We start from the raw sequence: 60,948 nt of genomic DNA on the forward strand, positions 1-60,948 counted from the left end.
TTTCCGACTGCCACCAGCAGCCAAAGGCCGAGAACCCAGCTCTCCCTGTAAGCTGGCAGCCAGCTACCCAGGCTGCAAGGCCTGTCCCCCCAACCCCCTTTGACCTGCCTTTGAGCAAAGCCTTCAAGTGTTCAAAGCCCCGCCCTTGCCTGCAGGAGCCTGGGGGTTAGGATTCTGGAGTCGGGGGTGCAGAGCGGGAGAGAGCACAGTTCTGCACTCAAGTTTCTGGGGCAGGCATCCTGTTATAGGAGAGGGCTTTTTTTTTTTTTTTTTTATAAGGAAGAAAAACTAATAAGAAGAAAAAAATAAGAGCTTTCCCCTGCCTTTCGGACTTGTTTATTGCTGGGATATCTGATTTCAGCAGAGGAAGCCGGCACTGGAGCAAGGTTTTTATTGGCCGCGAGCAAGAGGCATTCAGGCTTTGCCTTTGATTTGGCTTCTCCAGAACTGGAGGCACAGAAGAGCCCTTGCTGCTTTGGTGGAGCTGCTCCGTACTTCGGGGTCCCCCGAACTCCCTGTTTCTGCAGTAGCAACAAAAATGCCCTTTGGAGGACGAGGGTGGAGTGAGGGGGACCCAGAGTGGAAGGTGGCCTCGTGGACATTTCAGAAGAGAGAGCAAAATAGGGGACAAAGGTTTAAAAAGTTCTGAAATTGGCTCCAGGGCTGTGCTCTCTGCCCCCCTTCCCCCAAGTGGGGACCTGGAGGAGGGAAGGTCTGGTTTGGATGAAAGCTCAGTGTCTTTAGCTGACGGGGCTAGGCAGGCTGCTCGGAGGGCCAGGCCTGATGGTTTCAATGTGTGGGGAAGATACAGCCAGATCTGCAGAGGGGGCCCTGCCAACGGCACTCCTCAGCTGGGCTGGCAGGCTCTGGGGAGGGGCTGGCCAGCTGGGCCACAGGCCCTCGGGGCTGCTGCCGATCCCCCAGGGCTCTCCACAGACACCTTTGTGCCCAGACAGCAGCCGTTTGGTGTCTGGAGCGCCAGCCACATTGATCTACCCTCCAGTGCTGGCTTCCTGCCTCCCACTGCCTTCCAAAGGGGGCACCTCCTCCCTCGCAGAAAGAGAGGGTGTTCCTCCATTGGGGGGCCTCTGGGTGAGCCCAGCCAGTTCACGCTCTCCCTTTTTTCCTCCCTGCATCCTACATCTATCTTTCCCTCGGATCCCCCTGCCCACCTTTCCCCCACAAACCACTGGTGATGGGAAGGACCCTGAGACTGAGGACTCTTGAGTGTCTTTGCTTTACTGCTATAGCCATCCATGGGCAGGAGCCTGCTGCTGCGGGTGCCGGGACTTTGGGGCCCGCGCGGATGGTGGAGGGCAGCCCCTCTGGCGGGAAGAGGCTTCTGCCCGGGTACGGCCCGCTTCCCGTTCCAGATTTGCGACCAGAAGGTCCACAGGAGAGCCACGTTCTTCCCCTCCCCGGGCCTCACAGCATCTGTGTGTGCCTGTGTGACGGGTCGAGGGCCTGTCTCCATCACTGAGCACGTGGCCCAGCCGAGGTGGGCGCCGTCCCCGGCGTGCTCCGCTCACCTGTGAGGTCCAGGCCCGCTTTGGCAGCCACTGTGCCGTTTGGCGCTCTGAACTGAGGCCCAGAGCCTCCCTCTGGCAGGGGTGGGGAAGCAGGAACAGGGCTCTCACTGTGTCCGCTGCAAGGAACCCGGGCATCAAAAGGATTTTATGCAGTGAGTTTGGGAACATACTCCCAGGGAGAGGAGCTGCGGGAAGACGTGCAGAGGAACCACGCTGGGGCCGGGGAGCTGTGGGCGCACACACACGCGCGCGTGCGCGCAAGCACGCACACGCACACGCACGCACACGCATGGCCACGAGGCTTGCTCCAAGACTGACACCCGTCTGTCTGTGTCTGAATCCCAAATCTGGTCCTCGCCAGCCAAATTCCCGTGGGCCAAAGACTAACCCCCTTGGTGCCTTGGTTCCCTCATCTGTAAATAGGGCCTCACGGTGTCCTTGTGACCGAACCTGGCACATCGTAGGCGCTCAGGAAGCATCAGGGACCAGCACTGGACCCAGCCGGCTGGGCTTTGCAGTCTGTTGCAATCTCCACGGAGCATCGGGGCAGAGCGCTGATGGACGGAGCAGATAAGGACTGTCGGGAAAACTGCCTCCTTCCTTCAGAAATGAAACACGAGCCTCTGAGGCCGAGGAGGAAGGGGACCCTCCGACAGGCAATTAAAGCTCGGAGTGCCCGGCAAGCTTCCCTCGTGGGTCTCTCACCAAGTCCTGCTGACATAGGAGGCTGGATGGGGGCAGTGGAAAGGGCAGCTTCCCCTTCACAGGCTGGCCGAGCACGGAAACCCAAGCCTCCCTTCCAGTCCCCCTAGCTTGAAAGGAAAGGCCCAGCTGGAGACTGGGGCACAAAAACAGCAAAATCAGCCCAGAGTGAAACCAAAACTAGACACTGGCTCACACACTCTGGGCGTCAAGGCTGTAGCCACACACCCTTGCTCTCTGAGTGCAGCCCCTGGACAGGAGGCCCAGAGCGAGGGTCCTGCTACTGCATTTCTCCCCTCCACCCCTCCCATGGGCCTTGCGGGGCCCCAAGGCAGCCTGACAGGTCTTAGGGAATAGAGCCCACCTCCCGCAAAGAAGCCTGACCTTGGCCTTCCAGAGAGAAAGAGAGATTGGATGTACAAGAGGACAGGAGAGGAAAGGAGAAAGAAAAGCACAGAGAGGGGGAAAGAAGCAGAGGGAGGTGACAAGCAAACGGCAAAGGGCCAGCTCCAGAACCCCCAGCCCCTGCCCCACAACGGGCCAGCCACGTGCCAAGAGGACAGCTGCCGCAGGGAACTGGGGTTCCACGCAAAGACTGACTTTTCCAGCAAGCTGGAAATCCACTCTGCCAGGCTGTGTGTGAGTAACGTTTCTCTGAGGCTCCCCTGTGACTGGAGGGGCTTCCCACGTGCTGCAAGCGGTGGGGAGTGACCCATGGGAAGGGAGCAGTAGTTTTGGGAGAGGGCAACAGTGGCCCAGAGCATCAGACGTGGGAATCTAAGGACAGACACTGGGTGGGGAAGCTCCTGAAAGCTGGATTTGCAAACCCACGGTCACGCAAGGATGCTCTCCCAGGTCTGAGGCCTCCTGCCCCAGCTGCTCCTACAAAGAGCAGAGAACTAAAAGCAGGACTGGGTAACAGCTGCCTCTGGCAGCAGGACTGGAAAGAGGCCCTTGCTTTTCATTATAAGCTCTTCCGTGCTATTTCATTTTTTCACCATATGTGTGTATCCCTTTGATAAAAATAATTTTTGTAAATAGTGGTGAGGGCTGGAAGCAGGCTCAGCTCTCGACAAATGCTTGAGGTTTGCCTTGACCTCAGGCTCCCTGCCTCATGCTTTGCAGAGGGAGAGCCTCCACCTGGCCTAGTGCCCCAGGGTGACCCCAAACACTCCACGCTAGTCTGGGTCGTCCTCCACCTCTCCAGCCACCCAGAATAATGCCCGCGACCTCCTCCAGCAGCTTTTGGCTCCTCTTCTGTTTTCTTCAGCGCCGCTTCAGGCCTCCCTGGGGTGTGATGGGCACAGGTGTGTGAGCCTCGGTGCTGGGGCAGGGAGACCAGAGACTGACATCCATGCAACTCATCCACCACAGTGCACGGGGGCAGGTGCGGCAGGTGCAGTGAGAGGGGCGTCCGGAGAGCTGGGGCCCGGCCAGGCTGCTCCAGTGAGCACCCCTGTTACAGCACAGAAAGGAAGAAGACCAGAGAGCCCTCCCGCCACACACACACACACACACACACACACACACACACACACACACACACACACAAACTCTTCTTTTGGCCAGAGCTGCTTCTCCTCCCTCCAGGGCCTGAATACTCTGACCCCAGTGGGGCTCAGGGAGAGGGGTGCTGGCCTGCAACTGGGCCCTATCCTCTCGGCTGCCTCTGGAAACAAAAGGCTATGGATGGAGCAGAGCAGAAGCAAGAATATCTACAATTCTGCAGCCCATGAAAGGACAACCACATTCACAGAAAGAGAGACAAAATGAAAAGGCAGAGGACTATGTACCAGATGAAGGAACAAGATAAAACCCCAGAAAAACAACTAAATGAAGTGGAGATAGGAAACCTTCCAGAAAAAGAATTCAGAATAATGATGGTGAAGATGATCCAGGACCTCAGAAAAAGAATGGAGGTAAAGATTGAGAAGATGCAAGAAATGTTTAACAAACACCTAGAAGAATTAAAGAACAAACACCTAGAAGAATTAAAGAACAAACAAACAGGTGAGCAATACAGTAACTGAAATGAAAAATACACTAGAAGGAATCAATAGCAGAATAACTGAGGCAGAAGAACAGATAAGTGACCTGGAAGACAGAATGGTGGAATTTACTGCTGCAGAACAGAATAAAGAAAAAAGAATGAAAAGAAATGAAGACAGCCTAAGAGACCTCTGGGACAACATTAAACGCAACAACATTTGCATTATAGGGGTCCCAGAAGGAGAAGAGAGAGAGAAAGGACCCGAGAAAATATTTGAAGAGATTATAGTTGAAAACTTCCCTAACACGGGAAAGGAAATAGCCACCCAAATCCAGGAAGTGCAGAGCCCCAGGCAGGATAAACCCAAGGAGAAACACACTGAGACACATAGTAATCAAACTGACAACAATTAAAGACAAAGAAAAATTATTGAAAGCCACAAGAGAAAAACAACAAATAACATAAAAGAGAACTCCCATAAGGTTAACAGCTGATTTCTCAGCAGAAACTCTACAAGCCAGAAGGGAGTGACATGATATACTTAAAGTGATGAAAGGGAAGAACCTACAACCAAGATTACCCGACAAGGATCTCATTCAGATTTGATGGACAAATCAAAAGCTTTACAGACAAGCAAAAGCTAAGAGAATTCAGCACCACCAAACCAGCTCTACAACAAATGCTAAAGGAACTTCTCTAAGTGGGAAACACAAGAGAAGAAAAGGACATACAAAAACAAACCCATAACAATTAAGAAAATGGTAATAGGAACATACATATCGATAATTACCTTAAACATGAATGGATTAAATGCTCCAACCAAAAGACACAGGCTCGCTGAATGGATACAAAAACAAGACCCATATATATGCTGTCTACAAGAGACCCACTTCAGACCTACGGACACATGCAGACTGAAAGTGAGGGGATGGAAAAAGATATTCCATGCAAATGGAAATCAAAAGAAAGCTGGAGTAGCAATACTCATATCAGGTAAAATAGACTTTAAAGAATGTTACAAGAGACAAGGAAGGACACTACATAATGATCAAGGGATCAATCCAAGAAGAAGATAAAACAATTATAAATACATATGCACCCAACATAGGAGCACCTGAGTACATAAGGCAACTGCTAACAGCTATAAAAGAGGAAATCCACAGTAACACAATAATAGTGGAGGACTTTAACACCTCACTTACACCAATGGACAGATCATCCAAACAGAAAATTAATAGGAAACACAAGCTTTAAATGACACAATAGACCAGATAGATTTAATTGATATTTATAGGACATTCCATCCAAAAACAACAGATTACACTTTCTTCTCAAGTGCACATGGAACATTCTCCAGGATAGATCACATCTTGGGTCACAAATCAAGCCTCAGTAAATTTAAGAAAATTGAAATCATATCAAGCATCTTTTCCAACTATGACGCTATGAGATAAGAAATCAATTACAGGGAAAAAAACGTAAAAAATACAAACACATGGAGGCTAGACAATACATTACTAAATAACCAAGAGATAACTGAAGAAATCAAAGAGGAAATCAAAAAATACCTAGAGACAAATAGATAACAAAAACACGACGATCCAAAACCTATGGGATGCAGCAGAAGCAGTTCTAAGAGGGAAGTTTATATCAATACAAGCCTACCTCAAGAAACAAGAAAAATCTCAAGTAGACAATCTAACCTTACACCTAAAGGAAATAGAGAAAGAAGAAGAAACAAAACCCAAAGTTAGTAGAAGGAAAGAAATCATAAATATCAGAGCAAAAATAAATGAAATAGAAACAAAGAAAACAATAGCAAAGATCAATAAAACTAAAAGCTGCTTCTTTGAGAAGATAAACAAAATTGATAAAACTTTAGCCAGGCTCATCAAGAAAAAGAGGGAGAGGACTCAAATCAATAAAATTAGAAATGAGAAAGGAGAAGTTACAACAGACACCGCAAAAATACAAAGCGTCCTAAGAGACTACTACAAGCAACTCTATGCCAATAAAATAGACAACCTGGAAGAAATGGACAAATGCTAAAAAAGGCATAACTTTCCAAGACTGAACCAGGAAGAAACAGAAAATATGAACTGACAAATCACAAGTAATGAAATTGAAACTAATTAAAAATCTTCCAGGGCTTCCTGGTGGCGCAGTGGTTAAATATCCGCCTGCCAGTGCAGGGGACACGGGTTCAAGCCCTGGTCCTGGAAGATCCCACATGCCGCAGAGCAACTAAGCCTGTGTGCCACAACTACTGAGCCTGTGCTCTAGAGCCCTTGAGCCACAACTACTGAGCCCATGTGCTGCAATTACTGAAGCCTGCATGCCTAGAGCCCGTGCTCCAAAACAAGGGAAGCCACCACAATGAGAAGCCCATGCACTGCAATGAAGAGTAGACCCTGCCCACCACAACTAGAGAAAGCTTGCAAGCAGCAGCGAAGACCCAACGCACCCAAAAATAATTAATTAATTAATTAATTAATTAATTAAAAAAAAAACTTCCAACAAACAAAAGTCCAGGACCACATGGCTTCACAGGTGAATTCTATCAAACATTTAGAGAAGAGATAACACCCATCCTTCCCAAACTCTTCCAAAAAATTGCAGAGGAAGGAACACTCCCAAACTCATTCTATGAGACCACCATCACCCTGATACCAAAACCAGAGAAAGATACTACAAAAAAAGATGACAGACCAATATCACTGATGAATATAGATGCAAAAATCCTCAACAAAATACTAGCAAACAGAATCCAACAACACATTAAAAGGATCATACACCGTGATCGAGTGAGATTTATCCCAGGGATGCAAGGATTCTTCAATATACGCAAATCAATCAGTGTGATACACCATATTAACAAATTGAAGAATAAAAACCATATGATCATCTCAATAGATACAGAAAAATCTTTTGACAAAATTCAACACCCATTTATGATAAAAACTCTATAGAAAGTGGGCATAAAGGGAACCTACCTCAACATAATAAAGGCCATATATGACAAACCCACAGCAAACATCATTCTCAATGGTGGAAAACTGAAAGCATTTCCTCTAAGATCAGGAACAAGACAAGGGTGTCCACTCTTGCCACTATTATTCAACATAGTTTTGGAAGTCCTAGCCACGGCAATCAGAGAAGAAAAAGAAATAAAATAAATACAAATTGGAAAAGAAGAAGTAAAACTGTCACTGTTTGCAGATAACATTATACTATACATACAGAATCGTAAAGATGCCACCAGAAAACTACTAGAGCTAATCAATGAATTTGGTAAAGTTGCGGGATACAAAATTAATGCACAGAAATCTCTTGCATCCCTATACACTAACACCAAAAATCAGAAAGAGAAATTAAGGAAACAATCCCATTCACCATTGCAACAAAAAGAATAAAATACCTAGGAATAAACCTACCTAGGGAGACAAAAGACCTGTACTCAGAAAACTATAAGACACTGATGAAAGAAATCAAAGATGACACAAACAGATGGAGAGACAGACCATGTTCTTTGATTGGAAGAATCAATATTGTGAAAATAACTATACTACCCAGAGCAATCTACAGATTCAGTGCAATCCCTATCAAATTACCAGTGGCATCTTTTACAGAACTAGAACAAAAAATCTTAAAATTTGTATGGAGACACAAAAGACCCCGAATAGCCAAAGCAGTCTTGAGGGAAAAAAAACGGAGCTGGAGGAATCAGACTCCCTGACTTCAGACTATACTACAAAGCTACAGTAATCAAGACAATATGATACTTGCACAAAAACAGAAATATAGATCAGTGGAACAGGATAGAAACCCCAGAGATAAACCCATTCACCTATGGTCAACTAAACTATGACAAAGGAGGCAAGGATGTACAATGGAGAAAAGACAGCCTCTTCAATAAGTGGTGCTGGGAAAACTGGACAGCTACATGTAAAAGAATGAAATTAGAACACTCCCTAAATTGGGCGATTGGGATTGACATGTATACACTGATGTGTATAAAATTGATGACTAATAAGAACATGCTGTATAAAAAAGTTAATAAAATTAAATTTAAAAAAAACATTCCCTAACACCATACACAAAAATAAACTCAAAATGGATTAGAGACCGAAATGTAAGATTGGACACTATAAAACTCTTAGAGGAAAATATAGGAAGAACACTCTTTGACATAAATCACAGCAAGATCTTTTTTGATCCACCTCCTAGAGTAATGGAAATAAAAACAAAAATTAAAAAATGGGACCTAATGAAACTTAGAAGCTTTTGCAAAGCAAAGGAAACTACAAACAAGACGAAAAGACAACCCTCAGAATGGGAGAAAATATTTGCAAACGAATCAACAGACAAAAGATTAATCTCCAAAATATATAAACAGCTCATGCAGCTCAATATTTAAAAAAACAACCCAATCCAAAAATGGGCAGAAGACCTAAATAGACATTTCTCCAAAGAAGACATACAGATGGCCAAGAAGCACATGAAAAGCTTCTCAACATCACTAATTATTAGAGAAATGCAAATCAAAACTACAATGAGGTATCACCTCACACCAGTTAGAATGGACATCATCAGAAAATCTACAAACAACAAATGTTGTTTGAGGGTGTGGAGAAAAGGGAACCCTCTTGCACTGTTGATGGGAATGTAAATTGATACAGCCACTATGGAGAACAGTATGGAGGTTCCTTAAAAAACTAAAAATAGAATTACCATAAGACCCAGCAATCCCACTACTGGGCACATACCCTGAGAAAACCATAACTCAAATAGAGTCATGTACTACAATGTTCATTGAAGCTCTATTTACAATAGCCAGGACATGGAAACAACCTAAGTGTCCATTGACAGATGAATGGATAAAGAAGATGTGGCACATATATACAAAGGAATATTACTTAGCCATAAAAAGGAATGAAATTGGGGCATTTGTAGAGACATGGATGGATCTAGAGACTGTCATACAGACTGAACTAAGTCAGAAACAGAAAAAGAAACATCGTATATTAACGCATATATGTGGTGCCTAGAAAAATGGTACAGATGAATCGGTTTACAGGGCAGAAATAGAGACACAGATGTAGAGAACAAACACATGGACACCAAGGGGGGAAAGTGGAGAGGGGGTGGGTGGTGCTGGGATGAATTGGGAGATTGGGATTGACATGTATGCACTGATATGTATATAACAGATAACTAGTAAGAACCTGCTATATAAAAAAATAAATAAAATTCAAAGCAAAAAAAAAGATTACTTAGAGATAATGGAGATAAATCTAAAATACAGTCAGCTAAAAGAGTTGAAAGTAGATGCCTCTGCGAAAGCGGAAATGGGGGAAAAGGTAGTGGACTGCCTTCTGTTTTCATAAAAACCTTACAATACTTGTTATTTCTTTAAGCCATGCATATGTATAACTTCTGTTTTTAAAAGAATATAAGTTTCCTGATGGCAGGGACAAAAAAAGAAAAAAGGATGGAGCAGCCCCTGGGTCGCGGGGGGAGGTCCTAGAAGAACAGATCACAGACCCCAAGGAGCCCCGGAGCCAGATGGGAAGCCAGGCCATGATGGGCACGGCCGCCCCAGCCCAACAGAAGAGCCCCTCCCTCCGTGCCCTGACGAGAGGCCTCCTGGGTCCTGATTCACCTGGGAGACCCGGAGCAAGAGAGACGCAACCGTCCTGAGCTCTGAGCAGCCAGGCAGCTCACCGCGGCGCTTCAGGGGCTGGCCAGGGAGAGGCAGGGGCAGAAGGCGTGCCCTCACCCCTCCCAGCCTCCCCCCGACTCCCTCCAGTGACAGAGGCCTGTCGTCTCCCAGCCTCCCTCCTGGCCTGGCCGAGGCCTGATTATCCTCTGGGCAGCTTAGCCACTGCCTCCTCAGAGGCCTGTCCTGATCGCCAGTGGACACTAAGGGCCTTCCACCCCCATTATTCCCCCTAGCGGCCCCCTTGCCTTCACGGCTCTCATCACGGTGTGTCATTATAGACTCATCTGTGTCCTGCTTTGTTCCATCCCGGCCTCTCCTGCTGGACTATCAACTCCATGACGCAGCAAGCTGGACCCCCAGCTCCGAGCACAGTGATGGGCCGAACTCTTGATTCGTTCCCCAGATCTGATCCTTCCTGAGTCCTCTCCAGCTTCCTTAGTGGGGATTCCATTCCCACAGCCTAAGCCACACACCTAGGGGTCATTCTGGACAAATTTTTCTCACCCCGCTCTCTGTGTCAGGGATCCCGCCGGACTCACTTTCCACCACATCCAGGACCCAGCCTCCCCCTCTCCTCTCTCACCTCCTCGTCCACTGCACTGTCGCGCTGGCCTCGGACGTGGTCTCCCAATCGCCGTGCTCCTCCCGCCAGAATCATCCTCCGCCCAGGAGGCAGAGAGGAGATGTAGGAGTCCAATTCAGATCGGACCACTTCTCTTTTCAAACCCTCTAGGCTTCTCTTCTCATTCAGAATAAAATCCACATCCTTCCTGTGGTCTTCAGTACCCAACATGATCTGGACACGAGGTCAGGGGTACTGTGGGGACACCGCCCTCTTTCTCTCCCTCTCGCTCCCTGTGCTGCAGCCACGCTGGTCCCTGACTCTTCCTTGACTGACCACAGGTGGCGCTCTCCCACGGTGCTGCCACTTGCCATGGTCTTGGCATGGAGTGCTCTGTCCCCCAAAATCCATGGGCCTGTTCCCTCATTCCTTCAGAATTCTTCTCCAAGAGCCCCTGCTCACAGAGGTCTTCCCCATCATTCTTTTGTTTTTTATTGAAGTATAATTGATGTACAATATTATATAAGTTACAGGGGTACAATATAGTAATTTGCAATTTTTAAAGATTATGCTCCATTTAGAGTTATTATAAAATAGTGGCTATATTCCCTATGTTGTACAATATATCCTTGTAGGTTATTTTATACATAATTGTACCTCTTACTCCCCTACCCCTGTATTGTCCCTCCCCCCTTCCCTCTCCCCACTGGTAACCACTAGTTTGTTCTTTATATCTGTGAGTCTGCGTCTTTTTTGTTATATTCACTAGTTTGTTTAATTTTTTAGGTTCCACATATAAGTGATATCACACAGTATTTGTCTTTCTCTGACTTATTTCACTTAGTGTACTACCCTCCAAGCCCATCTATGCTGTTTCAAATGGCAAAACTTTATTCTTTTTTATGGCTGAGTAGTATTCCATTGTGTGTGTGTGTGTGTGTGTGTGTGTGTGTGTGTCTATGTGTGTCTGTGTGTGTATACAACAGCTTCTTCATCCATTCATCTGTTGATGGACACTTAGGTTGCTTCCAACCTCCCATCATTCTTTGTTCCCTTACCCTGTTTAATTTTGCTTCATTTGTCTTATCCCCACCCACTAGATTATACATATTTATTGATTTATTTACATATTATCTGGTTCCCTCTGCTATAACGTTAGCTCCATGAGACCACAAACTTTACCTTCTATGCACTGACTTCTGTATCTTCAGTGCCCGAAACAGTATCGGGCACGTAGTAGATGCCCAATAAATGTTGTTTAAATAAGTAAGATCTCAGGAACACTTTGTTGAACAAATTAATTAAATGTCTCTTCTATTTGTTGGGCACTAAAACTGGCTGGGAATCATAGAAATAAGGAAAATAACAGCCTCTTCTGGGATCTTCCATCCTAGTGGAAGACTCAAATATGTAAACAGTGAACTATAACACAGGACAAAACTAAGCAGGTATCAATAACAAAACAGCAGCAGGCCCTACTAACATTTACTGAGTATGTGACTGTGTCAGGCTGGAGTGTTTTCTGACTCCAATCAACTCTCCAATTCTCCAGCACCTACTGGGTGTCCTATAGTTTAATTTGATTTTGACACCGACTGCCCGGCACAGACCGTGCAAGCTAAGGGCTCAGTCCCACAAGACTGCCTCCACTTCAGATGCCATTTACAAGTCCGGGGTCACCGTCCTGGCTTTAAATCAGAGATTTCCATGACCCCCTCTTCAAGTTTGATAATTTGCTAGAACGGTTCACAGAACTCAGGAAAACACTTTATTCACATTTGCTGGTTCGTTATAAAGGACACGACTAAGGAACAGCCAGATGGAAGTGATGCATAGGACAGGCTATGGGGAGAAGGGGCGTGGAGCGCCCGTGCCCATCCTGGGTGCGCCACTGTCCCAGCACCGTGACTGTTCAGCACCCCAGAAGCTCTCTGAATCTCAGCGTTCAAGAGTTTTTATGAAGTTGAATCTCCAGTTCCCCCATCCTGTTCCCAGAGGCCAGCGGGTAGGGCTGAGACTGCCAACCCTGGAATCACTAGGTCTTTCTGGTGACCAGCCCCCATCCTGAGGCTAAGAGTACCACCCTCATGAGCAGAAACTCCGGTGTGTCCCAGAGAGGCTCCAGATGAAGAACAGAAGATACTCCTGTCATTCAGGAATTGCAAAGGGTTTTAGGAGCTGGGGGTCAGGAACAAAGACCAAATATATTTTTATAGTATACCACACAGGCACCATTGCCATATAACTGACATCATCATCACAGTCCTCTGAAGTAAATATTCTTTTTTTATCCCCATTTCACAGATGAGAAAACTGAGGCCTGGGTAAATTAAGTGAGTTGCCCAGAGTCACGTGATCCATAAAATGGAGAGCCCAGGATTTGAAACTTCAGAGTCTCATGCTCTTAGGCACAGCACTCCTAGTGCAGGAGGTTATCCATCATCTGGGCGAATGTGAGCAGATGTCACTTAAAGGGGAAGTCATATTTTCATGGAGACAGAGATTATGACGCCCTCCTATGAGAGCGTCTAAAGTATACACAGGTACCCTGTATGGGGTGGAGTCTGATCTCCAAAGGGAAGCCCTTGCAGGTCCAAATATTTTTCTCGGTAGCTTCCCACAATTCCTATTCATTCCTTCCGGTTGAGGCATGAGCATTTCTCTGCCCTGAACGCCCAGTGTGACTGTTCCAACAGGACAGGCAGCTTAGCATAGTCCCCACAGGGAGGAGAGGACAGAGAGCTCAGAGGACCGCCCGGGAGAGCCATGGGGGTGGGGGGAGGTGGGAGAAAGGGGTGGGGTTCACAGGTTCTGTGCCTCCGTGTCCTTCTAATGTAAAAGAGCTCTGGAGGGCTGTCACGTTTGCATGATCGATCCAATTATGAGCCATGAGCTCATCCACTGTTACCCTGGGTCTGTGTTAGGATCCTGCCTCTGGAAGATGAGAAGGCACAGAGGGAGGCGGGAAACCTGATAATTAAATGTGAACATCCCCGGGATGGGGGGCACCCTGACAGCCAAGAGAAGAGACCAGGGCCTGGAGCCGGGCAGCGTTAGCTACTGCCGGCTCTGATTCTATACGTGTTTACAGTCTCTCATAGTCTTTCGAGAGAGACTGTTTTCTTCTATAGCCGAGGAATGGAACTCCTTGGAAAGCTTTTGCCTTCCTTGACTCTGCTAGAAGAATTAGGGCTGGGGGTCCTGTTTCTACCACCAGCTATGGTTCGGGGGTGGACGTCTGTAAAGGTTCAGCTCAGAGAGGGCCAGGGAATCAAAATGAGAAAACCTCAAGGGGAAGTGAGGGAATTTCTCGGGGTGATTATTGAGAGACCCTTCCTCCCCTAGAAATTATAGAGCACGGCAGTTAAAACCGGACTCTGGAATCCGGAATTCCTGGTTCAAATCCTGGTGCCACCACTTCTGAGCTGTGTATCCTTGGGCAAATTACTCTTAAGGTGCTTCTTCCCCTCTTGTCTGTTAAAACAGCCATCCTCACCCTGTTGTGAGGACAAAATGAGCTAATTCTTGTAAAACATAGTCACAAGTGCCCAGCAGGCAACAAGCACTCAGTAGACGCTAGCTGTCCTGTTGTGCAGGCTGTCCTGTGCTAACTCTGCTCTGCTCTGGGAGCAGAGGGAGGGGACACCAACCGTGGCCCCATTTTCCACTCTCAGCTGTCCCCAGTGGAGGGTCTGGTCGATCGTGGGATAAGAGGCCGCAGCCACTCCTTGACAAAGGGGAATGGATCAACTTTGAAGTTGGAGGCGAGACAGACATTGGCAGCTAACACCCAGCAAAGGCCAACTTCTTTAGAGACAGCATAACGGATGTGAGTCCCCCCGGGCCCTTAAGGGGACAATTATGGTCTAGTAGAGTCAGGTCGGTTACACTTCTGTGCGAGATTGGACTAAAGCTTTTGGGAAGCCCCCCTCCCTTGCTTCAGGCAGGATTAATTCAGCCCGTCCCTATATCGTGGTACCTTATCCATAATTCAACGAAGAGTTTATCACAGGCGATCAGGGCCAGGGTCAAGCTTCCTAACCAGATGTCGTGAGGGTGGGAATTAAGCCTGAGTCATCCTTCTATTGCAAACAAACTTCAAAACGTGTAGCCACTTATTCATTCCACCCTGCACCTCTGAGAACAGATAACCAGGAAGGATTTTTATGCGAAAAGTTTTGAGTGGCTCAGACAAGAGAGCATTTTAAAAGGAGTCGGAGGAAAAGTTCCCAGCCCTGTCTCTTTATCTCTCAGCGATTTGGTTTCCTCATCCATGTTTGTAAAATGGGGAAGTAACCCCTGCTCCACTCACCTTCCTGGATGGGTATAGAGACCAAAAGTGACGACCAGCAGGACAGGACAGTGTTTTGTAAATGTCTCCACCACGCACCTCGTTCCCACCTGTGGGGAAGCATCGCCTCATTAAATGTCATTTGGCCTTGACTCAGCCTCAGAGAGCCAGTGTTTCAGTGGAATTCCTTTCCGTACTTAGAGTGTCTTCGTTTAGCAAAAAAGAAATGACGGGGAAGCTGTGTGACCCAGGCCAGAGGCCTCCTCTTCTCTTGTCTTTGAGAACTTCCCTGGCCTGTGAACAGGATGGTTGGGTGGCAGACTGGCCTGTGGGCCGCAGCTCTGTGAGGACCCTTCCTAGGAATGCAGGCCCAGCCCCTGTGCCCGCCCTGAGGAGGGCTGCTGCTGGGGGAGGCCGGTCCCCTTCTTCCTTCTTCCATTTGCAATCACTATTTATTTATCTTTGAAAAGTGAAGGAACCAGAGCCTGCAACTGGGAGAGACTTGTGGAGCCAGGAGAAGCCAGCGTCTGGGCTCAGTGTCTGCCGCCCACACAAGGGAAAGAAGCATTCCCAGAAAAGGGGGGTGGGGACCCGGCTGAAAGGCTACCGCGCTGGAAAAGGTGCCACACACCCCAGCAGGGCCAAAGGCACAGAAAGAAGGTGTCAGTCACCGGAGGGACGACTTTGGTGGCCCAGTGAAGGATGGGGAACAAGAGCCCTGCCCAGGGATCCCTCAACCCGGGCAGCCTGCGTCTCCACAGCAAACGTGCTGTGGCATTAAGCAGCGGGCAAACTGGGGAAGCAGATACACTGGGCTGCACTTCACTGTTCCCTCTGTCCCCAGCCCGGTTCCCAACTTGCACTGCAGCCCATCTAAGACCCAAGGCAGTTTTCATCCCCATCCGAGTGCCCCCCATCACTCACTCATTCTCAGGCCACAACTTGCAGGCAGGCAGGGCCTCATTTTGACCCCCGAGATTAGATACCCCAGGATGTTAGGGGCTGTGTCCTTTGTCAGTGCTGCCGAGAACGGGCCCTCCTGACTCAGCGCTGTGCTCCTTCCACACCCAGTGGGAATCCCTGCTTTTCCCTCTGTGTTCCCCTCATTCCCACCTACCATCACACACACACACACACACACACACACACACACACACACACACACACACACGGATGTGGAAAAGGTAGGCGGCCAGATCTGGAAGGCCTGCCTCGGCCTTTGACCCCTCCTTGGCCGAATGACACGCTTCCCCCGCTGGGCGAGGTCACCCAGAGGGTCTGAGCCTCCTTAGCCTCCGCCTTGTCTCCTGCAGTGGCTGGAGCAGGGCTGTGAGAGTGAGCCCCGGCTTCCAGACTGGCCCATCAGGTCAGGGGGTCAAGGGAAGCCGAGTCTCAGCAGCCTCAGAGCGGTGAACGAAGTTCAATACAAAACATGGGCATCTCTGGCCAAGCCCGCGGGTCAATGAAAGCCCCAGAAGCATCGGGAGGTGCAGGCTGGACGGCACGAGTGAGGGAGGGTTTTGTGGAAAGTGATGGCGGTTGGCCTTGAGGTCTGAGGTGGGTTATGGAGAGGAAGATTCCTGGGTGGGGGGAGAGAGGCGCGAGGGAGAAGTCTAGGCTCAGGGCGGGTGCAGGGGACACGCGGGGCCTCCAGCCGGCTGGCCCGCTCTTACTCCGAGGAGGGCAGCGGCCTGGCTGAGCATCGGGAGGCGCTAGGGCCTCGCGGACGGACGAGCTGGAGAGGGGAGGGCGCCCTCTCGGGAGGGCGGGCGGGGGCTGGCGGCGGCGGGAGCGGCGCCGAGCCGAGTTGCCTCCATCCATGGCACGGAGCGGCGGCGGCGGCAGGAGCCCGGCTCGATCCGCTAGGTCACAGCCCCGCGCAGAGCGAGCAGACGACGAGGAGCGGCCCGGCCTCAACCGGCCCGGGAGCACCACGCAGACAGTCGGGCCGCGCCGCCGGGGCCCGCCCGCGCTGCGCTGACAGCCGCGCCCGCGTCCTCCCCGCCGGGGCGCTCGCCGGACATGCCCCCGGGGCGCGGCGGCGGGGACCCCGGGGCTTGCCTCCGCCCAGGGCCCCCCGCTCCGCCCTCGAGCGCCCCGGGCCCCCGCTGAGCACGCCTCTCGCACGCCCGGATCCCTCCGGCCGGCGCGCAGACGGGCCCCAGCGCTGTCGGTCCCCGCGGGGCGATGGGCTGATGGGCGCCGCGGGACGCAGGATGCGGTGGGCGCCCGCGCGCCTGCTGCTGCCGCTGCTGCAGTGGCTGCTGCTTTTGGCGCCCGAGATCCGCGGCGCGCCCGGCTGCCCGGTCCCTATCCGCAGCTGCAAGTGCTCAGGGGAGCGGCCCAAGGGGCTAAGCGGCGGCGCCCCCAGCCCGGCGCGCAGGAGGGTGGTGTGCGGCGGCGGGGACCTCCCGGAGCCTCCGGAGCCCGGCCTTCTGCCTAACAGCACCGTTACCCTGTAAGTATCCTACTTGGCCGGCCCGGCTCGAGCCCCGACGAGGGGACGAAAGGAGACCAGACGGGAGGGGTGGGAAATGGGGGACAGAGTCGATGTGCCACTTCAGACTCTAGGACAGGCCCGATTCCAGAAGCCGAAAAGGGAGGCTTGAAGAGAAGTAAGGGAAAGATTAGGGCTCCAGGGGTGTGGAGGGAGGAAGGAGCATTGGGGGGCGGGGGCGCCCCAAAGTGAGGCACCGCGGGCGCCCACTCACCTGCACAGGTGACAGGGAATGCGCGCTGGCGGGACGCCCGCGCCCCTTGGGTTTCTAGCCAGGGCTGGTGTTGCGGACCTGCGGGGGGTGGGATGGGGGGAAGGCTCAGGGAAGACCGACGCCCGCGGCCCAGTAGATGGCTATGGTCGTTACCACCGCGGACGCGTCCCTGGCCGCACTGGAGGAGTCTCCCGGCTTCATCCCGCCGGCCTGGCTCCTCCAGGTGGGGGCGCCCCATCGGGGCCGGGAGCCTGCCAGCCCCGCTTGCAGCCCGTCTCTCTAGCGCTGGCGGGAGGGTGGGCTCGAAAAAGTCTGTCCTTGGGGTGCAGGCACTTCTGGTGTGAATGAGACCCCGGCGTCCCGATTCCCACTAGGACCCCTCTCCCGCCGTGCGCATCTGTGAATTGAGCTCTGCTCTGGATCCTGCATCCCTCCCTCTTCCTCCCCTCCTCGGATATAAAGACGAACTTTGGCTGTTTCTCGATTGACTTCTTCGCGAAAAGAGTGCGGAGAAAGAAACCTGGCTGAGGGGAAGGAGGCTGCCTCGCAGCCTCCTTCCGTCATACCCTTTCCCTCCTCGAGCCCGGGCCTTATTAAGTCCTCACTTCGCTGGCAACCAGCGCGGCCCGTTGCGCCCGCATCCCGACCCCAAGCCTCCTCGATGGGGGTCCGAAGTCCCCGCAACTGCAGGAGAATTAGCGACCCCTCCCCACCGCAGAGATTTCCTGCGCAGACCACGTGCTTGGAGCTCCACGCACGCCGTGGACTGGAGGGTCGGGCCCTGGCGGCAGCCCCTTCCTTTCCTGTCCTGGATCCAGCCTCCAAGCCGCTTCCCCTTCCCTGTCCTCCTGACCCCAGCGGCGAACGTTTCCCCACGGCCCCTTGCCCAGAGTTGGAGCTGGCTCACAGTCTATCCGATTGTGTCCAGAACAATACAGTAACGCCTCTGGTTGGGTGAGTTCAGAGGCTGCCCGCTTCCTGACAGGACACGACTGGTCAGCCTCTGACGTTGTCCGCCTGGCCTGCATTTTCCCCAGCTGGGGTGGGTGTGTGCATGTGTGCATTAGGGGGGTGGAAGCGTTGTCTCTGCTCTCTCCCACGTCCCAGCAGCTCAGGGATACAGCCATGGCCTGGGAAGGCAGCTGTGGCAGCTGCTTCAGGTCCCTCTGAGTGTCCACTGGGGTTGAAGTGTCCAGACAGGCCTGGGCATTCCCCAGCCCACTCAGTTCTGGAGGAGAAAAATGCCTGCTGTGTGGGATGGCTGGGCTGGTGTCTGTGTGAGTCCCCGCTGGGCCACAGTCATTCAGTTCTGAGAGGAGCGTGTGTGCCCTGGATCCTGCAGCAGAGCTCACACTCCCGTGCTGGGGTTAGGGAATCCTAACATACTGACGGCAGAAAGAAGGGAAAACATTAAAAGGTGGTTTTGCAGTACATTTTAGAATGATTTGGTAACTAATGCTTTCCAGCCACGGCTAATTCCCATCGACGCCACTCCAGGGAGAGAGCGGGGCCAACTCTTGGCGAGAATATATCAGGACAGGGTGGCAGCCAGCAGGACTGCTAGCTCACCTTCCCATCCCAAACCATCCCCAGAGGAAGGGCCCTTCTTTTGTCCCAGGCCACTGACCTACCTGGCTTAAGATACCTTCCAAAAGAACCCCCCCCCCCACCGCCCCGCAGCCTGGCTGGACATCTCCGCAGGAACAACAGACAGGGCAGGTCAGGCCGGAGCAACCCCCAAGAGCCCGCCGGCCCATCAGCCGGGGGTGTGACTAAAAGCAGCCACAGACATATGCCTTAGGCACCCCCCACAGGCTCCACCTAATCCCCATCCTGACTACAACCCCTCCCCCAAGCTGGCTTCTGAAGGAAGAAGAGCGCAAGTTCTTCTTCAGCAGAAGTTTGGCAGGGATCCTCTTCTGGGGGCTCAGTTCCCCCAGCAAACCCACCCCTACCCAGCAAGCATCTCGAGGGAGGAAGGAAAAGATGGGCTGGGAAGGGGCTTCTGCCGCTCCAGCCCAGCAGCAAAGAGGCTATGAGCACAAAAACCTTCACACTCTCCCAAACTCCTCCTCCTTCCTCGTTTATTTATTTATTCTTTTTCCAAATGTCCCCTTTCCCCTTTCTGCCCATCACCTGGTGCAAACAACAGGACTTGAGCCAATAGTCTTTGCGTTATTGCTTTCCCCTCCCTCCGCCTCCCCTGTTTTCCTCCAGAATGGACCACCATCTCCCAGTCCCCTCCACACACCACCCGGCCCACATGGGTCCTGGGGGAGTAGGGGGAGAGTCAGGCCTCTGCTTTGGGAAGCCTGGCTGACTGTTCAGGCAGGGAAAGTGCTAGATAAGGTGCCTGTCTGCAGAGAGCTTCCGTCTCTGCTCAGAAAGCCTCCAAGCCGTTGAGGGCAATCCTGTGGACAGCCCTGTGCACCTCACGGAAAACCCTTCCACCTCCACTCGGTTATCTCGGCTTCTGCCCTCTGGTTTTGTAGACTGCAGGCCCCCTCTCCCCACGCTTGGCTTTTTTTTTTTCTTTCTTTCTTTCCTCTAATGGATTTTCATTCGCAGTTTTCCAGGAAAGCTGAACTCTTGGCTTCCTTCCTGATCCGCCTGCCCCACCCCAGCCCCCATTCTCAAGGCCTAGTGCACAGGGCAGCTGTGGGCACGTCCTGTCCAGAGCAGGAGCCTTTATGGGCCTTCCCTGAGGGACAGGGTCTCATGGGCAGCGGGGTGGAGGTGGCTTAGCACAGGGAGAACCCGGCTGGAGGAGGGAGACGCAGACCACTGTCAATGGCCCCACCCCCCTGCCCACCCTGGCAGCAGCTGACGGGCCTGCCCTCTGGTTCTGGGCTCTGGGAGTTCAAGTGAGGGGGATACTAAGGAATTCCAGGAAAGGACTGATAATGGATGACTCTAGAAGGAAACCTCCTATGAGGACCTCCCAGGACATCTGAGCAGGCCCTCGGAGGATACCAGGCAGTGTCATAAATTCCTGGGCCCCTGGGCCGAAAGGGGCCTTAGAGATGCCCCTAAATCAGCGTCTGACAGCTGAGCAAACTGAGGCCAGCTGGGGAGAGGGCCACGTCTTGCCAAGAGTCACACAGCTTAGCTGACGCCAGCGTCAGGATTAGCTGGTTGGATTCGTTTAGTTTTCCTCTCAGGTGAGAGACTCACTGTTCACCTAGCTGGACTTGGGACCCAATGGCCACAAAGCCTGCTTTAAAAAAACCCGGTTCCTTCCCAGCAGGACCCAGGCCCTTTTGACCTGGGAACATTCCAAGGCTGGGTGGAGAGAGGGGCGGGCATGGGACGGTCCCTCGGTCCAGATTCTCCCAGGGCCCGCAAACCCTCATCCCCTCAGCCTCCCATCTGGGGGAGCTGCCCACCACGTAGGCGGCCCCCATAGGGGAGAAGGGGCAGTTTCCACACAGATGTGCCTAGCGGCGGCCGGGGCCCTTTGCTCGGAGTGTGGTGGTCTTTGGGAGCCCTGGGGGAGGGGGAGGGGAGGGGAGGGGAGGCCCCTTCCCAGCCCCATCCCCCGTGCTTGGCCCAGCAGTTCTTGAGCACAGACGTCCCTCTGGACCTCCAGCTCTGGACTGGGCCCACCTCTCAGTGCCCCACATCCCAGCCCCCGGGGTCCACTTAGGGGGAGTTTGGGGCAAAGTGTGCCAACCGCCTGCACAGAGCGCTAGCGGAGGGAGATGGTGGCTGGAGGGGCGGGCCGCGCGGCCTCCCCACCCCCTTCCCTTCCACCCTCTTTCCCCCATATGGTTCTCATAAGGTCTGGGCTCAGAGACAGCAGCCAGAGGAAGTGGCAGTGTACAGAGAGCTTTTGTGCCTGAGCGGAGGGGGAGGGGGAGGGAGCGAGGAGAAAGAAGGAAAGGAGGGAAGAGGCTGGAGACTCCAACACACTCTCCCTTACCCTCCCCATGGTGCCGGGGGAGGGGCGGAGGGGGGGGGTCTCAGCTGCAGCGCCCCCATGTGGGCTCCCGGCCCCCGCTGGTCTGAAGGGAGGGACTCAGAAGGAATCTCCCCGACTACCTACTGGAGGAGTTGGAGGCCACCAGCCCAGGTTCCAGGATTCATCAGCCCCTTCCTGGAGGTGTTAGGGACCCTGCCCTGAGGGCTGCCCCTTGTGCAGGACGTCGGGGCCCAGGGTCCCAGCTCAGGAGAGCACCGGGCGGAGAGCAGAGCCCTTCGTGCTTCACTGGTTGAGTCCTTCTTGCACCAGAGAGCCTGGACCTATAATTCAGGCCCCCAGTGGGACCAGGACCCAGAATGGGTTATTTGGCCTGAATTTTTCAGAACCCATGCAAGAACCCAGCCACTCCTGACCCCTAAGGAAGTCCCTTCCTGCCGCCTACTGTGATCACCCCTCTGGGTTAGGGTTGGGAGGGATGCAATCCCTAGTCCTGGTGAGTCTGCGAATTTCCTCCAAAGGCACGGGCAAACCGGTGTAATTTGAACCTCACCGTAAATTGACCCTTAAATTTGGGGTCATGTTTTTAAAGGGAGCGAGGGTTCCTAAGTTTATGTCACATGGGAGTCATTGGGATAAGAACTCTTTCCTGAAGGAGAAAGAGTTCCAGCCACCTCTGAGTTGCTCTCTGCCCTTCCATTCAGTGAGCTTTCCTTGCCAAAGCCCAGAGAGGGGAGGTGAGTTCCCCCGTGCCACGCAGCTTGGACCAGGACCCCTCACTCCCCCATCACCCTGAGGTAGAGCCTTCACCCCCGTGGGACCAGACAGAGAAGAGGGGAGGGGAGAGGAGGGAAATGGCCCTGGGCTGAGGAACCAGAAGGAAAATCCGGTTAACTGCTAGGAAGGGGCTGTTCAGAGGGGCTGTTTATTTTCATTCCCCCAGCCCAGCCGCTCCGTTCTATTTAGAGCTCAGACACTGACAGGACAAAGCTGCCTCCTCCCCTTCCTCCCTCCTCCGGGGGGCCCCCCATCCTTCCCAAACTCCAGAACATTCCTTTGCTTTTAGAACTGGGTGATGGGGGTGGGAGAGCTGAGACACTGTGGAGTGTAGCTAACGCGGCAGCCTCCCAAGACCCAGCTTTCCCAGCCCTGGGAGTGGGGAGAGGTGGGCTTGGGGAGCCGGGCTGGGGGAGCAAAGGGTGTGTAAAATGGATGGGACCAGGTGAGGGGCAGGGGACCAATCTGTCACGGAGTAGCAGGGAACCGGCCTCAGAGAGCGGCCCAGGAGGGAGTTCCAGCCTGAGCTTGAGGGGCCAGACGTCTCCCAGCTGGAAAGCAAAGGGGAGGTCGAAGCTCCCTCCTCCCTGTGTCCTCTCCCGGCCCCCCCTCCCCCAGGGCGCTTTGCCTGCTGGGAACTGTGTGTTGGAGCAGAAACTCTAGACTTCAGGAGACTCGGCATCCAGGATGGGAAAAGCCATCAAACGTACGGAGTGGGAATCTTCGGTCCAGACCCTTCTTTTACCGAGAAGAAAACCCCCAGAGAGGGGCTGACTTGCTCAAGGTCACACAGCTCCTAGCCAGACCCGAGGGCTCCTGCTCCGGGTCAGCCCGGTCCCACACTGACCAATCAGAGCCGTCCTCCCTGGGGACAGGGCAGGGACATAACCAATCCGCTTCCCCCACGTGGATAGTGAGCCGGGGAAAGGGGCGCCACCCGCGACGATACGTGTGTACTTAGGGGACCACTAAGTACAAAATCACTTCACAGAGGATTTGGTGGGAAGTGGAGGCAGGAAAAAATGCCTCCCGACTTGGGAAAAGCGTGGGTCCTGGACCAACCCCACCTTCCCTGGAGCTCTGCCCCTTCAGACAGCCACCCACCCATTCCGCCAGTGCCTGTTGTGAGGTGAGAGAGCTGGCCTTGGACCTCAGGGGCCTTGCAGTCTCACCATGGAGACTGGATACAGGCTCACCAAGCAGGACAGGAGCCTCCAGGCTCCCAAGGAAAACGTCTGGGCTGGAAGGATTAAAGGACTAATTTATACTTAGGTGTAAATGACTGATGACAGACAGATCCTTTCAGGTTTATGTGTATGTTTAAAGAAACCTACTTTCTTCACCTGAAAGCTTGGCTCCCCAGTGGTGAGATTTTAGGCTGTGAGTGCACGAAGTGCTTAAGGTGGATTGCAAGTAATTTCCCAGCTTCCTCAAGCCCCGGGGACACACGCACGCAAACAGTCCACCCAGTGTGACACATCTCCCTTCACCTTCCACGAGTGGGAGATGGTAAACACCAGGTCTCATTTGTGTTTGTAGTACTGATGTGTTCCATAAGGCCGAGCACACAGGTGTTCACGTAGGATTGAAGACCAAATGAATGGATGCCCAGGGTGAACGAAAAAAGCAGAATCAGTTCCAGTGCTGGGGGCCCTCAAATCCCCACCAAGCCCACCGACCACCCACCGTGAACACCAGTAGGTTACTCCTACCCATCCCCGCCCCAATTTCTTGGTTTCTGCCTAGTGACCATCAGGACGCTGTGACCTTGCAGAGAGGGTAGAGAAAAGGACCGAAGGAAGGCCCATGTGTAGGAGCCCTTGCAAAATAGTTTTCCCTCTTGACCTTGACCTCAGGCCCTGCCTGGACAGCCCGTCTTCAAGGCTGAGGTCAGAGGCTGTCTCAGGATATGGCTCTCTAAAGTCTGGGGAAAAGATGTCCCACATGGGTGCCCTCCTAACCAGAGGGAGGCTGACAGACAGGCTTCCAGCCAAGGGAGGGATGGCAGGAGGTGTGGAGGTGCTGTGTGTCCTCTCCAGCATCTGTGTCCCCTGCAGTCAGGCTCGGTACACATGAAGGGCAACCTTTACCTGAGGTGTGTGTCAAAGCAGGGCCTGTGGCCCAGAGGTACACATGAAGGGCAACCTTTAGCCTGAGGTGTGTGTCAAAGCAGGGCCTGTGCACCAGAGGAAGTCTCCTGTTTGGAGGTCCCACTGTCCTATCAGTCAGGCCAAACTGCATCCACGAGCTTTATGAAGCAGAACAGTTATTGCTAACTGGCATAACATGACATTTGGTAGTTCTATAGCTAAGTCTTCATTAATTTATGTTTGTAGCATTTATATTTCAGTGGTGATTTTTTTTTTTTTTTTTTTAGGTTTCAGAGGCCCTTGTGGGCCCTGGAAATGCTCCAAGGCCCCGGGTACTGTGCCTGCAGGCGGGGCTGGGAGTACAGTTTCACCTTGACGGTGCAGCTGGTAATGGGCCTGAGGCCCTTTTGGTGTTAGCAAGCAGACCCCCCTCCTCCCCTCACTGATGGTCTCCCGAAGACACTGCCAAGGTGCCAGCAGCAGGTGCTGGAGACGGGTCCCTCCCAGCCCAGAGGGCCCTGGCAGTGGCCTAAATTCCAGGCTCAGAATTCCTGGAGAGCACGGGGCCATAGTGTCCAGGCCTGTGGTCCTTGCCTCTCTGTGTTGGGGTGGGCTGGGGGGTCGGTGAGGGGCTGACATGTATGACTCTCCCCGCACATGTGAGAACCCTTTTGTTCGGGCAGGTGCTGGCCCCGTGCCCAATGGGGCGGTGCCCACGTGACCCCTATAGGGTCAGCTTTGATGTCGGACTGGGATCTGGCGAGCGTCTGTGGCTGCCCAGAGGCCACAGGGCCTCTGCAGACGCCAGCCACTCGCTCCCGTGGCCTCCAGCCTCATTAGTGGTAACTGTTTGCTGCTCTTCCCTAAAATAGGACCCGAGCCGGGAGAGAGTTCTGGAATGGACTCAGTGTGCCCCCTCTCCTTGGCCAGATTTCAGATTCTGGGGTAGAGAACAGGGGCCCCCAGGGACTGGCCCCCCTTCCTGTGAAAATGTGATGTTGGGTGGTAGACGCGGGAGGGAGGGAGAAGCCGAGGATGCTGGGTTGGGCGGGCCTGGGGTCTGAGGGATGGGAGGCATGGCTGGGAAGCAAACCCACCTGGCAGACGCCCTGTGCTGGTGCTGGGGGGAGGCCGGTGGGGCTGAGGCTCTCTGGGCGGTCTTGGGAGGCGATTAGGAGGGGGCAGAGACTGGCATTGTGTCTGCGACTCTGGACAGAAGCATGGGGCTGCCCTGCCTGTTTTCCTCCCATGAGAGCCTAGCATGGCGGGAACATTTTTCTTCCTGTTGGATGAGTGTGTGTGTGTTTGTGTGTGTGTGTGTGCGTGTGTGTGTGTGTGTGTGTGTGTGTTTCATCTACCCCATTAGCGGCCCCGTAACTGCCAGCTTCCTACCTGCCCCAAACACTCTCCCAAATCCCTGCCTTCACCTCCAGAGGACTGAACCTACCAGCATAATTGAGGCCATTCTCCCCCTAATCTAGGTCTGAAGTAAAATTCCCTCAGCCCGATCTAGATTGTTAAGACCAAAAGATCCATTTCTGGGTATCTGGGGACTAAACCATACTGATACCTGCTGAAGTCTGTCCAGGAACTGGAGACGTGGCAAGAAGGGGCCCATGGGAGGAGAAGGAAGCAGCACTGTTTGCCTGGTGCCCCCGCTTTAGTGAGTGGCTTAGAGGGTGGGCGATCAGGAATGTGTTCTCGCAGTGAGAAAAAAATCTCATTTCAAGACTCTCCAGGATGGAGTTTACACTGGGCTGGCCAAGCCTGCAGCATGGGCAGCAGCTGACCCCAGCGTCACCCTGCTGTACCCTCTCCTCCCCAGCCCAACAGAGGCTGCCTTAGAGAAGGCGGGCCTTGGGGTGCCAGCCAGGAGATGAGCTGCTCTGGACCAGAGGCTTGTCCTCACCTGCCTTGGGGGCTGGTCCCCATCCTTTGCTCTGTTCCCAGGCCCCCCCCCACACACACACACCCCCCACTCCGGGCCACCTGAGTATCCCCCCGGCAGCCCAGACTTCTTCCTGGGAAGGTGCTGGCTACAAGGAGACTAAATCAGGGATAAGACTTAAAGCAACCAGCCCCATGTGGCCCTGAGTACTTGCGATGTGGCTGGTCTGAATTAAGTAAGTTGTGCTGGAAGAGGAGAATCCACACCAGATTCCGAGACTTAGTACCAAAAAAGGGAAAATATCTCATTACTAATTTTTGTTATTTATATAATGTATAATATATGTATATTTATAATATATAATAATATATTTATTATGTGTTGAAATGATAACATTTTGGGTGCATTGGGGTAAATAAAGTATATTATTAAGATTAATTTAATTTTTAACTTTTAAACAATGTGGCTGCTAGAACGTTCTAAATTACGTATGCAGCTGGCATTGTACTTCTGTTGGCCAGTTCTGGGTTAAATTTGGGGTATGTGAAAGGTGTTCCAGGGTTAAAGGACAAAGAGTCTGGAGAACGTGGGGTACCTATACCACCAACACTACCACTAGACTTGTCTGGATAGGGTTCTCCAATTAGGATCCCGGGTTTTAATATCGGGGATTTGGGAGTTGGAGAATTTGTTTAATTTTCTGTTTTCAATTCAATGATCTCTGAGCAAAACATTTTTTGCCCATAATTTTTTTTTTATTTCTATTTATTTTATTTATTTATTTTTGGCTGCGTTGGGTCTTCGTTGCTGCGCACGGACTTTCTCTAGTTGTGGTGAACGGGAGCTACTCTTCGTTGCAGTGCATGGGCTTCTCATTGCAGTGGCTTCTCTTGTTGCAGAGCACGGGCTCTAGGCGCGCGGGCTTCAGTAGATGTGGCGCACGGGCTCAGTAGTTGTGGCTCGCGGGCTCTGGAGTGCAGGCTCAGTAGTTGTGGCGCACGGGCTTAGTTGCTCCGCGGCATGTGGGATCTTCCCAGACCAGGGCTCAAACCCATGTCTCCTGTATTGGCAGGCGGATTCTTAAGCACTGTGCCACCAGGGAAGCCCCTTTGCCTATAATTTTGAGATAATTTTTTACTAGAAGGTATTTTCATAGTGTAAGATTTTCAATTCTAAAATCAGTGTTTCTCAAACTGGGATCCTCAGACATATTTGCAGGAAATAAGATACTTTTCCCCTCCCTTTAACAGGTCCATACTCCACTCAAGTTTGGGAATGTTCTCAGGCTTCCCCCTTCGTGCACGGGGCTGTGATAACCTGGCTCCCCCTGTTCCTCTAACCTTCCATACCCCCTACCTCTCCCCTGTGCCCCCCCATCAGCGTCCCCATCCTTCCCCCTCCCCAAGATCCAGGGAGGGGCAGTCCCTGGGAGAGACCCTTGGGGTTTGGGGAGGCTAAAACAGATGCCCTTTCTCACCCCTCTTCCTGACGTTTCAGGACCCCTCCCGACATTACTAAGGATACTGAGGGGTCCTCTCGCCTTCTCCAACATTTAATGCAACCTCTGAACCTCAGGCTCTGAGGGTGTATGAGGGAATGAGCAACAGATGAGGTGGGATGGGCTTCGATTTAAAACTCACACCATCAAGAGCCTGTCCCCACCCAGGGGGCCACCGCAGCCCCACCAGGGCCTGAATGAGGCCATTCAAGGCCCTAAGAACTGACAAGATTATTTATAATTGGCCACCACAGGTAACGTGAAATAAAACTATCCTAACCCATAAAATGAGAATAAAGAGGTTTGAGAAAGTTCCAATTATTCATATGATGACTACTGTGATGTGCTTTTTGAAATATCAAGACAATGTGTGTGTGTGTGTGCGTGTGCGTGCGCGTGTGTGCACGTGTGTGCGCGTGTGTGTGCGTGTGTGTGTGTGTAGCACTTTGGAAACCCAGCACTCCCTTGAAACCCTCCACACAGTCACCCTTGAGACCTTGCTGGGAAATGTCACCATTGGAAGGATAGTGAGGGGGGGACCCGAAGGGGAGGAGGGGCCTCTCTGGAGAGGGGAGAAGGGAGGAAGGAGATGAGGTGTCCACGTCTTCCCATTGACCCACAAAGCCCCCTTCCACCCTTGCCTCCGCCCCGGCCATGGTCTGTTTTCCATGTGCCCTTGAACGTGGTGTAGCATGGACGTCTGAGGTCCTCTCACTGCCAGTCTGGCTTGTGTACCCACCCACTGCCATTAAGCTTTGCGGCAGAGCTCTGACAGCCTCTCCCGGGCCCCGTCCCCGCCCCCTGCCCTCTCCCTTACTATCCAGCCCAGAGGCTGCTCACTGGAGGGGAGCACCTCTGGCCTTCCCAGGTCCGTTCTCCACCATTCAGAGCAAAGATGGGAAAACCTTTGCCTCAGCGCAGGGCAGGCGAGAGCTGGAGCTGAGAGGCTCATTAAAGCTTTTTAATAAGCAATTAACTCAAGGGATGAGCCCTCTGGCTGGCCTGGAACTCTCTCCTCCCAGCAGGGAGCCTGACAGAGAAAGGCTGAGTGGGTGGGCAGAGTGGGTTGGGTCAGGAGCTTGGGGCCCCTTTCTGCTTCCACAAATACAAACGAGTAAATAAACAAGACTCCGAGTGGGCAGAGGCAGAGGCTGAGGCCTGGGCTCCCCCGGGGCCGAGGAATCCATCAGTTTCCGGTCAAGGCTATAGACAGGCTTGGGGACGCGTGGGCACTCCGTCCCTCTGAGCTGGGGGCCCTTGAGGGGAGGGAGGGCTCCCCTTCTGGTGGTCCTCAGCTCCCGGAGTGATGGAGACCCCGAGGAAGGGCAGGTCCTCGCACCTGCCTGACTTCCTCTTCTACCTGCCAGACCTTTCTCCCCAGCACTGTCCTCAGATAACTGGGCCAATGGCTTGAGCGAGACAGAGCTGTGGCGGGCAGAAAGGGGGTGCCGTGGGCTCGGCCCTGTGGTCCCAAGGTTAAAACGGGTCATCACAACTTCACACCTGCTCAGCTCACCTGCGTACAGAGCCTAAGTCAGATCCAGGCTGTGGGGAGACCCAGAGCAGGTGACACATCTGACCTGGCATTCAGTGGGCTGACCAGTCTGCCCGAACCATTCGCTGGCCCCTCCCCGTGGTCTCCCGGAGCCCAGGGTGGGGCTGCTCCTCGCCCGGCTTCAGGGGGCGCCGCTTACACAGAAGGCAACACTCTCCCCTCTGTGTTCTCCCCTGTCCTCCAGGCTCTTGAGTAACAACAAGATCACGGGGCTCCGGAACGGCTCCTTCCTGGGACTGCCGCTGCTGGAGAAACTGTAAGTGCTCGGGCAAGAGGTCGGGGCAGGGAGGGTGAGGAATCCCGGCTGCTGAGGGGCCCGGGACCTGCTGGCCCAGCAGGGCCCACGGTTGGACTCGACCACGAAGTGGAGGGCGGAGGGACTGGTCCGGGAGAGAGAGACCAGTTCCCTCACCAGCCACAGCACAGAGAAGTGGGGACACGGCGCTGGTCCAGGCAGGGATGGGGCTGTGGGAAGCTCATTAACACTCTTTAATGAGCAATTAGCTATGAGGGCTGAGCCCCTTAACTGTCCAGAAGCTGCCTCCCCGTCCCAGCTGGGGGCCCAGCATAAAGGGCCGAGGGAGCGTTTAGTGTGACTGAGGCCTCTTTCCTCCTTCCCTAAACACAGTCGACAAACAAAGCTCCAAGGGGCCAGAGCCCTGGGCTGAGAGTGGGGACAGTGGGTCACATCCACTTGTCCCCCTCCCTCCATCCCCACTGCCCTGGATTACAGCTGCATCAGCAACAGCACCCTCGGCTGCCCTGTGGACGGACGGCAAGGGCCCTGCTAGCCCGAGAGAAGCTCCTTCCCAGAATTGGGGACCTGCCTCGGTCACGGGCAAGTCCGTGCCAAAGGAGGGGGTTGAGTCAACCCCTCTCTCGATTCCCGCTTCAGTTGGCAACTCTCGATCTACAGCCTGTACAACAGCTTTGGGTCCTGTCTCCTCCACGGGACTCCTGGGCCTCCCGTCCCTCCTGGAGCCGGATCCTTGCCATCTCCCTCACGTCCAAGCCCCTGTCTCCTAGCTCTGCTCCCACCTGCTGGGCATTCCCAAGGCCTCCAACAGGGTCCTGCCCCCTCTAGTACCGTTTTGCCTGAAAGGCTTGGATCAGAGCGATGGGGGATACGAACGAATAAGGCAGACGCCTGCTCTCAAACAGCCAAAGGGATCACCGTCCAGTGAGACCAGAGACCTTGCCATATATATAGGAATGAAGTAGGTCGGGGTTTCTGTAAAGGCCAAAGGAGGGATCAGCGAAGGCTAGAAAGTTCAAGGGTAATAGAGATGCAGTACCGACATGATGGAGTGTAGATCTTTAACCAGGACAACAACTTACGAGGTTGTCTCTATTACACCCACTTCACGAGGGAAGGGCAAGGCTCTCCCCCAAGCCGCCTGTGGGGAAAGCTTGGTGGCCTGGCTGGGTTGGGGGCGGGTGGAAAGGGACACAGCCACGTTTGGCGTGGAAAGGTGGAGCACGTTCTGTGGGATCAGGGCATGTTGGGGGTGGGAGGGCTCCTGCGATGTCAGCCACGGTGCGCACAGTCAGCCGTGACCAGGTCCCGCTGACTCTGCTCCGAAGGGAGGAAGGGCTGCCCCCGAGCTGCTGTTCAGAAGACTCGTTAGTTACCAACATTCTCCTCCTCGAGCGGCTAAGCACTCAGGAGCTGTCTCAGCCCAGGCTTGGTCTTAGAGGGCTGCATTGCCAGAAAGCAGACGCTCCCTCCTGGGATCTTTTGGAGAAAAACTAACCGCAGCTGCCCACAGTCCTTTGACCCGGCCAAACCAGGGCCAGTCACTGCCCAGCGTCCGTCTCTGTTCTCCTTAGCACAAGCGAGAGCTGCCCAGAGCCTCCTGAGGCCTCTGGGACATCTTCCCATCTTTACCCTCTCGCCTCATCTGCCAAAAATCTGCTGGGTCTGCCCCCTCGCTGGGTCTGCTGGGTGGTCCTTCAATCTCATGAGGGTAGATTGTCTGGTGAAGATGAGACGATGGGCTTCTCCTTCCCCCCACGCAAGCCTACCCAACTGGACCCCTCCCCACGGCACCGGGAGCCAGATCAGCACCCTGCAGGTGCACTCAAACCACGGGAGGCAAGCAGAGCAAAGTGGGAGAGGAGACGGGAACAACGACCTATGCTGAGGGAGGAGAAAGGGCACTGGAGTGAGAATTCTAGGTCCTGAGCTGGAGCCCCTGCCCCGTTAGGAATCCTCTAGTCGTTCACTCTCGAGATGTTTCTTGAGCCCCCTCCGTGTGCCAGGCTGCGTGCTGGGCATCCAGAGTGAACGCGGTAGGCCAGGTGCCCGCCCTGATGGGACCCAGAACGTAGCAAAGAAATGTATAGTAGGTCAGGAGCCCATAAACACTGCAGAGGAAAACAAAGCAGCAGGGGAAGGGGGGCAGAAAGCACTGGAATGGGGGCCGCTATTTTATGTAATGAGGTTAAGGCCTCGCTGGAGGTGATGGAGGGAGGGACCTGGCGGGCAGGTAGTTGTCTAGAGGCACAGGCAGTAGCAGTGGGGGAGGCCCTGGGGTCCAGCCTGCCTGGTGAGCTTGAGGTGCAGAAGAAGGGCAGCGTGACTGGGGAGTGGTGGGAGGTGGGGTCAGAGGGCTGCCTCACTTTGGGACCTCAGTTTCCTCATCTGTTAAAAGTGGGGGGGGCGAGTCCCTGGCGGTCCCATGGTTAGGACTCCACGCTTCCCTTGCAGGGGGCACGGGTTCGACCCCTGGCCGGGGAACTAAGACCAAAAAAAAAGTGGAGGGACAGGGCAGTTTGTAAAGTGCACTCTGGATTTAAAACTCTATGATCCTTGGGTGTGTGTAATACCCACAGAGCTGCAGAAGGAAAAGATCAAAAAGCCCAGTGACACGGCCGCACTTTCAGAGGAGGGGAGGCTTCTGGGCAGAGGGGTGCTGGGTTCAGCATCCTGGCCTCGCTTCCCTGGGATGGAGAGGCAGTGCAGGGGCTGGAGGAGCCCAGGGTCTCCAGCCTGGCTGGTCACCAGTGTATCAGTCAAGCTTCTCCAAAGAGACAGAACCAATAGGAGATGTACGTGGCTGTGTCCTTATATAAATATACAAAGAAATTCTTTCTTTATTATTATTATTATTATTTTTGGCCTCATCACGCGGCTTGCGGGATCTTAGTTCCCCGACCAGGGATCAAACCCGGGCCATGGCAGTGAAAGTGCTGAATCCTAACCACTGGACCACCAGGGAGTTCCAAGAAATTATTTCTTTACAGCGAAATTTATTTTAAGGAAATGGCTCATGTGATTGTGGGGACTGGCAAATTCAAAATCTGTAGGACCAGCCAGCAGGCTGGAGAGTCAGGCAGGAACTGATGCTGCAGTCTTAAGGCAGAACTTCTCTGGGAAACCTCGGGTTTTGCTCTCCGGGCCTTCAACTGATTGGGTGAGGCCCACCCATGTTAGCAGAGGTTGTCTCCTTTATTTAAAGTCAACTGACTGTAGACGGTAACCACATCTACAAGATACCTCCGCAGCAGCACCTAGATTAGTGATTGATTAAGTCACCGAGGGCTATACTCTGACACATAAAACTAATCATCACAGTCACTACCCACTACCCCAGAGGTAGGGAGAGGTCCTGGCCCCCGTCCTGAAGATGCTAATTCATCAGGTCAGCAGGGGCCTGGGAATTGTTTACAAGGTATGCGGGCAATTCTCATGCTCATTGGGGTTGGGAACCAGTGGACCAGATGACCCCTGCACTGTGGGCCTATTCATTGCAAACGAGACGCCGTGGCTTGGCGTGCAGTTGGTGCCAGGAAACACTGATCTCTCTGTCCTCTTGGACTCAGCCGTCCAGGCTGGGGCGGCTGAGCCTGTGGCAGCTTCACATCCCACAGTCCATGCAGCAAGTGCCATGGGAGTTAGCGGCCTGTCTGATAACTGAGTAGATGTGGGCTGCTCCAGAAAGTGCCGGCATTGCCCGCCCTGCTGAGTGCCCCTCTGGCCTCTGCAAACAGGTGGGGTGTAAGTGGGGGGCTCCCCTGTTGTGCAGTGCAGGGCCCCGAGGCCAGGAAGGGGACACAGAGAGGGCCCTGAGAGGGAACGTGCCTGAGACGATCCCACGGGAGGACCCGCGCTCCAGAGAACTGGGGGGTGAGGTGGGATGGGGGAGACACACCTTTATCAGGCAGGCAGGCTGAACTGGGGAATCTCAAACAGTCCAGCAGAGTTCAAGGCCAGCCCAGGAGTGTGCAGAAGGGCCCAGAGGTGTGTGAGGCCCTGCCTCTGAGCCCTCCTTTGTGTCCCGCCTCCCTCAGCAGACTAGCCAGAGGAAAGGCTTTGGGAGTGAAGGGGCAGGCGATGAAAGGGCACAGGACTTCACCCTGGAGTGAAAAGAGACTGGGATTGAATTCCACCTCCATATGCCTTCTGGGTGCCTGTTCAGGCTCTCACCTGGACCAAGGGGCAAGGCACGGCTCCCTGACAGGTGGCCACGGAGGTAGATGAGTTCACCCAGGAAGAGAGCAGGGGACACCTCGGCCTCTCAGTAAATGGCCGTCCCCTTCTCCTCGGAAGAGTTGCAAGTGGCAAGATGTCACACAGGCCGCCCCAGACCGCTTAGATTCGTCCAGAGCCCCCAGCCCTGGGCAGGCGGTCGTGTAGATAAAGTCTACGGGCGGAAAGGACTCGCGGATGGATCATTCCTCGGGTCCCTTGCGTCTCTGCCCGGATCCTTCCCACGCGTTCAGCAGAGGGCTGGCCACCTGAAGACGTTCCTGGACTCCAGGGTGACCCAGTCACAGTGAGAAGCCCCCAGACCGTGGATCGAGCCGGCCACAGGGCAGACAGCCCCCAGGAGGGGTCAAGGGAGCCCGGGACTGGGCGTGCAGGCCTGCGTGTGGATCTGTGTGGACACACGCCTCCAGAGGCCTGTGCACGCCTGGAGGAGAGGGCCCGGGGCGGGAGCCTGGGCAGCCCCAGGATGATTTGTCGTTGCCTAATGAGATTAATGAGCCCCGGGGGCTGGTATGCCGCAGTGCTGCGGCACTCATTAGACGCAGATGCTCACGGGAACGATGCGGGGGCCTGGGGGCGGGGGCGGTGCGTGCGGCTCACCCGCCAGGTGGTTTTCATTAATCTGGGGGCGGGGCCGAGGGTAAGGCGGCCGGGTTCTGCCCCCCCCTCCCCCGCCCCTAGGCGCTGGAGAGGAATGCCGCGCCGAGGCAGAGGGCGCGGGAAGGGAGGCCGGTGGGTCCGGGGACAGCCCTCCGGCTCGCTGTTGTAGGCCCAATGCCTGGCACCGGGTATGTGCTCCATAAATACCTCCTGGATGAGATCAGAGACAAGAGGGGCCCGGGGCGTGGCGCTGCGAGGGAGCCTAGGACCGCCTGGGGTTTCCTCCTGGTCGCCACAGTCTCTCCGTTTCCCTTCCCCCCAGGCAACCCCTGGACCTGCGGCGGGGGGTTCTGCCCACTCCTCAGCCAGCCCCCCCCACTTTCTAAGGAACCCTGAAAGTCCTAGAGGGCCCAGGGGAGCTGCTGTGCGGCCTCCAAACCTATAATTCGGTTTTCAAACCCACAAGCAGGGAGGTCTTTGGGGGCCAGAGGGAGCCAACTTCGTGCCGCCCCACCCTGTCCAAGCGTGGGTACACACACACACACACACGCTCACATACACGCTGTCATACAAACACTCACTCTTAACAGCTTTAATGAGACATAATTTACATACCGTTAAGTTCACCCGTTTAAAACGTAGGATCCAATGGTTTTGAGTGTATTTACAGTTGTGCAATCATCATCATAATCTAATTTTAGAACATTTTCATCATCCCCCGAAGAAATCTTGAATCATTAGCAATCACTCCCCGTTCCTCCCCCCCCCGCCCCCCCCCGGCCCATTTCCCAGCCCTAAGCCAACCACTCATCTACTTTTTGTCTCTATAGACTTGCCTATTCTGGACATTTCATATAAATAGGAAGCACACAGTATGTAATCTTTTGTAACTGGATTCTTTCAGCAAGCATAGTGTTTTCAGAGCTCACCCATATTAGAGCATGTATCGGCAAGTCATTCTTTTTTATGGCCAAATAATGTTCCATTGTATGAAGGTACCATATTTTGTTCACTCGTTCATTAGCTGATGGACATTTGGGGTGTTCCACTTTGGGGCTTATGAATAATGCTGCTATGAATATTCCTATATGTGTTCTTGTGTTCATGTATGTTCCCTTCTCTTGGATTTGTACCAAGGAGTGGAATTGCTGGGTCATATGGTAACTTTAACTGCCAAGCTGTTTTCCAAAGTGGCTGCACTATTTTACACTCCCATCTATAATATATAAGGATTGCAATCTCTGTTTTTTAAATCATAGCCATCTTAGTGGACGTGAAGTGGTCTCTCATTGTGGGTTTGATTTGCATTTCCCTAATGGTGTTGAGCACCTCTTCATGCATTAATTGGTCATTTGTATATCCTCTTTGAAGAAAACGTCTATTCAAATCCCTTGCCCATTTTTTTTTCAGCTGGGCTATTTGTCTTTTTATTATTGAGTTGTAAGAGTTCTTTATGTATTCTGGATAGAAGTCCCTTATCAGGTATATGATTTGCAAATATTTTCTCTCATCCCAGGGGCTGTCTTTCAACTTTCTTGGTGGCATCCTTTCAAGAGCAAAACTTTAACATTTTCAAGTGTAACGTATCAATCTGCTCTTTTTTTTTGGCTCCGTTGGGTCTTCGTTGTTGCACCCGGGCTTTTTCTAGTTGCGGCGAGCGGGGGCTACTCTTCGTTGCGGTGTGCAGGCTTCTCATTGCGGTGGCTTCTCCTGTTGCGGAGCACGGGCTCTAGGCACGCGGGCTTCAGTAGTTGCGGCATGCGGGCTCAGTAGTTGTGGTTTGTGGGCTTAGTTGCTCTGCAGCATGTGGGATCTTCCTGGACCAGGGATCGAACCCGCGTCCCCTGCATTGGCAGGCAGATTCTTAACCACTGCGCCGCCAGGGAAGTCTTCAATCTGCTCTTTTATTGCTTGTGCTTATACACTCAGTCTTACACATTCAGCTTCCTGAGCTGCTTTTTGCCCAAGAAGGACATAGGGCAAGATTTGCTCCCAGGTATCCCCCCCCCAACTTCTGCCATAGGGTGTCCTTCCCCTCCATGTGGACATAGGTACAGGGAGAGGGGTCTATCTTGATCCAGGAGCCTGGTCTGGATTAGGCAAGGGGGTGTAGGGAGGGAGGCTCCACCCATAAGCTGCATTCTCTCCAGGTTCCAAGACCAGAGGTCTGTGGAAGCAGACAGAGGGCAGGAGATGCCACATCATACAAGCATCTCTGCGTCCTTGCGACCTCACCTAAGGAATGAAGGAATCCAATGAGCAAGTCCAGAGCAGGAGGTTGTAACCTAGGTTCCACGAGCCCCTGGAATCAGATGCACAATATTGGGGGTAGTGCATTCTTCTAGGGCAGGACTCCATAGCCCTCATCAGATATTCAAAAGGACGTGCTAAGCAAGAAATGTGCAGAACCACCAACCTATAGGGGCCTCGCGGGTCCACAAAAATATCCAAGTTCTACGGTAGCATTTCCTCCTACCACTAGGGAGGGTACAGCCCCAGAGCTGCGTCCCCCACCTTAGGGACCAGGAGGCCTCAGCTGCCCAGGGGCCAGCCCCCATCGGGCTAGCAGCTCAGCCAGGAGCCGCCCCTGGCCTGTGCCCCTCCGGAGAGGACCCAAGACTGGTTGGTTCCAGGCCAGCAGGCCGTCTCTGAGGGCATTCCTTCTGAGGGCTGCCTTGGTCACCCCGGAAGCCTCTCTGCGGGCGTGAGACAAGAGGTCAGGACCGCCGACACTTGCTGGAAGCTCCCCTTTCAGAAGGCCCTGGCTGGCCCGGGCTGCAGGAAACCCAGGGCAGGAAGGGGCTGGGCCCGAGCGGGCTGCCGTGCTCCCATCTGTAGAGCATCAGTGGGGCAGCTGGGCGGGGGGTTCTCGAGGGGGGCCAGGGAGGAAATGAGAATAAACATAGTGAGCGGAGAGGGAAGGGGCGGGGGGCTGCAGCCTGGGCCCCTTGGCAGCCCATGAAGGGAAGTGACACAATGAGGAATGTGTTTCCCTCTGCTCGTCCCCCACACGGGTGGGAGGCGGAGCCCTGAGAATGGCCAGAACCCAAGAGGGGCCGGGGGCACGGGCTGCCGCAGCATCGGAGGACCGGGCTGTGGGGTGGGGGGGCAACCCTGGGCGGGCGGGCGCTCTCCCAGCCATCTCCAGCCTCCTCTCTGCAGGAGCCTTCTAGGGGCTGCCTTCTCGCACATTCCCTGCCTGCACGAAGCGGCCCTTCCGGGGGCTTCCTCTTCTTTCTCAGCGGGGCGCAGGGTTATGCAGCCCAAGTCCTTGGTATGAGAGGGTGCTGAGGTGTGAGGAGCCCCAGCCAGGGGCAGGGCTGGGCAGGGGATTTGTTGCATTTCTCTCTGTCTCTGTCTCTCTCTGGGTGTTTCTGTCCCCAGCGGGGACTGTCTGTGTGAAAACAGGCCCCCTGCTGGGACGGCACCTCCCCATCCTGGACACCCATTTCCTCTCCCCCCAGAAGGGAGCTGGCTCAGTTAACCCCCTGCTGCCCATAATCCGGAGCTGCCCCTGAGACTCTGGCCTGCAGAGCCAAGAAGGCGGGTCTGGGCCGGGGGGGGGGGGGGGGGGCGGGGGGTGGGGTGGTGGCAGGGCCTTGGAGAGCAGGCTGACCCCACAGGCCAACCTAAGTTGATTATTCCAGGAACCCCCCACCCTTGCCCTCCGCCTCATGATCTCCTGGGTGCTTGGGTGGGCCCGAGAGGATGTTGGAACGTAGGGAGCTAGCCAGGAGGCTGCAGCCCTCCCCGCCCCCAGGTGGGCAGTGAGGCCTCCTGGTAAGGTCTCTGTGGGCCGCAAGCCTGTTCTGGTTTGGCTCGGGACAGACCCAGGTAGGCCTTGGGTAGGTGGGCAAGGGTTGGGTCAGCCTGGCGCCTCTCCCCATGGCTGTGCCCGAGAGGACAGGGTGCTGGGGCAGGCCAGGGGGCCAGCCATCGCCTTGGGCCTCTGTGGTCCCAGAGGGCTGCCGGGTCTGGTGGGGGGCTGGGGCCATGTGGGCACCGGCCGGTCCCCAGTGGGCCGGGACTGTCCCTTCGGCCCGCCCTTGCTGCCCCGGGAGGATGTGACAAAGTGGAGGGAGGGTGGCACTCTGACCGTGTGATGGAGTTTGAGCCACCAGAGCCGGGGACGGAAGCTACTCTGAAAACTTCCCTGCAGTTCGTCCCTCCTGGTGGGTGACCCTTGGCCCTGTGGTGCCTGGGGGCCAACTGCCATCTTCTGTCCAGTCTGTGACCCGAGGTGGCCCTTGCCCTGCCACCCTGTCTCTGCACTAGGGGCTCGAGGAAGCCTGGGGGGAGGGCGGCAGGTGACCCCCTCGGCCTCAGCTTCCTCATCTGAGGGCTGAGGGGCGGGGCCAGGTGATGGACAACCCCCCGGGGCAGCATCCACAGGGTCACCAGCCAGCCCGGGACCTTTCCTCACCTGCCAGGTGGAGCATCCGCCCGATGGCTCTAAAGTACCTCCCCGCGGCCAGGCTCAAGATGACCTTACCTTTGTGTAGCAGTTGACAAAGAAAGGGCCGTTACACCCATTTTCAAACGATTCTACAGCAGCCCTGAGAGACTGAGAAACTCAGGGCAGCTCGTGGGAACCGGGAACCGAGGCCTCCTGACTCCCGGTTCAGGGCCAGCTCCTCTCCCGTCTCCGCCGCGCCGGCCTCCTCATCCGAGGCCTTCCCCCCGGATCTCTCGGTGTCTCCATCCTCCCTGACCCAGGGAGGCGGAGGGGGACCCGTCTGAGCGGCCAGGTCCTTCATCCGGCCTCCCAGCGCGCTGAGGCGAGCAGGGACTTAGAGGGAAACCGAGAGCCCGGCACTGGCGGCGGTGAGGCCGCCCGCCCCGGGCAGCCGCGTGGCCCCGGAGCGGGCGAGGTGTGAGGCCCCCGCTTGCTTCCCACAGGGACCTGAGGAACAACGTCATCAGCACAGTGCAGGCGGGCGCCTTCCTGGGTCTGGGGGAGCTGAAGCGCCTGTGAGTGGCCTGTCCTGACCCCACGCCCCAGCCCCCTCGTCCCTGGAGGCGGTCCCATGGGTGCCGCCACCCTCCCACTCACCCTCCCTCACTGCCTCTCCTCCCCGCACGCAACAGGCTGGGGGCAGACATCTCATGCCCCAGCACCGTGTCTTTCTCCGCTCCCGCCCACAAGCCCCGCCCACACGCGTGTGTCCCTCACAAGCGGATCCGTGCGCTACCACGTGGCCGACTTGCTGAGGTCGTGTGTGTCTCTCCAGAGATCTCTCCAACAACCGGATTGGCTGTCTCACCTCTGAGACCTTCCAAGGCCTCCCCAGGCTTCTCCGGCTGTGAGTGAGGGGCGGGGAGGGGGGCAGCGGGAAGGCTCCCCAAAGCCTCACGGGTCCCCGCATTCTCATCACTCACCACCCACCTCCTGTGGCCCAGGGGGAGCCTAAGATCCCCTCTCCCTGTTCCCTGCAGAAACATATCTGGAAACATCTTCTCCAGTCTGCCACCGGGGGTCTTTGATGAGCTGCCAGCCCTTAAGGTTGTGTGAGTATCCTTCCCCAGCCCCAGCAGTCAGGCCCTGCTTCCTTCCACTTCCCAGGAGGGAGACGCATAAGCACCGTGCCCACGTGGCCAGCCTTCTGAGGAGGTGCGGCAGACGATGGCTGAAGCTCCACCATACGCGCCTCCCCGTGCTTGCCGTGGCGGCCATGGTGGCGGCCATGGCCGGGCACACGTGCACAATTTTGCTCTCCCGGCCCTCTCCAGCCTCAGTCTCTCCCTGGGGCTCCATCCCCACCCCGGGGAGCCCACGCTCCCTCTGCTCTACCCTGTGGCCCCTCCACCCCCCTGCAGGGACTTGGGCACCGAGTTCCTGACGTGTGACTGCCGCCTGCGCTGGCTGCTGTCCTGGGCCCGGAATCGCTCCGTGCAGCTGTCGGAGCGCACGCTCTGTGCCTACCCCAGCGCCCTGCACGCCCAGACCCTGGGCGGCCTCCAGGAGGCCCAGCTGCGCTGCGGTGAGCAAACCCGCACCCTCAGGCTCCCTCCTGAGGGGCCCCTGCTGGCTCAAGGCTCCCTGTGCGCTGGGCTTGGCCTCCAGGGCGTCCTCTCCCTCAGATCCCACTGGGGGCTGGTCCTCCATCTGCTTTTGTAAACTTCCTTTGGGGCCGCTGCTTTGTTTATGTTTTCCGTCTGGTCCCACCTCTTGGGGTGACAAGTGTGCAGTGGAAAGAAGCATCTTTATTTGTTCGAAACCTGCCTGCTCCTCTCCTGCGCTCTTATCTCCGGAGACTCTCCAGCCCCCCTTCTCCTTCCGAGTTGGGGCGGGCTCCAGACCAGACAGAGGGGCCTGGCTCTGCCCCCACTGGACCCTCACCCGTCACTCAGCCTCACTGCCAGTGTCCCCTCCCACAGAGGGGGCCCTGGAGCTGCACACACATCACCTCATCCCATCCCTCCGCCAAGTGGTCTTCCAGGGCGACCGGCTGCCCTTCCAGTGCTCGGCCAGCTACCTGGGCAATGACACCCACGTCCGCTGGTACCACAACCGGGCCCCTGTGGAGGGCGACGAGCAGGCGGGCATCCTCCTGGGCGACAGCCTCATCCACGACTGCACCTTCATCACCAGGTACAGGCCCTGCGGCCCCTTCTGGGCCCATGGCGCGGGCGGGGGTGGCCACAGTACCCTCATGCACCCCGCGAAGGAGATGGCCTGATCTGGGGATACGTGCGGGTGTGCTGATGCACATCCAGGACTAAGTCAGAAATGGTCTGGATGAGGGACAGATTGAACACCTGATAGAAGAAAACGATTATATCTGACATTTCTTCAGTGCTTTCACAATGATATAGCGGCTCTCACCTGTATTATTGGACTTGATCTCTCCAGTAGATTTGCAAGAGAGGTAATATTATCTCTGTGATAAAAGATGGGGAAATTGGGGAATTCCCTGGCGGTCCGGGGGTTAGGACTCAGCGCTTTCACTACCAGGGCCGGGGTTCATGCTGGTCGAGGAACTAAGATCCTGCAAGCCGCACGGCACAGCCAAAAAAAAGACAGGCACTAACGGAAGGCCAATCAGAGTTAAAGAAGTGTGTACGTGGTTCCCTGGCTCAGTTAAAGAAATGAGCCTGGAGCTGATGCCCTGCGTGCCCCAGGGTGGCCCCCGGGCGCTTGGGGAGGGTGGCTGGCCGCCGGGAGCGCCTCCAGCCAGCCCTCGCCCGCCCGCCCGCCCACAGTGAGCTGACCCTGTCTCACATCGGCGTGTGGGCCTCAGGCGAATGGGAGTGCTCCGTGTCTACGGTCCAGGGAAACGCCAGCAAGAAGGTGGAGATCGTGGTGCTGGAGACCTCGGCCTCCTACTGCCCCGCAGAGCGAGTCGCCAACAACCGCGGGGACTTCAGGTTCGAGACCCAGGCCCCGGCCCACACCCCGCTCCTGCCCCTGGGACCACCGGTGACCGGTCCCCCACCCACTCCAAGCTGGAGAATACGCTGCCTTTTGTCATTCAGCTCCAGGTCCCGCTGGCACATTTACAGAGACCGTATCCTTTTGTATAAAATCACCCTCCGAATGTGCTGTGCAGAACAAAAAGGGTTTTTTTTCCTTTTTCTTCCTTCCATGCGTAGCTGACAAGGCTCTCCCACTGCGGATGCCACACTTTCACATCCCAGTGGCCTCTCACTCAGGCAGGGGAGGAGTTATTCTCCCCATCGTACAGCCGAGAAGACTAAGGCCCAGAAAACATAAGTGACTTGAACTCAGGACTTCAAGTCCAGCCTCGCAGCACCAGTGACAGCACTGTCCCAACAAACACAGCTTTAGAAAGGAGGTGGAGCTTGGGAAGCCCTTGAAGTGCCGTCCAAACACACACCCTCTTCTGGGCCCGTCCTGCAGCTCCCAAGGAGTCTGGCCTCACAGTTCTCAGGGCAGGGGAGGGACTCTTGGCCTGAGGAGCCTAGGTCATCGGCAACTTCCCACCTCTGCCCCCAGGTGGCCTCGAACTCTGGCTGGCATCACAGCCTACCAGTCCTGCCTGCAGTACCCCTTCACCTCGGTGCCCCTGAGCGGGGGTGCCCCTGGCACCCGAGCCTCCCGCCGGTGTGACCGAGCTGGCCGCTGGGAGCCGGGGGACTACTCCCACTGTCTGTACACCAACGACATCACCCGGGTGCTCTACACCTTCGTGCTGGTGAGGCCAGGAGAGGGGAGGGGTGCGGGAAAGGGGGAGGGGAGAAGCCTGCTGGCCTCTTGGGCTGTGCTGCCTCCTTGGGATGCATGGTGAGGGGCCGTGGTCACCGTGTCTCATGCTCTTCTCCTCTAGCTCTCCCTTTCCCAGGGGACTCAGAACCCCAGGGCCACAGTTGGGACATGTGGGCCACCCCCAAGGTCCCCAGTACAGCAAGGACAGCCTTAAGCAGAAAGCAGGGACAGCGTGAGGTCATCCCGTTGTCCTCAAGCAGTGGCATAACCAGTGGACGGCCCCGAGTTAGGAAGGGCTCACTCCTTACCTTCGCCTCCTGTCTGGACCAGACCCAGCTGTGGGCTAGACCCTGTTCCCTAGGCCCCGTTGCTCTGAGCATCAGCACAGGGGAGGGGGCCCCCACGCTGTTTTGGGGGAGAAGGAGCCAGATTAGACGGTGCCCTTTCCTCCCCACACCCCCAGATGCCCATCAATGCCTCCAACGCACTGACCCTGGCCCACCAGCTTCGAGTATACACGGCCGAGGCCGCCAGCTTCTCCGACATGATGGACGTTGTCTACGTGGCTCAGATGATCCAGAAGTTTCTGGGTTACGTCGACCAGATCAAAGAGGTGAGATTCGATCGGGCCCCTGGGGCCCCTGGAAATCACCTGCCCCCCACCTGCTGAAGCAGGTCTCGCCCCAGCCTCTGGGTCCCCAGCCCCGCCTCCTGCCCTCAGTGACTCCGCCCCCGCCTCCAGCTGGTGGAGGTGATGGTGGATATGGCCAGCAACCTGATGCTGGTGGACGAGCACCTGCTGTGGCTGGCCCAGCGCGAAGACAAGGCCTGCAGCGGCATCGTGGGCGCCCTGGAGCGCATTGGGGGGGCCGCCCTGAGCGCCCACGCCCAGCACATCTCTGTGGTACGGTGGGCCGGCTGGGAGGGTGCCCTGCCCAGGGAGGGACAGGGAGGGACTCAGAGGTGACGGGGGCCAGCCCTTGTCATCCAGGAGCAAGTCCTCCGAGTGTGCACCAGCCGTGCGCCCAGTTAGCGAGAACACCGAACGTGACTAGGGTTCCGTTTGTGTGGCATCAAATTCCAACTTGTCAGGAGCAGGGCAGAGGAGAGGGAGGCCGGCGACATCGGAGAAGTTACACAGGGCTTCGTGCGGGGACCGAGTTGAAGGGCTAGCCGGATGGAAGCACGTGGGGGGTGGGGTGGGGAAGGGGTGACGGAGACTTCTGTTCCCTGAGAAGAGGGGGAGTTTCCAGCGGTGGGTGGCGAACCAGCTAACAAGCAGCGCACAGCATCTCCTCTGCGTGAGACGGTGCTGGGTGCCGGGGGAGATCCGAGGGGGGCGAGGACCCTGCTCCCCGTAATAGCTGGGGCAGCAGGACTGGGACGTGGCAAGAGCTGGGCCAGCTCCAGGACGGGGTGTGAGCGAGCGGGAGGACGGGCCGAAGAGCAGGGGTTCGGGGGATTCCACGGCAGACGCAAGGCTGCCAGGCCCTGAGTGATGAGCAAGGACGGCGGGTTGGCCTGAGCAGGTCTGCGGTCTCCAGCAGGAGAAGGCCAGGAGAGGGGTGACAAGGTCCCTGTCCCTAGAACTCGAGGAACGTGGCCTTGGAGGCCTACCTCATCAAGCCGCACAGCTACGTGGGCCTGACCTGCACGGCCTTCCAGAGGAGGGAGGCCGGTGCGCCGGGCACCCGGCCCTTGGGTCCCGGCCAGATCCCCTCCCCGGAGCCGGAGCCCCTGGCCGACCAGCAGCTCCGCTTCCGCTGTACCACGGGAAGGCCCAACGTTTCTCTGTCGTCCTTCCACATCAAGGTGGGCGCCGGGGGAGGGAGGATGCTGAGAGGGCAGGTACGGGGTGCAGGCGCCTGGTCAGGTGGATGGTGTGAGGGGACGCAGGACTCAGACAGGGGGTGAGGGGATGGAGGAGGAGGGGCTGGAGGACAGCGGAGCCCCAGGGACCCCGGGTGTGTCTGAGGAACTCCTGTTTCCCCCCAGAACAGCGTGGCCCTGGCCTCCATCCAGCTGCCGCCCAGTCTATTCTCGTCCCTCCCGGCTGCCCTGGCCCCCCCGGCCCCCCCAGACTGCACCCTGCAGCTGCTTGTCTTCCGAAACGGCCGTCTCTTCCGCAGCCACGGCAACACCTCCCGGCCTGGAGCCGCTGGGCTTGGCAAGAGGCGCGGCGTGGCCACCCCCGTCATCTCTGCGGGAACCAGTAAGGGCCTGCACCCCGCCCGCCCTCCCCTGCGCCCCCCGCGCCCTGCTGGAGGTGGCCGGGGGCGGTGGCCCTGCACCATTTCCTCGGGCGGTGCGGGGCAGGGATGTCCCGTGAAGGAATGGACTGGTGGAGAAAAGGCTCAAGAGACCCTGGGTTTCACAGCCCAGATTCGTCAGATTTCCAAAGGGCTATAACACGAACCCTCCACCCGCCTGGGCCTCCTTCCGTCCCCCTTCGTCACCTGGTGCCAACTTCCCCCTCAGGGTGCCCTCCTGAATCCTCCCTTCATCCGGGCTTCCACTCCCTCCGCGTCACCTTCCACCTTCTCGTCCCGGACCCCAGAGTCCTCCCTTCCTGGGCATGTCGCCACGACTCATTTGGCACTTAGGTGGGCCACCACCTCCAGGTGCCTTTATTTTGATTCATCCTTGTGTCTCCCAGTTAGGCTGAGGCCCTGGGGGGCAGGCCCGCACTTGGCATCTAACTCTATTCCCCAAGCCCAGCGCACGCCCTGACCGAGCCTGAGTGGACCCCCTCCCCTGTAGGTGGCTGCAGCGTGGGAAACCTGACTGAGCCGGTGGCCGTTTCGCTGCGGCATTGGGCTGAGGGGGCCGAGCCCGTGGCCGCTTGGTGGAGCCAGGAGGGGCCGGGGGGGCCCGGGGGCTGGAGCTCTGAGGGCTGCCAGCTCCACTCCAGCCAGCCCCACGTCAGCTCCCTGCAGTGCCAGCACCTGGGCAACGTGGCCGTGCTCATGGTGAGGGTAGCGGGCACGGGGGTGGAGGGCAGGGGAACGCAGAAGGGGCGCCGGCGGGGGGTGACCAGGGGCACTCTGAGCGCCTGGGGCCACAGAAATCCTGAAACAACAGGCCTCATCGGGCCTCGTGACGGTCAGTACTCGCAGGGAAATGAATGGCCCTCTGGTCTACCCCCTACCGCTTCATCTTTCAGAAGACAGGCAGGTCCTCAGGCCCTCTATCAGGTCATCCCCACAATAGCAGCCCCAGAGCAAAAAAAAGAAAAGAGAGGTCCTGCCTCTACTCCCATATTGAGAGAGATGGATCAGAGACCACCCAGCCTGGTCTCCACATCCTGCACTCTCTGACACCCAGATCGTTAAAGTGAAAAAAAATCTGGGAACGTTTCTCCATCCCGGTCACCCTCCTCACTCACCCCTGTCCAGCCCCCGTGCTCGCACCACACTTCACAGCCCACTTTTCCAGATCCTGAGCAGGCGTGCAGCTGTATGATAGACAGAACCTGCCCCTCTTCCCTCCTCTCTGATTCTCGGGCTGGGAACCTGAAAAGTTCCCAGAAAGGCAGATCATTAACGCCACCTAGACCGACTTTCTAAGAGAGGGTGTCACGGTGCCTACATCTTTGCTACCCAGATGGACCAAAGGCCAAAGCTGGGGCCCAAAGCTGACTGGGCTTGGGAAGAGGAAAACTGGCCTGGGGGACCGGCCAGGACTCCACAGGGCGGCCGCTCAGCTTCCGGCTTCCCCTTACTCATTTCTCTCTGCTCTTTCCAGGAGCTGCGCGCCTTCCCCAGGGAGGTGGAGGGCTCAGGGGCAGGCCTGCACCCTGTTGTGTACCCCTGCACGGCCCTGCTGCTGCTCTGCCTCTTCTCCACCATCATCACCTACATCCTCCACCACAGGTGAGAGCTCCTGCGGGAAGGGAGGGCATGCTGGGTGTTACTAAGTACTGGCAAGGCGGCAGTGAGTGTTCCTTTCCCAGGCTCTTGCCTAGCCTTTCCTTCAAAGGTTCTGCAGCTGGAAAATGCGTTTGGGGGTTAAGGTGTCCATCCCATTCATGCCCACGCGTGCATACAGATATCTGCCTTCTCCTCGTTGACTCTCCCAGTGACCTTGAGACCCCCGTAGGCCTGACCTTGGGTTGGGCGGCCCGTTTGTTAAAGACTGTTTCTGCGGCAGCTCCATCCATGTGTCCCGGAAGGGCTGGCACATGCTGCTGAACCTGTGCTTCCACATGGCCATGACCTCCGCCGTCTTTGCGGGAGGCATCACACTCACCAACTACCAGATGGTCTGCCAGGCGGTAAGCAGAAGGGCTGGGGTGGGGGGTCTCCAGGATCGGAGACGGCAGCCTGGGGTACAGGAGGGAGGCGTGCGGGAGGAAGGGGGCTCCGCTCTTCGTGTCCAGCCTCATGGGCAAGGTGGGCATGAGAGTAGGGGAGGTAAGAAGCAGAGCAACTAAGAGACAGGACAAAGTGGAGAGTGGGATCCTGCGATGGAAGAGAGGTCGGGGATGAGCCAGGCAGCAATGACAGGGTCATGGAGAGTCCCTGACACGGGGGAGAACCCTGGGCTGGAAGTAGAGAGGGTACTGGCAGGGACAGAACCCTGGGGAGGTTCTGGGTGGAGCTGGAGGCTGGGCACAAGGGAGGCACGGGAGAGCACTACGGGGCTGAGGCTCTGGGACGGCCAGTCTCCCAGCCTCAGTGCCTTGACCCTATAGGTGGGCATCACCCTGCACTACTCTTCACTGTCCACACTGCTCTGGATGGGGGTGAAGGCCCGTGTCCTCCACAAGGAGCTTACCTGGAGGGCACCACCTCCACAAGAAGGGGATGCTGCCCTGCCTGCCCCCCGACCCATGCTCCGGTATGTCAGCTCTGCAGGGGGGAAGGGCTCAGGTGTCAGGGGAGGACACCAAAAGCTGTTCTCCCAGGGTGGATGCTGTCCCAGGGGTCCAAGGTCCTGGGAGATCACACTCCCAAGACAGAAGAGGTGGGGAGTTCCCCGGGGGTCCAGTGGTGAGGACTCAGTGCTTCCACTGCAGTGGGCCCGGGGTTCAATCCCTGGTCAGGGAACTAAGATCCCTCAGCCAAAAAAAAAATAAAAGGCAGAAGAGGCAAGGCCCTGGGTGGCACTAGGTTGCCCAGTGCCATGGAGGGGGGGCATCCTCGGGGTTTTCAGGCATGACAAGGCCAGGAAGGGAGCGACCTCAAAGGGCACTGGGCAGGGATCCTGGGAACCCAAGTGGCACCCCTGGCTTCTGCACTGTTTAGGGTGACAGAAAGCAATTCTGGCCACTGTCCCTTAGAACAGTCTTGGCCAAATCCCTTAGGGACCTACTGACCTGCCCTGGAGAGGCATTGCATCCCTGGCAAACAAACTCTGACATAATTTCTAGGGGAAAGAGGATAGGACAGAGACCCCAAGGTGAGGGTTCTGAGCACCTGGCCCCCTCCTTGTTCCCCAACTCTCTGACCCCCAAACCCATTCCTCTCCAGGTTCTATTTGATCGCAGGAGGGATCCCACTCATTATCTGTGGCATCACAGCCGCTGTCAACATCCACAACTACCGGGACCACAGCCCCTAGTGAGTGCACGGCCCGCCTGCCCCAAACCTCCCCGCCCTGCCCCGGATGCCTCGCCCTGCCCCGGAGGCCTCCTACTCCGATGCGCCCAGCCCGTCACCCAGCCCCAAGCTCTGCATGCTGACTGAGCCGCTTCCGCCTCTCCACTCACCATAGCCTCCCTTCCCGCCCACCCAGCCTCCGCGCCCCACCTCACGCGTGCCGCCTGTGTCTCCCCTCAGCTGCTGGCTAGTGTGGCGCCCAAGCCTAGGAGCCTTCTACATCCCCGTGGCTTTGATTCTGCTCATCACCTGGATCTATTTCCTGTGCGCGGCGCTGCGCTTACGGGGTCCTCTGGCACAGAGCCCAAAGGGGGGCACCAGCAGGGTCTCCCTGGAGCCAGGGGAGGAGCTGAGGGGTTCCACCAGGCTCAGGAGCAGCGGCCCCCTCCTGAGTGACTCGGGTTCCCTTCTGGCCGCTGGGAGCGCAGGGGTGGTGACGCCCGGGCCCCCGGAGGAGGGTGACGGTCTCTATTCTCCAGGAGCCCAGCTGGGGGCGCTGGTGACCACGCATTTCCTCTACCTGGCCATGTGGGCCTGCGGGGCTCTGAGCGTGTCCCAGCGCTGGCTGCCCCGGGTGGTGTGCAGCTGTCTGTACGGCGTGGCGGCCTCCGCCCTGGGCCTCTTCGTCTTCACCCATCACTGTGCCAGGCGCAGGGACGTCAGGGCCTCCTGGCGCGCGTGCCGTCCGCCCGCCTCGGCCTCCCGAGCCTCCCCGCGGGCCGTGCCCGCCGCCCTAGAGGACGGGTCCCCGGCGTTCGGAGAGGGGCCCGCGTCCCTCAAGTCGTCCCCGAGCGGCAGCAGTGGCCCCGCCCCGCCCCCGGGCCCCTGCAAGCTCACCAACCTGCAGCTGGCGCAGAGCCAGGCGTGCGAGGCGGGGGTGGCGGCCCGCGGGGAGGCGGAGCCCGAGACGCCGGGCCCCCGGGGGAGCCTCGGCCCGCGCCACCCGAACAACTCGCACCACGGCCGCCGGAGCCACAAGAGCCGGGCCAAGGGGCATCGCGCGGGCGAGGCCGGCGGCAGGAACCGGCTCAGGGCGCCGCGCGGGGGCGCGGCCGGGGTGGCCGAGTTGCCGTCGGGCGAGAGCGGCAGCCCGCACAACAGCCCGTCCGACAGCTACCCGGGCAGCAGCCGCAACAGCCCGGGCGCCGGACCCCGGCTCGAGGGCGAGAGCACGCTCACGCCGTCGGAGGGCAGCGACACGAGCGCCGCGCCGCTCCCCGAGGCCGGCCGGCCGGGCCAGCGCCGCAGCGCCGGCCGCGACCACCTCAAGGGCGGCGGGGGCGGCGCGCTGGAGAAGGAGAGCCAGCGCCGCTCGTACCCGCTCAACGCTGCCAGCCTGAACGGCGCCCCCAAGGGCGGCAAGTACGACGACGTCACCTTGAGCGGCGCCGAGGCGGCCGGCGGCGGCTGCATGAAGACGGGGCTCTGGAAGAGCGAGACCACCGTCTAGGCTGGGGGCGGGCGCCGCTTCAGGACGGGCGGGCCGCGTGCGCAGGAGACCCCGCTTCTTGGGGGCCCTCAGAGACGTCGATCGGTACGTCCCCAGGATTGAGATAGAGGTGCCTCGCTGCGCCCGGGCTCGCCAGCTTTAGTCCCGGAGGATGGGGAAAGGACAGGCACAGGCCCGCCAACGCGAAGAGGGCCATCCCTCTGGGGTAGCGACAGACAATCCCCGAACCGCAGACGGGATACGTTTCCGTCCCAGCGCAGGCTGGTTTCGGCAGCCCCTGCCGTCCAGGCTCGGGGGAAAGGTCCTGTGGGGCTGCGGAGTGAGCAAGGGCGGCAGGGGCAGCACAGCTCAGGCGGACTTCTCCTAAGGTACTCCCCGCACCTCCCGCCCCGCTCACGGGCGGCCATCAGCCTTACCCGAAACACACGGGCGATGGGGGCCTGAGTAAGGTGTTCTCTCCTCACTGCCCTCCTCTGAATCAGTCACCCACCTGTGCCCAGATCCTAGGGCCTCTCCCCCACCCGGTTCTGGCTAACTAGGGAGCCAGCCTAGCAGATGAGCCAGGTGACCAGGACCAGTGGGAGGAAACAAGGCGCTGCTTTTCGGATCATCTATGCAAAAGGAGAAGGTGGGGCGGGGTGAAAGGCAGCTGCAGGGATCAACCAGCCCTCTGGGAGGGGGGCAGGGGGAAAGGTGCACCATCAGGGCTGGAGGCCATTACCAGGACTGGGACACACACCACACGGCAGGGCTCAGAGGTGGCGCTTCAGGACAAAGCCCAGGCCCTACACCTAAGAAGCTGCCTGACAGATGCCTGGAGATGATGTGAGGGAAGCAGAGTTAGTGCTTAGATCTGGGGCTAAAGCGAGTCCTGCCTTAAACCTAATCCTATAAAAAAACAAAAACAACAAAACGCTCTGAAGAGGGGCGCCACCGCCAGGCTGCAGGTGGTGCTGGAGAAGCACTTACTGTCCAGTCACAGGCCCATATCCCCAGTCTCGGCCCTCCACACCGAGGGACTGACAAAGCGCACTCCCTGCCACGTGAGGCCATAGAGGAGAACCGTTCCAATGATCTGATCTCCAGCTCCATATTAGGGAGAAACCTCCAAAACATCAAACCAGGTTCCTGCCTCCCGTAAGCCCAAGCCAAGTCCCCAGGGCAGTGGGGGGGGGGCTGCAGCTCACCTGGGACCTGCGCCTTCACTGCTTTTAAACACCAGCACGCGTATTTCTCCCAACCTAAAAAGCAACCACCAGCCTTTGGTTACAGGATGCAGTGCGAGTGCAGGGAACCCTGGGCCTCATGAAGAGCCACAGGGAAACCCGGCCCAGTCTCCATATCACCCCAGCCTGATCACCAAGGCAAGAGAAGACAGGGGGGCAGGGAGAAAACCCACGCGCCTTGGGATGCATCCTGTTATTTATGCTTGCTGCACAGACAATACTAGACAGAAAAAAAAAAAGGCAAAAAAAAAAGCTTCGTATTATTCTTCCACTTACGCTGGCTGCTGTTTACATACCCCGCCAATGCCTTAGCACTGGAGAGCTTTTTGCAATACGCTGGGGAAAGGGGAGGGAGGGGATGAAAAGTGCCAAAGAAAACATGTTTTTAAAAGCTCGGGTTTTATACAATAGAATGTTTTCTAGCAGATGCCTCTTGTTTTAATATATTAAAATTTTGCAAAGCCCTTTGAGCTATGAGCTTACTCCAGCCCCGGTCCTTTTGTTAGGAGGGAGAGGATCTCTGACACTGTACACACGAACCCACTAAGGCCTGTGAATGGACGCAGGGCCAAGGGCTGCCCAGTTCCAACCTCTGAGGGCTGATACCATCCGGAATGTGCACTGCTCCACACCAGCAGGGAGGCCCCGCCAGCCCTGCAGCTGCGGTGTATCCAATCTGAACCGAGAGCCGGAGAGCGCCTGGCACCTTCCCAACAGTCCAAGAGAAAGCCAGCCCACAGAACAGGAGTATGTGCGACCACTGTCTGGGACGAGGGATGGGACTCTCCAACCCAGGTGTCCCCGTGTTCCTTCTGACTTCGACTCTGGGACCTGGGGTCCAATAACTGCAGAGCCCCTCTTGGGTCCCTTAAATGAGAAGGGAGATACCTAAAGACTTGTATACACTGATTTCTCTGGCTACATCAGGCCTGTTAGCAAGCCGCCGTCAGGTGGGGTTAAGCGCCCGCGCCCCCCCACCCCGCAGACCCCGGCTGTGCATCAGGGAGGGTTAGGGACACTCGTGGCAGCCTGTCTAGCGGCCTGGGCTCTCTGGAAGTCCCTAACTTCCTGAGGGGTACGCAAATACTGCTCGATCTCACTATCAGAAATGTTCTCATCTCCAGTGACTGTGGAGACAGGGGGTGTGGGACAGATCCGCTTTGGAGGCTTCAACATGCAGGGTGGGAGGAGGAGGGTGGGGCTCGCTGGCCGCTTCCCTGCGGGCAAATCTACGGAGCCATCGCCCCGGTCCTCTTTTCCCCATCCTTGCCCCTGGCCCGGCCCCTGCAATTCCTTCTCCCGGGCGTCCAGTGCGTCTGGCTCTGCTGTTCCGTCTCGAAAGGCCTTGCGGACCAACATGTGGCGGTGCTGGAGAAGGTCGCCGATGTGCGCGACCACAGACCGCTTGTCAAGCTTCAGGACCTGCAACCAGGCCAGCTGCTCGGCCAGCCGCAGCAGCACAGCCAGCAGCTCCTGCAGGCGGGAGGAAGCGGGGTACGGCAGGTCCACGCTCGCCAATTTACAAAATCGGGCAAGGGAACACGTCAGCCGATCTGAAGGCCGCAGCGACTGCCAAGCCAGGAAAGTGGCAGCGGTGATGACAGGCAAGGGATGCCGCCCGGTCACCAGCCACGTCTCATCTGCCAGCTCCACCAACTGCAGCGTTCGCGATAGCATCTTCTCCTTGTCTTCCACGTACTTGGCTGGCACAGACGGGGAGGCTTCCAACAGTTTGAAGCTGAAATAACCAAAATGAGGGTCTGATCTCAATACCTCTGGGGGACCGCTCTTTCAAAGCGCGAAAGATGGGCAAGCTATGCTCTCCTCCCGGGAACACTCAAGCCTGCTGGGCAGCAAGTTTATCCAGGTACCGAGAGAAGACAGGGTGAGTCTCCTGCTGAAGAGGTAAAGGGCAGGAGAATGCAGAAGGGAGCTAACATTTCTTGACGATGCCCCTCCCCCCACCCCATCAGCCATCATTCTGAGGGCTTCACAAATGTTCTCCTTTAATCTATTCCACAGCCTGTCACGTACATTCAGAGTCACAAAACTTGCCCACAGTCATCCAGCTTGGACGTCACCAAGCTTCACACCCAAGACTGTTTCACACCGATAGTCTTTGCTTTCTACCATATTTGTCAGAAAAAAAGAACACAGCTACTCATTTTAAAAAAAAAACAAAAAAACTGGCTTCTAACTCCAGCTCCCTCAGTTACTAATATCCTTTCAGCTCTAATCACACATGATCCTGTCGAGGCAGGGCTGCTCCATCTAGCCAAGTAGGCCACACACAACATGAGTGGTGGAACCCAGGAGCCCCGTGCCAAGGCCAACACCTTCCTTCCTACATCATTAGGTTGCTATAAGGGCAAAGGGATTTGAAAATTATAAGATTCCAGAAATGTAAAACAGGATTAACCTGATTAGTGAGTGCTAGGCACAGGAAAGGGAGAAGACTTTTTTCTCCCACATCCTTGTAGATGGGCTTTGGTCAAAAACAGCCAGCCAGGGGCTTCCCTGGTGGCGCAGTGGTTGAGGGTCCGCCTGCCGATGCAGGGAACGCGGGTTCGTGCCCCGGTCCGGGAGGATCCCACGTGCCGCGGAGCAGCTGGGCCCGTGAGCCATGGCCGCTGAGCCTGCGCGTCCGGAGCCTGTGCTCCGCGACGGGAGAGGCCACAGCAGTGAGGCCCGCGTACCGCAAAAAAAAAAAAAAAAAACAAAAAACATCCAGCCAGAGGTAAAAGGATTCAGGTCTAAACCCATCCCATCCCCGTGTCTCCCACTAGGCAGGTACCTGCTACAGTAGGTCTTCACCAGGTCCACCAAGCACAGAGATGGCACATCCAGCCCCAGGAGCTTCACCATCTGCAGGTAGGTGCCAGAAAACACATCCAAATCTGCATACAGCAGGGTGCAGATGGTTCCCATGGTCAGGGGCCAGTTACGCTGCCGGCAGGTGATTAAGACACAGCACCCGACCAACACCTCCTTCTTCTGCAGCCTGGCAGCACGGATGCCAGAGTGCTGGTATGCCTGTTGGTAGTAGGCAACTGCCGTGTCCTCAAACGTTGGTGGCAGCTGCAGAACTCGACAGAGGTCTCTCACTCGGCAGAGACCTAAGAAACCCACAGCAGGAGTTAGAGGGGCCCCAACAGCACCTTAAAAGGACCATACACCACGATCAAGTGGGATTTACCCCAGGGATGCAAGGATTTTTCAATATCTGCAAATCAATCGGTGTGATACACCACATCAACAAATTGAAAAATAAAAACCGTATGATCATCTCAATAGATGCAGAAAAAGCTTTTGATAAAATTCAACATCCATTTATGAGAAAAGCTCTCCAGAAAGTGGGCATAGAGAGAACATACCTCAACATAATAAAGGCCATATATGACAAACCCACAGCTAACATCATACTCAATGATGAAAAGCTGAAAGCATTTCCTCCAAGATCAGGAACAGGACAAGGATGCCCACTCTCGCCATTTTTACTCTACAAAGTTTTGGAAGTCCTAGCCATAGCAATCAGAGACAAAAAAGAAATAAAAGGAATCTAAATTGGAAAGGAAGAAGTAGAACTGTCACTGTTTGCAGATGACACGATACTGTACATAGAGGGGACAAAGAAGCCACCATGCAGCTCCTAGCAATTTCTGTTCAACTCGCCTCAGATACCAGAGGCACAAATAATGGACCTTTCTACAATGACAAGAGAGACACTTGGTGAGGTCATTCAAAAGGCACAAAGACATTTATGAAAGGAAGTCACGCTTCAGTGCCCCATCTTCTGGAGGCTGGTTTGATTTGTGGCCAAGCCAAAGTGTGATCTGGGTTCCTTGAGTCTACCTCAGACATACCCCCCAAGCAAACCTAAACCTTCCACCTAACTGCCACCTGTCTTAGAACCATCTCCATCCTTTATTTCTAATTACCATTCTCTTCCTCTCTACCTTACCCAGTAATGCTGAAAACAGAAAAGACAAGCAGATGGGCTAGACAGGGGTCCCCAACCCCCGGAGCAACCACTACCGGTCCTCGGCCTGTTAGGACCCGGGTGGCACAGCAGGAAGTGAGCGGCAGGCGAGCCAGCGAAGCTTCATCTGCCACTCCCAATCACTCGCATTACTACCTAAACCATCCCCCCGCGACCCAGTCCGTGGAAAAACTGTCTTCCACGAAACCGGTCCCTGGTGCCAAAAAGGTTGGGGACCACTGGGCTAGACCATCAGGAGAACTTTCTTTAAAGCCACTGTGTCATAAAAGGTTGATACTCACCTCGCTGCTGACTGCGACTAACTTGTTCGTTTTCCCCTGTGCTTCGGGAATATGTTACTTCTGTAAGATAATGAACAAATAGCTTGTTTAGCCTCTATTCACCAAATCCCTGCCCTCCCACCACACAAAACCGGGAAGCAGAAACCCAATCATCATGCACCCACTCCTCGTCTCACAGAAGGTGCCCATCTGTGCAAGTTAAAGGTCCACCTGGTTTTCCATGACCACAAGCAATACCAAATACACAGAGACTAAAGAGGACTAGGACTGCCCTAAAGCAGCTCCAAGTGTTCCAAATTTCCAGCTGTCCCTCCTGTACATCCAGTTCAGGCAATTCTCCTGCCTGCAGATTCTGAGCGCTGCATTGCGTAGGGACTTGGAAAACAAAGTAAAGAAAAAAAAAAAAAAGATGCTTTTGCCAATTAGTGCTCAAAACTACTTCGGGATAACAGTATTTTCTGTATTCGTAAAGAACTGATCAATACAATTCTTCGACCATGCCCAGACTAGGTAAACTGAGTGGAACTTTGTTTCTGTTTCATTTATTCAACATCTGTTAATACCTACTACATATACCAGATACGGTGCTAGAAAAACACAGATGAATGGCAGTCCCTGACCTTCTGCAGCTCGCTCGTCCACTTTAGGCTGTTTTCTCTCATATTTAAGGGTGCACGTGACAGGGAGAGGGCAGGAGATAAGAAGAATCTGACGTCAATCCCTCCACAGCCCCAGGCTGTACCCACGGCCCCGGAAAAGCCCGCAGAGGTACCTCGGAGGTTGCCCTCGTCAGTGAAGGTGGTAGTAAGGACTCCCTCGGTGACCACACAGCCGCAGTCGGAGCACACCAGCTGGTTCTGCGAATAGTGCGAGTCTTCCACGAGCTCAGTGGAGCCGCAATCGGGACACCGGCCTCCGCCCGGCATCTCACAACCCGTCCAAAGCCGATGAAGCTTTCCAACACCCGCCCCTAACGTCGACAACAGCAACTGTGCAGAAACAGGAAGTAGGAGCGGACCCTTGTAAGGTCTGCACCTTTCTCTTCCGTCCAGCGTAACCGGGGTATTATAGGTATTTCCTCCGCGGCTGCGCGGAACTTCCGGTCCGTTCCTCTTTGGCTCGGGTAGAAACGTGATCTAGGAGAGGAGGTTCCTGTTCTGGACTGTGTCTTCGGGTTCCCCGCAATCTGTAGTTACTTTGAGGTGGGCCCGACTGGGGATTGCATTTGAGTGAGCGTTATACCTGCATGGACACGGATAACAGACAAGATATTGTTGCCATCCGCAAACAACTCTTCTTTCTAAAGCGCTAGGGGAATCGCAGATTCTCCATTTCTCTTTGGTGACGGATGTTGATTTTGGCCATAGTACAAAATCTGTGTCTAAAAGGGAGAGTAGTGTATCAAGAGAGCAGGAAATCGTGCTCTTTCCAGAGTGGCTTCCCCTCCAGCAAGTTGTTTCCTCTCTTTGCAGTCTATTTCCCTCCACTGTAGAATGAAGGAGTTGAATTAAAATCCAGAGTGGCAACCTCGGATGCTTTCAGAGGCTAGGCAAGGAATGTCTAAGGGAGTTGGAGAGAAAGAATATGCGGTGGTGAGACTCTTGGCAATCTGAAGGATTCAAGCAGATTCGGATGTTTTTAAACCTGACCTTTAAGATGCTCCAAGATTCTAGCTCCAAAGTTCCTAGCATGGGATAGTATAGATAAAAGAATCTTGAGCAAAAGAGTGCCTCTAGCAAGCTTACACATGAGAGATTTTGTATGTCATGTTTGAATATAAATTAAACATGACCAAAGAGAGTGTGCTTTCTCATAAGTAAATCCTAATTGCACTCATCAAGAATACAGGTTTTGGGAATTCCCTCGTGGTCCAGTGGTTAGGACTCCATGCTTTCACTGCCGAGGGCCTGGGTTCAATCCCTGGTTGGGGAAGTAAGATTCCACAAGCTGCATGGTGTGGCAAAACAAAACAAAACAAAAGGTTTTAACACTTGAAAGTTTTAGAATCAGTTGTGTCTGAAAAATAAGAAAAGTGAGTTAAATGACAGAGAAACAAAGGCCAGTCCCTTCTGACTCCAAGACAACAGATGGAAGTCATCATAGCCAGTACTGAAATTAGGTGGGGAATTTCTGTTTCTCAGTCTGGTGGTGGAGAATTTCAGGCAGGTCCGGCATTAGCAGATCTTGGGAGCTGTTGTGGGCTCAATTTCAACTGTGCACAGGGACTTGGGGGTGAACGGTGAGCACTTCCCACTGAGAACAGAAAATGACTGGACAGCTCCTGCCCAGACTGAATTGAGGAAAAAGGGTGTCTTATCAGCCCCTTAACAGATAGTGATGCTCCCTTGAGGATTAAGACACAGGTCACAGCTGTCTTCTTTAGAAGACCAATAAAGTATGCATGCTAGAGCTGAAAAGTTTTCAACAGAAAAACGGTACTTATTAGTATGAAGAGATGAGGCAACATAATGACCATGTGCCCAGTGAGTCCTCAAACAGAGGATCTGAGCCTCAAAAATAAAGGGCTCTGAGCAGGCAGAGCTATAGGTTCTTTTGAAAGAGCTACAACCAGTGGTCAGGTACAGAGGACTCTATGCCTTAAGAGACTGTGAGTTCTCTGGACCACAGTGCAGAACAAGAGCATCTCTGACCAAAATAAGATTGCCTCTTGTCTGTAATCCACGCAGCAGCCTTCTCTGCTTCAAATGCCACTTCCCTCTAATATAAATTGGGGGAGAGGTGCTGTACCTTTCAAGAATTGTCCGTTCAGGCCCTCTGGCTCACAAGTCCCTCCCCTCTGCTCACGGCTACTCCAAAGCCTCCCCTCCCTTCCTACTGCACAACAGAACTTCTGGCACCCTGGACCTCAGTGAACTGTCAGGATTCCAGGTATTAGCTGACCAGTGAACACAGAGCAGCTAGACTTCCATTTTTTCATTTTCCACATCAGCATCACATGAGATGGTTAATGGGCTATACTGAAGGGTTGAAGAACTGAATGTGATTATAATATAAATGAAAACATATTAGTGAGATGGGAACTTTCATAAGATTCCCCTCACAGTCAAGAGGAAAGCATTAAAAACCAATCAAACCAAACAAAAACACCTTCAAAAGGTGTCAGCGCCTTCTTTCCCACACTCTCCTCAAGCCTCTCTCCTCAATAGCCACATCTAAGGGTCCCATCCGGTCCCCCAGAGACTGCTTTCTCAGAGCAAGAGAACCGCTCTCCTAGAGAAATCCCAACCGCTACCACAGGGCTTGGTCCCACTGGAGGGATCCACCCCCTCCCCCAACCAAGGGATGCAATACTCTCTAACAGTCCATTCCCCGAGGTGTGAATTACTCACTTTAGCCCCACGCCATGCGAGGGCTTGAGTGGGCTTTGGTGCCCCAAGTTCCCCTCTTTCCTAGACTTCCCCACTACTGTGAGGTATGACAGGATTTATTTCTGGTTGTCCAGCAGATCAATACTGGGGACACACTTGTGTGCTCATGTGTGCACACACAGCTCTCAGAGACATCTGTTAGTTTCAGACAGTGCAGTCGACATCCTTACTGGGGACGGGAAACAGGTCCCTAAAAGCCACATAACTGGCACTGGGAGTAGGTGTTTTTTGTTTTTAATTAATTTATTTTTTGGCTGCGTTGGGTCTTCGTTGCTGTGCGTGGGCTTTCTCTAGTTGCGGCGAGCGGGGGCTACTCTTCGTTGCGGTGCATGGGCTTCTCACTGCGGTGGCTTCTCTTGTTGCGAAGCACAGGTTCTAGGTGCGCAGACTTCAGCAGTTGTGACTCACGGGCTCAGTAGTTGTGGCTCGTGGGCTCCAGAGCGCAGGCTCAGTAGTTGTGGCGCGTGGGCTTAGTTGTCCGCGGCATGTGGGATCTTCCCGGACCAGGGCTCGAACCCATGTCCCCTGCGTTGTCAGGTGGATTCTTAACCACTGCGCCACCAGGGAAGGCCAGGAGTAGGTTTCTTTTTTTTTTTTTAAGTTTTTATTTTATATTGGAGTATAGGTGATTAACAACGTTGTGTTAGTTTCAGGTGTACAGCAAAGTGATTCAGTTATACATATACATGTGTCTCTTTGGGAGTAGTTCTTTACATTACCATACAGAACAGCATCAGACTCCTCTCATCCCCAATTTTGCACAGATCTTGAACTGAACTGCACTTTTTTAAAGTGGGATTTTACTACAGAGTCATCTACCTATGACAGAAGCCCTGGAATTCTGCTTTCCCCAACACTACTCACAGTAAAGTGGAAGAGCAGGTTTATGATTCTCCAGCAACTCTAGGGGTGGAGGGGTGATTCTCTTCCAGCCACAGGTATGTGATAGTGTAAGAGAGCCTCGCCCTCAGACACAGACAAGCTAGGAGGTGGGCAGGACTCAGGCCAGAAGATGGCGCACTCCACTAAGACATGCGAGTCTGGGGTTCACAGTCTCAGGAAGAAATCTGTTTATTTAGGAAATTTATTTGCCTTCCTCTGAGAAATCAGGACAGATACATCAGCCTTGGTGCCTTTCCTGCTGCTACAGACTCTACCAAGAGTTACCATCATTCAGTGATAGTGATGATCTTTTCTTTTTGGTTTTTTTTAAGGGATATTTATTTATTTATTTTTGGCTGCATTGGGTCTTCGGTGCTGCGCGTGGGCTTTCTCCATTTGCGGTGAGAGGGGGCTACTCTTCGTTGCGGTGCGCAGGCTTCTCACTGCGGTGGCTTCTCTTGTTGCAGAGCACAGGCTCTAGGCACACGTGCTTCAGTAGTTGTGGCACGAGGGCTCAGTAGTTGTGGCGCACGGGCTTAGTTGCTCCGCAGCATGTGGGATCTTCCCGGACCAGGGCTCGAACCCATGTCTCCTGCATTGGCAGGCAGATTCTTAACCACTGCACCACCAGGGAAGCCCATGATGATCTGTTTAACAGCTGTTCCTCCAACCTCTCTCCCCTACTCCTCCCTGAGCCTGTGAAGCTGGAGCCATGCTTCTTGTCTGTAAGGCTGGAGCCCACGTGGTTCCTGGCACGTAGGCTTTTGGAATGCTGAGTGCCCAGGATGGGCTGGATTAGAGCAGAAAGCTACTGGGGAGGGGCGGCCATTGGAAAGGATGCCTCAGACGTGGTCCAGATGTGAAATACTGACCTTAAGGCCAGAGTTCTTTCTAGAGAAGAGGCCAGAGAGGAGGGCACTGAGGGCCTGAAGGAAGCCCCAGGCCAGCCGTCCCTTGGTGACATGTGCGAATGTGTTAGGGATCTACCTGTCTTTGTTACAATCTCCCTGGGAATGACCTGGCTTTCTCATCCCCGTGTCCTGGGAGTGCCTGCTACGCTCCGGAAAGGCTGTCCAGCTCTGGTGGACACCTGTCCTGGGAGGGCCGGTCAGAAGCAACATATAGACGGGATTCCTCAGAGATGGGATCATTTCTAATCTGGAGTGAGCAACCAGTGGGAGTTGGGCTGCCCTCAGGGCCTCCCCCTGGGCTCCTTCCAGCTCCGATGACTCTAACCCAGTTTCACTCTGAGCCCAGAGGACCCCCTTCTCCTCGTCACAATGAGTCTTGGAGCCTTTCTGACTGGGTCCCCATCACCTCAGCTCTTCAGTAGACAATGATTCTTCTCTGACACACAAGGGTGACACAGCCTCAGTACAGGGCACGGCCAGTACTTCCTAAACCCTTGTGCCAAGTCCCTGCCCTCATTCATATCCACTTTCCCCTTTCCTGTTGTTTATCGTGTGACCCCAATACACGTTCCCTCCCCTGCGCTGAGGATCGCTGTGTTCGGTTTCCTGATCTCCCAGGAACGAAGGCACATGGTAACTCGGAGAAGGAGGTCACAGGCCTAGAGCACGAACACAGCCGCCTCAGAGGGACCTTCCCTCCTCGGAGCCATGGCTCA

The 60,948-nt window shown here is 55.3% G+C and overlaps 2 protein-coding genes across 2 annotated transcripts; one reads left to right on the forward strand and one right to left on the reverse strand.

The window, feature by feature from the left end:
- Positions 1–16,946: 16,946 nt before the first annotated feature.
- Positions 16,947–51,213, forward strand: ADGRA2 (adhesion G protein-coupled receptor A2). The gene is made up of 19 exons (XM_030833165.3): positions 16,947–17,254; positions 29,419–29,490; positions 39,226–39,297; positions 39,558–39,629; positions 39,763–39,834; positions 40,144–40,307; positions 40,705–40,918; positions 41,530–41,694; positions 42,284–42,482; positions 42,957–43,106; positions 43,236–43,397; positions 44,081–44,305; positions 44,489–44,705; positions 45,254–45,462; positions 46,238–46,365; positions 46,643–46,766; positions 47,187–47,332; positions 47,965–48,054; positions 48,274–51,213. The coding sequence occupies exons 1-19, from the start codon at positions 16,992–16,994 to the stop codon at positions 49,541–49,543; spliced, it is 4,014 nt and encodes a 1,337-aa protein (XP_030689025.2). The 5' UTR covers positions 16,947–16,991; the 3' UTR covers positions 49,544–51,213.
- BRF2 (BRF2 general transcription factor IIIB subunit) lies at positions 51,019–56,098 on the reverse strand. Its single transcript, XM_030833209.2, has 4 exons — positions 55,823–56,098; positions 55,051–55,110; positions 53,564–53,885; positions 51,019–52,507 (listed from the first exon to the last, which is right to left on the reverse strand). The coding sequence occupies exons 1-4, from the start codon at positions 55,974–55,976 to the stop codon at positions 51,769–51,771; spliced, it is 1,275 nt and encodes a 424-aa protein (XP_030689069.1). The 5' UTR covers positions 55,977–56,098; the 3' UTR covers positions 51,019–51,768.
- Between the last annotated feature and the right edge of the window lie 4,850 nt (positions 56,099–60,948).

This window comes from Globicephala melas, chromosome 21, assembly GCF_963455315.2.
Source record: "Globicephala melas chromosome 21, mGloMel1.2, whole genome shotgun sequence".
In the NCBI taxonomy this organism is placed as follows: domain Eukaryota; kingdom Metazoa; phylum Chordata; class Mammalia; order Artiodactyla; family Delphinidae; genus Globicephala; species Globicephala melas.

What these genes read in the sequence shown, in the direction of transcription:
- ADGRA2 (XM_030833165.3), top strand. Translation starts at nt 16,992, where the DNA reads ATGGGCGCCGCGGGACGCAGGATGCGGTGGGCGCCCGCGCGCCTGCTG. An exon ending in GCAACGTGGCCGTGCTCATG is followed by an intron (nt 45,463 to 46,237) that starts GTGAGGGTAGCG and finishes TGCTCTTTCCAG; the next exon opens with GAGCTGCGCGCCTTCCCCAG. An exon ending in ACCTACATCCTCCACCACAG is followed by an intron (nt 46,366 to 46,642) that starts GTGAGAGCTCCT and finishes TTTCTGCGGCAG; the next exon opens with CTCCATCCATGTGTCCCGGA.
- BRF2 (XM_030833209.2), bottom strand. Translation starts at nt 55,976, where the DNA reads ATGCCGGGCGGAGGCCGGTGTCCCGATTGCGGCTCCACTGAGCTCGTG. An exon ending in TAGTCGCAGTCAGCAGCGAG is followed by an intron (nt 53,886 to 55,050) that starts GTGAGTATCAAC and finishes TGGGTTTCTTAG; the next exon opens with GTCTCTGCCGAGTGAGAGAC. An exon ending in GTGAAGACCTACTGTAGCAG is followed by an intron (nt 52,508 to 53,563) that starts GTACCTGCCTAG and finishes TGGTTATTTCAG; the next exon opens with CTTCAAACTGTTGGAAGCCT.